Below are 69,039 nucleotides of genomic sequence, written 5' to 3'. Positions count from 1 at the left end.
GAGGCATGACAAATAAAAGCAATGTGGTGTTCTGGATGGGATCCTGGCATGGGAAAAGGACATTAGGTTAAAAACTGGGGAAATCTGAATAAGATATGGATGTTAGTTAATAACAGTGGATCAACTGGTTCCTTAATTGTAAGATATGTACCATTCTCAGGTAAGATGTTAATGTGGGAGGACTTCCCTGGTGGTGCACTGGTTAAGAATCTGCCTGCCAATGCGGGAACATGGGTTCAAGCCCTGGTCCAGGAAGATCCCACATGCTGTGGAGCAACTAAGCCCGTGTGCCACAACTACTGAGCCCCCGTGCCTAGAGCCCGTGCTCCGCAACAAGAGAAGCCACAGCAGTGAGAAGCCCGAGCACCGCAACGAAGAGTAGTCCCTGCTCGCCGCAACTAGAGAAAGCCCGCGCACAGCAACGAAGATCCAACACAGCCAAAAATAAATAAATAAAATAAATAAATTTATATAAAAAAAGTTTATTTAAAATAAATAAAACAAGGAAATTCCCTGGTGGTCCAGTGGTTAGGACTTGGTGCTTTCACTGCGGGGGCCTGGGTTCGATCCTTGGTCGGGGAAGTAAGATCCCCGCAAGCCACGCGGTGCGGCCAATAAAAAAAAAAAAAGGTAAAACAAAGAATTACAAAGGTGGCAAAAATGCACTGTTATAATTTTAAATGTTTTTACATTCTATAACCTCACCCTTGTATTTGTTGTGTAATGGTGCTAATGTTAGCACTGAAAAATGAAAGTGAGATGTAATAAAACTCCGTAGAAAAGTTTCAAGAACTGCTATGCCACTTGATCCTATACGTTTAGGAGAGAGTACCCTGTGAAATTGTATACATCATAAACATAGCCTTAAAGCAAAACATATTCATTGATTATAGGTTTATGAGCTACGTGATGACACCAGCTCACTTTATTCCTTTTGGGGAAATTGCCTTAAATTATGTGATGTCTCCAGAAACTAATTTCTTGCCTAAAACTGTCAGCTCTGTACTTGGTGGTTTTCTCATCAGGCATATCATGGGCAGACGTGCCACGTCTGCCCATTTTCTGATAAGGAAGCCAAGAGGTTAAGTCACTTATTAAGGTCCCAGAAATACTAAATGGCAGAGCCAGGACCGGAATCCAGGTCTTGTGATGCTTAATCCAACGCTCTTTTCGCCTCTCCAAAGCAGGAGCTGGGACCTGACCCTTTAAAGGGTATGCCTGCCCCTCTTCCTCCTTCCTGTCAGGAGGCCACTTTCACTCAGGTATCTACACCTGCCTGGAGCACCTGAACTCCAGAGAAGCCAACTGGGTCCCAGATCCAGGTGGCTCCCCAATTGTCTACCCAGGGATTCTTAACCTGGGGGCACTTTGGAATTCCCCCGGGGAGCTTTGCTGACGCTTCCACCTCACCTCCAGAAATTCTGAAATATTTGGTCTACAGAGCAGCCTGGGATTTTTTTTTTCCCTAAAATTATGACATTTTGTGGTTTAATGTTGCTACCAAAGAACAGAAAAGGATCTGCTCATTAAACCTGCTTCAAAGGAGGTCATGGAGTTCTGCATGGATGTGGTTTCTGCTGATCATCTCAGAAGTCAGAACACCTCCCCCTTTGAAGCAAATGCCTGGCTTTAGGCAAAGCTCTTTGGCTCTCCTCCCCACAAGGTAGACATTCTATATCTCAGGATATAAAACAGAATGCATCTGTTGGATGGTGTTAGGGTGGAAGGCTAGTCCCACAAGCTGAGGGCTGAAACAAATCTAGTCATACCTGGACATTGTGCACTGTTGTTCAGCGCGCTATTCTAAAGGGGCAGGATAGTCCTTTGACTGGTCTCTGAGGGGGTTGAAATGTCCATTGTCTCACATAATTTAACACTTAGGCCTTGTCAAGGGAAGGGAATCCCCCGATTTTGACAAGACCTAATATAATCATTTATGTCCCTCTCCATGAATCCCAGTCTCCTCCAGGTTCAGCCCCTTTCTTCTCTCATCCTAACAACCCACATCTCATATTAAGCAGTATTTGTTAGGATGATGGGAGGTGTGACGTATTTGCCTAATTTAAGGTTGTTTGTCCATCTCCTCCAGGGATGCTGCTTTTCCCTCTGGGCTCTGGGGACTTTCAACAGTTGCCCTCTAGTGCTGGAAACAGTCCCAGATTCTTACAACATCTTGGCACCAAAGATACTGCCTGAATCAGTGTGTCCTCCCTTGGGGTCCAGCACGGTAGGTCAAATTACATACTCAATCATGATTAAGGAAAGGTCTAGTCTGACTATCTAGAATGTATAATTTTATAAGATTGATTGTTGCTTATCCAGGGGTGGCCCTATCCAAAATTAAGGGATGAAATTAACCAAGCTTGATGGTTGATCCATCTGGTTGCTACGTTTTGGTTCACTGACCCTCCTATGTTAGGCAGAACTTGTGGACGCTAGGGTTGGCTAATGTTCCTTATCCACCCTGTGAAAAAGTTACCAATCCCATGATAACTGCTGATCTAATGGAATATAAGGAGCTTTGCAAAGCCAGCTGGCTATATTTGCTCTTTTAACCAGCTTTATCCTGTGCCCCAAATTCCTGCCATTACTCTTCTGGGTTAAGGTACTGCTCCTTGAGGCCATTGTTAAAATTCAGTTTAATCACAGAAGACTTTTCCAGGTAAACATTTCTCAGTCAACATGTACAGACTGTCTCTGGTCAGCGCTGTGCTCTGGGCAAAATCCCAGAGGGCAGGTTGGGTTTTTATCACTAGGTGGGGAGATGACAAATAGTCTTACAAGAGCATACAAGATACAAAAGGTCAAATTAGCCCAAATGCCAGGGGTCAGGAGGACAGTGGAGGAGCGACTGAAATGAGAAGAGAGGAATCAGGGAAGTCTTTGTGGATGTGATTTTTTGGAACCGGGTCTTAAGTAGGGAAGCCAGATAAGTAACCCAAACACCCTCATCGTGCAGGATTTTATTCCAGTAGATGGGGGATACTTTATGTACATGTAAGGCAGGTGTGGATTTTTCTGGATGTCACATTTGAAATTTCCTCTCTGCAGCTGACTCTTGGTCAAAATAGTGGCAAAACAGGCCTGGACAAAACAGAGTCCCATTAAGAGATGGAGGTAGATGTGTATTCAGTGGGACTTTAGGAAGGCAGCCAGATTGGAGTGAGGAGAGTCTGAAGATGTGGGTGCTAATCTAGTCTCCCCTCGTCTTTTTTTTTTTTTTTTTTTAAATTTATTTATTTTATTTTTGGCTGCATTGGGTCTTTGTTGCTGAGTGCGTGCGGGCTTTCTCTAGTTGCGCGGCCAGCAGGGCTACAGTTGCAGTGCGCGGGCTTCTCATTGCGGTGGCTTCTCGTTGCGGAGTAGGGGCTCTAGGCACGTGGGCTCAGTAGTTGTGGCTCATGGGCTCTAGAGCGCAGGCTCAGTAGTTGTGGCGCACGGGCTTAGTTGCTCTGCGGCATGTGGGATCTTCCCGGACCAGGGCTCAAACCCGTGTCCCCTGCATTGGCAGGCGGATTCATAACCACTGTGCCACCAGGGAAGCCCCCTCCCCTCTTCTGACCTGAGTAAACCTGGACAAGTCGCTGAATCCTTTGGGTCACCATCACCTGTGAAACACTTTTCTACAGTTGCATTGGAAAGCCGAAGTTTCCAGAGACCCTGATCATGGCTAGTTTATATGAGAGGGCTTTGTAAACTATGTTAGGTATTTGTAAGGTTTGGATTTATTGTTCTTTTAAACCATGCCTCAAAGCTTGTATTTTGCCCACTTGAATAAGATCTATACATCATGATATCGTATATGGATGGCATTAATGTAGTGAGGTTAAGGATCATTTGAATGACTCACTACTGCAGAGAGAGTTTGAACGAGGGAGGAAGGCAACAAGCCCAAGATAAATCTAGAGAGAAGACGTGTGGGTGTTGGCAGCAGAATTAAGCCTCAGAGACAAAGGGATCCTTTTGCTTGAGGAGGACCCTGAGGTGTCATCACAGCTATGGATTTCAGTGGCAGTGGACCCAAGGACAGCATTGTGGGCAGGCGTGTGGCGTAAGAGAAAATACACTATGAAGAGCAAGTAAACAGAATGTGGGAGATGGCAAATGGATCGCATTAGCCTGAGAGAAAGGTTGCATCATAGAGAAGGGATCTTGCTGAAGGACTGAATAGTTCATCTAAGATTTTGTTAAAATTGAAGTATAGTTGGTTTACAGTGTTGTGTTAGTTTCCAGCGTACAGCAAAGTGATTCAGAGATTATATATATATATATATGTATATATATATATATATTTATATATATATATATATATATATATATTCTTTTTCAAATTCTTTTCCATTATAGGTTATGACAAGATATTAAATATAGTTCCCTGTGCTATACAGTAGGTCCTTTTTGTTTATTTTATATATAGCAGTGTGTATCTGTCAATCCTAAACTCCTAATTTATCCCTCCCCCCCCACCTTCCCCCTTTGGTAATCATACGTTGTTTTCTGTGTCTGTGAGTCTTTCTGTTTTGTAAATAAGTTCATTTATATCATTTTTTAGATTCCACATATAAGTGATATCATATGATATTTGTCTTTCTCTGTCTGACTTACTTCACTTAGAATGATAATCTCGAGGTCCATCCATGTTGCTGCAAATGGCATTATTTCATTCTTTTTTATGACTGAGTAGTATTCCATTGTCTCTTATACACCACATCTTCTTTATCCATTCATCTGTTGATGGACATTTAGGTTGCTTCCATGTCTTGGCTATTGCAACTATTGTTGCTATGAACGATGGGGTGCAGGTATCTTTTCGAGTTAGAGTTTTCATCTTTTCCGAATATCATCCATGAGTTTTAGGGGTTGTGTCTTGAGCTGAGAAAACAGTACCATGAAGACAGAGTGAGGAGTCATTCTGGCCTCCTTCAGGTTCACTAGTCACATTGGAAACTTATATGTCCCTGTGATGGTGGGAGACACTTGGACTTGATTTTCCTCCCATGTTGTTTCTCAAAATAGAGGCTCAGAAATATTCATGTGGGACTGCCTTGGCCTGGATGGCAAATAATTTCTACTCATATGGGAATTCAGACTACTTCGCAGCAGTTTCCTGAAGTGTTGTGGTGAGCAGGCTCTAAGGCTGATTCGGGGCTTGGTGGGCAGGGGTGCTGTCACGGCTCAGTGATGTCTTAGCCCTGGTGGCAGGTGGGCTCATTATTTTGCTGACCTTGTGAAGACTCCAGACCCCTGGGGCGGAACCTTGTACCCTGGGGCTCCTGGTTTGTCCTCTGATCACTTGCTCCCCTGTACATTCTGCCGTTGTCTATTTCCAGTGCATCCCCTCCCACCACCTCCGGCTTGCCTTCCTCAAAGCCCAGCACTGACCCCTCTGCCAGGGCAGCCTTCTCTTCTCTGCCTCTCCACCTGGCACTGAACCATGGAGCAGTTACTGGGAGAGTAAGGTTTTCAGGTGTTGCTGCATTTTATCCCGTGTGAAAGGGGCCATGGTTTCACCTGAGAGAGAGACGTGGACCTTACAAGGACCCTGGAGGCACCTCTTAGGTTTAGAACTTGCCCAAGAAGGATCTGCTGTCTTGGCTCAGTGGTAACATGACCTTGCTGGATCAGGCTCAGAACTGGTTGCTCTGAGCTCCTTGGGGTAATTGGTAACTCTAGAAAAGGAGGTTGCCTTTTTGTTTTACTTCCTTGCATCTTCGTAGCTGGAGGTGCAAAGGGAACACTGAAGACTTTTTTTTTTTTTTTTTTGTCTCGCCGCAAAGCTTGTGGGATCTTAGTTCCCCCACCAGGGATCTAACCTGTGCCTCCTGCAGTGGAAGCATGGAGTCCGAACCGCTGGACCGCCAGGGAATTCCCTGAAGACTTAATTGAGCCTTGACTCAGCTTCAGCCAGTTGCTTTAGTGTGTGGAGGTGAGATATGAATATTTCAGGTCAGCCTGTTTCTACTAAACATGGGCCCAGCACGGCCAGCACCTCTCTGGGACATGTAACACAGTGCTGGCTCTCAAGGAACGCTCTGTCTATATGGGGGGAAAGGTATGTTTGTAGGAAATGGTTAAGTCACATAAGGCTAGATGCATTTGTGTCATGCTGAGTGAGACTTTGGTCTGTAGGATGTACTATGAGGTTGGTGCAGTTGAAAGGAAAGGAAGGCAGGATCAAGGAGAGAGGTGATTGATAGTGATAAAAGAAGTGGATGTGGGGAGTTGGGAAGAGGAGAGAAGTTTACAGGAAGAGAAAGCTATCCAAGTGAGTGTCCTTGTGTCCTGGCCCAGGGTTATTCACCTGGGAGAGAAGGGTTTCGAAAGGCCTGAAGGTTTGCAGGGTTGGTGCTTTTGGTCATTTCTTCCAGAATCCTAACAATGACTTACATTCACAATGTTATTTAAATCTCAGGGGACACTGAGTGCTGTTACTAATAGTTTGGTAGTAGCTTGGAATATGGTCCATAGACAATAGAAAATATAATTATGATCAGCACTAGGTCCAAATCAGAGTTGTAAACTAATCTGAGAAATGACACGGTTTTGTAGTATAAGATAGGAGAGTAGCCAGTACTGGTAGCCCTCCTTCCCACATCTTCCACAGCTAGAAGGGACAAGGTCGAGCAAGAGCAGTATGGCTTTTATTTTCCATGTACCTGTCTCTGTGTGAATTCAAGAGGGTGGCCAACGTTCCTACCTGCCATTTTTTTCAAAAGGAGCAAAACTTCTCATACTTGCCTCTAATAAGACTCAATTCGATGGAAGTCCTGAACCTGTTAGGAGACAGTGAAACATAAGCCCCTACCTAGTCATACACATCCTCATACACACTGGGCATGAGAATGGTATTTGTGGACCATATGCCTTGGCCTCCTTCCCTTGGTAGGTCCCTGTTACTCCAGATGGCCCCTAAATTGGCTAGTGTAGTGAAGCAGATGGTGGGCAGGGGAGCATCCAGGAGGATACAGCCTATCTTTTTCCTGTTTAACCCACGTACAGCGGCTGATCAAGTGAAGCACTGTTAATGTCTGGACCAGTGATACCCAAACTTTAGAGTGCATTAGAACTCCTGAAATGCTTGTTAAAACACAGATTGTTCAGCTCTAATTCCAGAGTTTCTCATTCAGGAGACCTGTAGGTGGGGCCTGAGAATTTGCATTTCTAACCATCATTCCAGATGCTGCTGATTCAGACACCACACTTTTTGAATCACTGACCTAAGCTATTGGTTTTCAACCTGGCTGGCTGCATATTGGAATTGCTTGGAAAATAAACAAAACAATAAAGCCCAGACTATATCTCAGATCATTTTCAACAGAATCTATGTGGGTGGCACCAGACATCAATATTTTTAAAGATCCCCAGGTGAATTAGTCAGTAAGGAAACACAAAGCAAAACCACTATAAGAGGCCACTAGATCTCTATTGTAATGCTCAATTTAAAAAGAAAAAGAAAAAAAGAACTGATCAGATCAAGTGTTGGCGAGGATGTGGAGGAAAAAGACTCATACACGGCTGGTGAAAATGTAAAATGTGCATCCACTTTAGAAAATGGTTTGCTGGATTCTTTAAGAGTTAAATATGTGCTTACCATATGATACAGCCATTCCACTCCTAGGCAGCTATCCAAGAGAAATAAAAGCTTATGCATCTGTGCATATAAAGAAGTGTACACAAATGTTCTTAGCAACTTTGTAATAGCCATAAACAAGAAACCACCTGACTATTAATAAGTGAATAGATTAAAAAATGTGGTGTATTCAAATAATTGAATACTGCTCACTAATAAAAACATATACTTAAAAAAAAAGCTCCCCAGGTGATTCCAATGTGCAGCCAAGATTGAGAATTACTGATCTAGGTTCTTGAGACAGAAGACTGTTAATGTAGGTGTACTAGATAAAGACAGTAGAACCAAATGTCTCCCATTCTTGGTCTGCGGCAGGATACTCTCGTAGTTTGGACATCTTTCCTTTGGATGAATGCAGGTGGCAGTGATTGTGATGGTGGGTCATGGCTTGGACAGAGGTTCAAGCAGAATGAAGAAGGTTGAAATAGCAATCATGAAAATGGTAGACAAGCTGACTAGGGAAACAGAAGATGATTTCTAGGCAGAAGTGAAAGACCTCTGGGAGACCATAAATTTATTTTGGGGTTCTTCTCCAAAATGTATGATTTTCCCCACTAGCTGTCAGCAGCCTGGGCAAGGAAAATGGACATTTCAACTGATCCAGGGTTAACAAACTTCCAAGGCAGTTGCAGACAGTAGGGCAAAGGAGTTAAGGATATTGGTGTGAGAATGGCTAAAGTGATGGACCCTATAGTCTAGGGCCTAATCCCATGAACTCAAGCAAAAGCTTTTTTTCCCCTTTTCTTTCTTTTTTCTTTTTTTTTTTTTTTCTGATAGGTTGTGTACTAGATATATACATAATATCACTTTCTGTGAATAGTCACTCCCTTCCCTATTCCATAGGATTATGGTGAGGCAAACACAGAAGCCTGCCCCCACACTTGGGGCAGACAGGTGACCCAGATTTGGCTAAACCTACTATCCCTTTCCCCTGAATACAATGATTAGTCCAGGGGTGAGCACCAGACATAAACAAGGCCAATCATAGTCCTTCCCTGTAACTGATATTTGGGAGGGGTATCATAGTTTGAGGCAACATTAGATAGGATGGAAGGCTTCTCCTATGCAGTTACCTTTGAAGTGAGACACGAATAACGAGAAGCTTGTTGCGCAAAAGAAAGGCAGAGGAAGTAACAAGCACAAAGGTGCTGAGTTGAGAAGGGTCAAGCTGTTCAAGAAATAAGGAGGCTAGGGGAGAATGCCCTTCCCATTGCCGGAACCGCTGTCCCCTTCACTCTTGACACGGGTAATTCCTGCTCAACCTTCAGATTTCAGCCCAAACATCACTCCCTCCAGTAATCCCTCCTTGACTTCAAGAGCGGGTCTCCCTTCGCCCCCAGCAGATGACTGGCCTGTTTCTAGGATGTAGGGGTCTGTGTTTACCAGGCTCGTGTAGTTCAAGGGAGGGAGTGACGGGATAAGGGATGCAGGTGGGGGCGTTAAGGGGGGTCGCATGATATCTGCCCGGTGAGAAAGCGAAGCCAACTTCCAATTTCTGAAGTCCAGATCAATGCTTGGGGAGTGACAGCAGCGCGCAGAGCGGCCGATCCCAGGGCGGAAGTGCATCCCTGCAGCCTTTCTAGGAAACTCGGAGGACCTAGCTCGTCAGTGATCCTGGGGCTGAAGTGGGCATCGCCAGGCGCACAGGGCCACTTCAGAGAGCTGGTGTGGCAGGCAGTGGCGAGATGGGGCTCGGGTGAGCGCGAGAACCGGCGCAAAGCAAGCCTGGAAAGGGTGAGGAGACCCCGGCCTGCCGACCACCTGTTCCTCCTGGGAGTGCGGCGCGCGTTGATTGGCTGGAGTGCAGCCCGGGTACCGGAAGTGGCCGATGCCCGCAGCCAGTGAAACCCAGACAACAGCTGCGGGTTCTGAGGCAGCGGGCGGAGCAGCGCGGGGAGCCCGAGAGGAGCGCGTGTGGGGCGGTAGCTGCCTGAGGTGAGACCTCATTCTGTCCCGGCGGGGGGTGGAGGGTGCTGCGCTCCCGAACCCCTGGCCCACTAGCCCTGCGGAAACCCGACGTTTAGGCCCGTGCCTGACCCGGGTTCGCTCTGTGACCTTGGACTTTATGGTCTCCCCACCCCCCATCGGGTCCCCACCGGCACATACCCTGGACGCGGCCAGGGCCCGTCTCCGCCCTGGTTCCCTGCCTGTCAGCCGCGAGCACGGGAGCAGCAGGGACACCCCCTTCCGCGGTCCTTACGTGGGGGATGATGGGAGCTGTGGTTTCCTCTGACATTCCATCCCCAAGTAAACTGCGAGGACGAAATGGCGTGCAGTGTCATAAACTTCAGGCCTCCTGGCAGACTGTGCCCAGGGCCGGATATTGGTTTAAGAGGGTTAGTTACGGAAAGGAGACAGGTTTCAGTGCAGAGTTAATAGAGCCTTCTTGATTGTGGGAACCAGGAGGACAGAGGAAAAGAGGATAACAGTGCTTCAAATTAAATGTCATCCAGATTGGGAGAAGGAGCTTATTTTTACAAATAGTTATTGATGTCAGCTATGTGTCAGACACCGATCTAGGCTCTTTAGATACAAAATGAATGAAATATCCTGTTAGTCCTCAAGGGTGTCACAGATTAGTTATGTAAATAAGATATTTACACAGATTCATTTAACAGATATTTAGCAGGTACCCGAAATGTGCTTGGCGCTGGGAATATCAAGATGAATAGAACATCATCCTTGTTCATGGTCTGAAGAAGGAAGCAGAGATGAAAATAGAGTAACAGTACAATGAGGTAGCTGCAACAAGGTGAAGGAGTCTTAGGGACAGAGAAGAAGACAGAGGGGACTGTCTGTGTCTGAGCTGAGTCTTGTAGATGTTTGTTAAGTGTAAAAGGTGGGCAGTAGTATTCCAGGAAGTGGGAATAACCTGTTCTCAAAGGCAGGGAAGCTTTAAAGAATAAGAAGTGTTTGAACTGCAGCACCCTGAGCATGACTGCAGCTCCCACCCGTCATTGGAGAGCATGGGACAGGAGATGGGAAGGGAGACAGGGGCCTGACCAGGAAGACATGATGAGCCATGTTAAGAAGTTTTTATTCTGTAGCCATTGGAGAGCAGTGAACAGGAAGCGACATGATAACTGTAGTACAAAGAAAGAGGTGAGTGAAATGCTGATTCAGAGGACCAAGAGAGAACCTCCTTCCTGCAGGTGTAAGTGAAGACTTTGGGGAGGAGGTGATCCTTGTACTGGATACTGAGTATTTAATAGGATCTGACCTTTCAGAAGTTAAGGGAAAGTATTTTTATGAATTAAGATGCTTTTGTCCATAAGTCACAGGATACAATTCAAGCTGGCCTGAAAAATAAAAGTGTATAAGCTCTCATTATTGGAAGTCAAGAGGTAAAGTGGTTTCAGGAATGACTGAATCTAGTGGCCTTGCTGGCTCCATTTCCCCTCGATTTTCTCAGCTTGTCCTGCCTTCATCCACAGCTGGTAGTGAAATGGCAGCAGCGGTTCCACGCAACAATATGTAGAAGTCTCTTCCGTGGTTCTCTCAGGACGGCAGGAAACTATTCCCAGAAGTTCCCAGCAAACTTCCTCAGAGTATCATTGACCCAGATGAAGGCATTTGTCCATTCCTGAATCAATCCGTACTGTTCTGAACAGTCACTGGCAAGGGGAATGGTATTAACTTAACTGGGTTAACTCACTTGGAGCTCACTCCTGGAGCTCTTGGGTGAGGTCAGATCTCCTGCAAAGAGTGCGAGGCCACTGCAACCTTTTTTGCTCAAATATCCCGTAAAATAATTTGAAAAGCTTTGTGTATCTCCTTACATGTTTGTAAGTTGACATCCAAAATGTTTCATCATTTTTTCATCATGAATTTGAATAGTTGCAGAGGATATTACTTTTGGTATGTTACAAATGTTGACATTTCAAAATTAAACCTCGTGCCAATTTGCAGGATTCCTGCCCTTGGATCCGTGTGCTCACCACATCCTTCACCCTGTCTGTAACCTCCACTCTTCCCTCTTTCCCCCACTTCATTTGTCTCTCTGTCTCACTTGGTCATCTCAGCTGTGTCCTGGCTAACATCCTCAAGTCCCTCACTCTCTCATTCTTCTACCACACGTGTCCCCAGATTCCCAGCCTGCTCTGGGGCTGTCAAAAGTGTTGCTGGAGAAAGTCAGGAAAGCACGCCAATTGGCTGATTTCGCTCCTCTCTACACTGGTGCCTCCAGCATACTTGTCTCAGCAAGAGGTTGTAAGGGTGTAACAAGAGAATGTGTGTAAGTTGCTTGGCACATAGTAAGAGCTTTCATTACTCCCCAGAAGGTTAGTGCATCCTCACTTATCTTCTCTCCTTCTTTACCCCAACTCTGCACATGCTACATTGAGGTCAGAATGTTCTTTCTGTTCCTTTTCTTATTCCTCCTGTACTTCCTAGTCTCTGAGGCTTTGCTCACCCCATGCTCTGCCCAGAATGCTGTTAAGTGCAGTAGTCTTCAAGTGACATACATGGAGGGAGTCCACAAACATTTTCTATAACATCTGTAAGTGCATGGATTGTTGAATGGAAATCAGTCTCTAGATCCTTGACTTCAGTTTGTACCCTTGCCTACCACCAGTGTGCTTGGGAGTGGACCTGTGGCCTATAGATTTCTCTTTTCCACCTCCTTTTTCACAATTGCTCTTTTCCTCCTTTACAAAAGAAAGACATACCTCTCCCCCATGCCCTCCTTAATTTTACTATGGCATATCACTCTGGGGTGGAAAAACCTCTGGAGTGCCACACAGGGGGACAGTTTACTGAGGAATTAAATGATTCTTGGACCTTTTATAACTCAAGTCCCAATCTTTGCTTTTAACAACATTTTAAAAAGACCTAATCAGGCTGTCAGCTGATAGATTATTTAATGATTTTTTACTAAAAATCACTATGTTTTTGGCAGATAAGTTCAGAGGATTAAGTGATATTGCTATCCCAAGAGATTGCTGTAAACTCTGATTTAGGCAGTTTGGGCAAACTCAGGTCCAGTCACAGTAACTAGGGTCAGTCTGATAAGCGTAATGGAAATGTGACCTAGTTAGTTGTATTATATTCCCTGTCTGCTCCCAGAAGTTTAGGGGAGGGGTGGGGGAGGGGTCAAGTTGGAGGGCAGGAAAAAAGAATGCAGAGCAAGAACTGGCAGTGTTATCTGTAATCCTGCTGCTTTGCACATGTGTTGATCTGCTTGGTGGACCAGACCTTGGTAGAGATAGATGCACCAGATTGAGAGTTAGATAACTCCAGTCACTCAGACTGTCTAACACAGTGGTTTCCAAACCTGATAGGGCATCAGAATCAACTGGGCACTTGTTAAAAATACACATTTCTTTGCCTACTCCTGGAGATTCTGACTCTGAGAGGTCTGTTGTGGGACCTGGAAGTTAGTATTTTTAGAGGTTTTCCAGTTGACTTTTCTGCATCTAACCTAATTCCAGGCCAAGGATCATTATTTAAGAATCGTTCATTAAAAAAAAAAAAAATCTTCCTGCTATGATTGTAAGCCATCTAAACAATTTTTAGGGTTTTATGTGGCTTCTCATGTAGACAGTATGGTCCTTCTGAAGTTTTATTTCTCATGGTTAATTAATAGGCGGATATCTGGTTTATGCATCAGTATTTTGTGAATGAGGATTTCTGAGTGCATTGAAAAAAAAAAATTCCAGATCTGCAGAGTCGAACACCCTGTTCTGAACTATGGAGACCCAGTAGATGCTTGTCATCCCCCCAGACTGAGGACCAAGAGTGGTCATCCTACTTCTAAGATGGCACATCCATCTTCTCTCTCTCCAGAAACAACTAATTTCAAATTTAGAAACGTGAAGAAGTGACAAAATAGGAAATTATGTTTGGAAATTTAAATTTATGCTATGAGTAGTAGTGTTTCCATATGAGGACGAAGTCTAATGTGTATCTGTGCCTCTGGAAAATCAACCAAAAGGAGAATGGCTTTGGGACTTCCCTGGCGGTCCAGTGGTTAGAACTCTGCGCTTCCACTGCAGGGGGCATGGGCTTGCTCTCTGGTCAGGGAACTAAGATCCTGCATGCCACACAGTGCATCCGAAAGAAAAAAAAAAGGAGGATGGCATTGATTGGTATATGAGAAGGTGTCTATTAAACAAAACAATATTTAACAAATGGCATTAATATCGTGTCACTGGTGGGATGCAAAGTAAAAGAATAATCAGAGGGGGCAAATTTTAGTTGGGGAAGACTTTCTGGACTAGAATTTTGAACCAGGTGTTGAAGTTGGGGATAGATATACATACCTAACTTCTATGTCTTGCGTCTTGTTTTACTGTGGACACGTGATTTTTCCATATGGTGTGGGACAGATGTGGGTTTTATGAATGCTGACTTTGTATGGAGCTTGATGCTGGAGAAGAAGTAACTATAGGAGAGATGCTGGTGAAAAGGAAAGGCCAGTAAGGGGGTCAGAAGTAGATAGGGACTGAAATACCAGCTTGTGGAACTTGTTCTTGGCTGAGCATTAGAGAGAAATTTATTTAAGACAGTGCTTTCTAACTCAAATAGTACCATGGATGAAGATAGCTAAATTCTCTACAATGGATTCTTACAGTTACATAGGTACACATTATCTATAATTTTCAAAAATTTCAGTGAAAAGGAGAAATCCAGTTTTTGGGTGCCTGCCCTTATTCCAAGGGAAAATTAGAGAAGGCGCTGAGAGGGGGAAAGTTGAAGAAGATTCCAGGTTATTTTTAGGGGTAGCACAAAGAGCTTCCAACACTTCAGGATTTCAGTAGGAGATCAGGTTCCTTCCAGGTGTCAGGAAAGAGGGCTTACCAGGGCTGCACCCCTGAGTGACTAGGGAGGCCCCAGGGTATGGTCCTGTGGATGACTGGAGGCTGGGCAGAGAAAAAGGGCAGTACAAAGGGCACCCCGAAATCACCCCTTTCCCCTTCCCTTACCACTTGACCCCAGTCTCTCCTGCCTCTCAGGATCTTCATTTCTTCAGTAATCTCATCTTTTCTTCCCTCTTAACCTTTCTCTCTACTGGCACCATCCTTTCTAATATAAGCATGTTCAAATCTCTACCATCAGAGAAAATCCTTCTTTGACTTTCTTTGACCTTTTACACTACTGCCCATCTTGGTCCTCTCCTTTCACCCAAATTTTTTGAAAGAAGCAGCAAATTAATTAATCAGTCCACTGCCACCTGGCTTCTGCTTCTGTCATTCCATTGACTCTGTTTTCACATGTCATCTGTGACCACCTAATTGTCCCAGCAGACGTTTTCCAGTTCTTATCCTACTGGATCTATCAACTGTGTGTGACGCTTTGTAATTCCCTCTGCCATTGCCTTGGTGACTTTTATGATACTTTTTCTGGTTCTTCTCCTACTTCACTAACCATTCTTTCTCTTCTTGGCAGGCTTCTCTTCCTCTACCTACCCCTTTATCATTAGGGTCCTAACAGGAAACAGGTACTTCGCTCAAATTAGGATAATTTGAGTAGGGTTTATTTGCAAAGAAGTTAATATAAAAGATGTAGGTGTAGGCAGGGTACTGAGGAAGCTGGGATTGGCAATAGCAGAGTAGTCACCAGCCCTAGGCCAGAGGAGACAAGAGGTAGTGGAGGGCCTGGAACCCACAGAGACAACTGGGTAGGATGACTCCTTGAGAGGAGTAATGAACTTCAATTGAGGGGCACCATGAACCCAAGGCGATCTCATGGGAAGGAACCAGGAGGATAAATACTCTGACCTCACTCTCCTCCCTCCTTCCAGCCCCCTGCTGGGGCTCCCCATTGGCAGAACACAACTGGAAGCCAGAGGGCCTCTTGATGAGTGCTATATAGGTTACCTTCTAGGGCAGAGAGCAGGGTGAAGAAAAGTTGAAAGATCTGGAGGGGAACATGGAAGTTAACTGGAGTACTCTTCAGTGTTGGCCTTGGCTTTCTAGGTTTCTGTCTTCAGTATCTGACAGTTGTCACAACTATACTCATTATTGTCTATGCTGAGTACTCTCAAGTCTGTATCTCTAGTCCTGACTGCTCTAAGCTTTAGACCAGTATATTTTGACTGATTCCTTGGTACTTCTGTATGGATGTGTTGAAACTCATCTTGTCTAAAACACAGCTCATTTATCATCTTCCCCCCTAAACTAGCTGCTCCTCAGTATTCCCAACCTTGGTGGTATCACTATCCATCTAATTACACCTTCCTTACACCTATATCCAACCATACCCCAAGTCTTAGAGAATTTGTCCTCTCAAGCACTTCTCTAGTCTGTTTCCTCTTCATTCACACTACCACTATTACCCTAGTTAGATCTCATCACCCTTTGCCTTGATGACTGCATCAGACTTCTAACTGATCTCCTTTATGTCCTGGGCTGCTGCTTTCTGGTTCAGCCACTAAATGGCCACTTGTGTGCATCTACCTGAAATGCTAATCTGACCGTGAACTGTGTCATTCCTTGGCTTAAAAACCATTCCATGACTCTGCAATATAAGGATGAAGTCCCATAGCTGCCCCATTCCCCCTTGAGAATCACCGTCTGCAATTAACACTTTTATTGATGGGAGGATTGTGTTGCTCAGATTTGCTGTGGTGCACAGATGCACTGCTCTAGGCAAAGGGCCTCTCCTCTTCAATATTAGCTCCCGGTTGCTTAATACCTGAACAGAAGCTGGGCTCATTTCCCCAGCATTTGGACCTTACTTCTGTGAGGGGATAGCTAAATCCCCGGGGCCATTGTACCAATGAGGAGCAAGTTTGGCTTCATAAATTAAAAAACCATAATAGCTTAAGCAAGGAAAAAGCTTGTTTCTCTGTTAGATTAAAGAAGTCCAGAGGCAGGCATTCCAGGGCAAGTATGGCAGCTCCACAGAGTCATCAGGGACCCAGGTTCCTTCCTGTTCTTGTCCCACTGTAGGGTATGCTGGTGAACTCATGGTCCAAGATGGCACTTCAGCTATCGCTTCATGCCCCAGGCACAGCATAGAAGAAGAGGGTGAAGAGATGTATCCCCTTACTTTTAAGGAGATATCCCTGAAGTCCCTTGTGCTGTCATTTGCATTTTACTGTCTCATTGGCCAGAAACTGGTTACATAGCCAAATCTAGCTGCAAAGAAGGCTGAGAATATATTTCTTTAGGCAGCCTCATTGCTACAAAAATAAATTCATTATTCTGTTGCTGATGAGGTGGGGAAGAGTGGAGATTGGGATAGACAACTAAAAATCCTTGCCACAGCCTTTTAGAAGTTTTAAAAAAGTATAGGCTTTAAGATTTATAAAAGTGCTAAGAGGGGCTTCCTTGGTGGCGCAGTGGTTAAGAATCCGCCTGCCAATGCAGGGGACACGGGTTCGAGCCCTGGTCCGGGAAGATCCCACATGCTGTGGAGCAGCTAAGCCCGTGCGCCACAACTACTGAGCCTGCGAGCCACCACTGCTGAGCCCACGTGCCACAACTACTGAAGCCCGCACACCTAGAGCCCGTGCTCCACAACAAGAGAGGCCACTGCAATGAGAAGCCCGTGCACCACAGTGAAGAGTAGCCCCCGCTCGCTGCAACTAGAGGAAGCCCGCGCCCCGCAGTGAAGAGTAGCCCCTGCTCGCCGCAACTGGAGAAAGCCCGCGCGCAGCAACCAAGTCCCAGTGCAGCCAAAAATAAATAAAATAAATTTTTAAAAAACTAAAAAAATCAACAGCATTGCTATATGTATGTGTATATATATGTGTGTATATATATATATATATACACACACACACACACACACACATATATATATATAATAACAACCAGTTAGAAAATATAAGAAAAACTCACTAAAAGAGAAGACATACAGAAACGTGATGGATATAAAAACATCAGGGTAAGTTTGGAAATTTTACAAAATTATACTAAAATTTATTTGGCAAAATAGGAGAATAGACAGGAATATTTGAAAAAGAAGACTAATGAGAGAGCACTTTCTCTAACATATTAAAAAATTTAAAGCTGCAGTAGGTTGAACAGTTTGGTATTAGAGAGGGAATAGATCAATAGAACTGAATGGAGCCTGGAAATTGACCCAGATATATATGGAATTTTAGACTATGGTATAGGAGGCATTTCAAATTAGTAGGGAAAATTAGGTATTGATACAATTTAGTAACCATCTGGAGAAGATTAAGCTAGAACCATACTTCATCCAAATATTTGGGAGCCAAGGGTGGTTCCTTCTGTCCCTGTTATAGCTAAGTCACATTAACCTTTTGAATATAACCCCTACAACATATACAATCCCCTATTCTCTAGAGCTGGTGAGCGCCACAGAACTGGGCTAAAGATAGTTCTTCTTGCTACTCATTTCTGGTTTCTTCCTCTATAAACCCAAAGGTTATATTAGTCATTTTTGTCCCTTTCCCAACCTTTTCCATGTACCATCTATTAATATGGCCACAATTTTCCTTAAATGTTTTTATTACCAACCTCAGGTTCTGCCTCAATTCACTGTTAATATTATGGAACTTTTATCAGCATCTTCTTACCATCCATTTCCTATTTCTCTCCTTAAATCTCTTCCTCTGATAATTTCCCTCACTCTTTTCAGTCAGCGTCAGCTCTTTGTGTAGCATGTCCACCATAATCCTAAATCTTTCTCTTCTCTTCAGCAGCGTCCTGTAATCTCACCAGATACAGAGAGTGCTTTTGGGTGCTGTCAGAACCATGTCAAGCTCCATACTCCCTAGTATTGGCTTCATTTAGCTGTGATACAGCCACTTCACAGACTTACCCTCTCTCATTTCAGATTGTGAGATGGGGACTGAGAACAAGGAGGTAATTCCCAAGGAAGAAATTTCTGAAGAATCTGAACCACATGGGGCAATATTAGAAAAACTTCCAAAGGTGGTTTATCAGGGTCACGAGTTTGGAGCAGCATGTGAAGAAGACATATTGGAGGAGCATTCCAGAGAGTCCACAGAAGAGATTCTGGAGCAGGTGTCTCCTGAGGAGAGAGACTTTGCATCAGGGTTGATTATCTTTAAGAAATCACCCTCAAGTGAGAAAGACCATGAGAATAATGAAAGTGAGAGAGTCTACAGTCCTAGCTCAAACCTGATCACATATCAGGGAGATACTACGGCAGAGGCAGTTAGCACATTTGCTGCTTCTGGCCAAAACTTCATAGAGAATTTAGGACCTAATAAAACACATAGAAGTCCTCTGGGAGAAAAGCCTCATACATGTAAAGAATGTGGGAAAGCCTTTAATCAGAACTCACATCTTATTCAGCATATGAGAGTTCATAGTGGAGAGAAACCCTTTGAATGCAAAGAATGTGGAAAAACATTTGGAACTAACTCAAGCCTTCGAAGGCACCTGAGAATTCATGCTGGAGAGAAGCCCTTTGCTTGTAATGAATGTGGAAAGGCCTTCATTCAGAGTTCACATCTCATCCACCATCACAGAATTCACACTGGAGAGAGACCTTATAAATGTGAAGAATGTGGTAAAGCCTTCAGTCAGAATTCAGCCCTTATTCTACATCAGAGAATCCACACTGGGGAGAAACCATATGAATGTAATGAATGTGGGAAGACCTTTAGGGTTAGCTCACAGCTTATTCAGCATCAGAGAATTCATACTGAAGAAAGATACCATGAATGCAATGAGTGTGGCAAAGCCTTCAAGCATAGCTCAGGCCTCATTAGACACCAGAAAATTCATACTGGAGAAAAACCCTATCTGTGTAATGAATGTGGGAAAGGCTTTGGTCAGAGTTCTGAGCTCATCCGGCATCAAAGAATTCATACAGGAGACAAACCGTATGAATGTAATGAATGTGGGAAAACTTTTGGCCAGAACTCAGAGATTATTAGACATATTAGAATTCATACTGGTGAGAAGCCCTACGTATGTAAGGAATGCGGGAAGGCCTTTAGGGGAAACTCAGAACTTCTTAGACATGAGAGAATTCACACTGGAGAGAAACCCTATGAATGCTTTGAGTGTGGAAAGGCTTTTAGGCGGACCTCTCACCTTATTGTCCACCAGAGAATTCATACTGGAGAGAAACCTCATCAATGTAATGAATGTGCCAGAACCTTTTGGGATAACTCTGAGCTGCTTCTCCACCAGAAAATTCACATTGGAGAGAAACCTTATGAATGTAATGAGTGTGAGAAAACATTCAGCCAGCATTCCCAACTTATCATACATCAGAGAATTCACACTGGAGAGAAGCCTTACGAGTGCCAAGAATGTCAGAAGACCTTTAGTCGGAGTTCTCACCTCCTCCGACATCAAAGTGTTCACTGTATGGAATGATCTGCAAAACATGAAAGCCTTCTGTGGAAAAGCTGAAGTCAGACTTATTGTTCTCAGTCTGTACCCCAAGTTCTCACATCAAATGAATGGACAGAACCTCCTCTGTCCTTTTACTGATTTTTATTTAAACAGTTGGTCAAAAAGGATGAGGCACTTTTATGAACTATTCATTGAGAAGTTTCAGTGTACTGAGTTAAATCATAAAAGCTGTTTCAGGCCTTAATTCTCCACTATCCCTTTTTCCTTTCCTTCCTCCCTCCTCACTAGTGGATCACATAACAGTAGGGGTCTTTACTGGCCATCTAGCCCAAATTGTTACTGTTCAGGAAAAATGGAGGAACATTCCACCATCACTTCCTAGGAATGACAGAGTTGACCCCTCGAATATTATCTCCTGAAATGTTAAAGTCATGGCCTAGAAGACACACCTCTCTCTTTCCCACTGTTTAGCATTGGAATTGAGTAAGCTTTTATTAGCTTCAAAATCTTCCAAACTTGCTATCAAGTTCCCTTGGAAGATGGCAGCATTAATGAAGAAGCGGGAAGCTTGGGTCATTTCCCATCTCCTGCTAGGCTTCCTCAGTCATCTGAGAGGGTGCCATGATGGAGGAAACTGACAAGCAATTTATAGGATTGTAAGTGAAGGCCCTCAGAATCCAGAGGGGCTGATTAGCAAGGCCAGGGGATAAACAAGTGAGGCCAGACTACTCAGCATGGGCAGAAGCAGCTCTTTTGCAGCTCTTTCCCACTTCAGGGCCACTCAGACTGACTGCAGAAGCAGCTCTTTTGCAGCTCTTTCCCACTTTAGGGCCACTCAGACTGACTGCTCCCAAGAACTCGCTGCATTCACTTTGGGCCCCAGCTTCTGCTGCTGCTGACAGATCCTGTGTCAGGAAATAACAAAGAGGACTGCAGCTTCATCGTCACTAGGCTCCTGGCCACAGTGACGAGCTGGTTCACCTGACTGACCAGGACCCTGCCCTGCCGAAGCACTTAGGCTCTCATGGCCTGGGCCCCACTGCTGGGGTCCCTGGCTGATAGGCCAGGATGTGACAGCCTCTTCTCAGTTTGCCCTTGGCTTTGGAATTCTCTTTCTTCAGCATCTCTGCATGTGTTTTCTGTGTTCTCTTACGTGTTTTTTTTTTTCTTCAAGGAAACACATCCTCGATTTTTCATGTGGCAGTGTTTCTGAGGCAGTGAGTGGTAGTGGGAATTGCACTAACGGGGATCCAGCTTGCTTGGGGTCTGGTCTTAGAACTAGACCTTGAATAAGGCACTTCACCTGCTGATCCCTAATTTCCTCATCCGTAAAATGAGGGGAGTTGAACTAAATGATCTCAAGTTTCAACTGGCCCAATAATTCCTTTTTTTTTTTTTTTAAATTTAACTTTATATATCTTCAGTGTTTTATTCTTTAATCTCTTTATTACACTAATACTAATCACTAGTATTTATTGAATTTTTACTATGTGCCAGGCACAGTGCCAGACAGTTTACATTTTTGTTTTCACAACCTCCCTATGATGTGGGTACTCTTTTTTTAAAAACAAACAAACAAAATGGCTTTATTGAGGTATAATTTACATACCATAAAATTCACCTGTTTTAAGTGTTCAGTTGAATGCTTTTTAATTTATGGAGTTGCACAACCATCAGTGATGTGGGTGCTCTTACCCCAATTTGAAAGGTGAGGGGCAGGGGAGATGTCAAGTAACTTGCCCATGATCACACAGCTGGTAAGTGCTAGAGCCAAGACTCCAGCCCTGAGCTGTGCTCCTAAGCACTGTGCTGTACTGTGAATAGGTGCATGCATTACTGCCTTATTCGAAATCCTTTGTACATTTTCTATTCATTATTAATTACTACATGAATTTGAATATAATGGATTTAAATCATGTCCTTGGAAACATAATTGGTCATAGCCAAAACCCATCAAGTGGGTTTATTCTGTACCCCAATATGTGCCCCACCCCCGGGCTCATGCCCTGGGCTTGAGAAAAGGGCTGTACAAGTAAAACAGTTGATGGGGACTTCCCTGGCGGTCCAGTGGTTAAGACTTTGCCTTCCAGTGCAGGGGTGTGGGTTCGATCCCTGGTCGGGGAGCTAAGATCCCACATGTATCAAGGCCAAAAAACCAAAACATAAAGCAGAAGCAATATTGTAACAGATTCAATAAAGACCAAAAAAAAGTCCATATCAAAACAAACAGAAAACAGCTGATTACACAGTTTCCAAATCCTTCCAGGTACCTCTGTCTCTAGTAGTTAGACGTTGGCAGAAGTTCTTTAACTTATCTCTTTCCATAGGGTGTTTACAAGTGCAGTGTGCTCTCATTCCTTTTTCATCACTCAAGCTCAAATTGAATTATACCCAAACATATCTTTCTCACGTGAAACCTGGATGTTACCTATTCCCTTAACTTCTTATTCCTGTGTTTGAATATTTTATTTGCACATTCACCCCTTACCAGCCCTTAATATAGAACTCAGCACCTCTTCAAGCTCCCCAGAAAGGATCCCCTCACAGAAAACATCCATGAGTAATACGGACTTTACTCAAGATTCTGGTGTGTAAGAGGTGGAGAAGGGGGTTCAGAGAGGGCTGTCACCTCAGCTCCTTTTTAGGCCCTTCAATAACAGACCGCTCATTGGAACACTAGAAGGCAATTTAGTGACCAATTTTTGTTGTGCCTGATCATATTAAGGGAGGAAGTTCTCACCTCTCATTCTAAGAAGAATTTTCCAACATATATTAGTGCTTTCCCAAGAGAAATTCTGGTGAATGAAATTATTTCCACCTTGTTATATACACTATACACACATCCTGTAACCTCACTACCTGCCCTTATCCACCTTACACCCAGCTAGCTCAGAAATATTTCTCTCTTTTCCTTGTTTGCCCCCTCCCCCTCAATTTTCTTGGGAGCCAAAATCTGACCATAATATAATTGACTGGTAGTCATAATCTAGTGCAAGTAGAATTCTATCAAGGAAAGAAAAGATGTGAATTTTCTTAATTTTAGACCCATTAAAAATACCAGGCCTCACAGTCTCAAAAACCTACCAAAATGCCCAGAAATACCCTTCAGAATTTTTGCAGACTTAACCATGTGCATTTTCATCCTTCCCTAATTAAACAGTTTTACTGGTATATTAACACTTTATGTAAATAAAGTATTTCTTTACAATTTTACTGATTTGATGCCTTTCTAAGTATATTCCAAAGTACATTGTTTCATTATGGTCTTAATATGACTTTGTATGCCATTTTCCTGCCATCCTATAAATTTCACCTTAGTACCCCAACATGTGCTCTGGTAGCTTCCGGTTTTACGTAAGCTGTTCACTCTGTCCTTTTATTTATTTATTTATTTAAATTAATTTATTTTTGGCTGTGTTGGGTTCTCATTGCTGCGTGAGGGCTTTCTCTAGTTGCGGTGAGCAGGGGCTACTCTTCGTTGCGATGCGTAGGCTTCATTGCAGTGGCTTCTCGTTGCGGAGCACGGGCTCTAGGCTCGTGGGCTTCAGTAGTTGTGGCACGCGGGCTCAGTAGTTGCGGCACACAGGCTTACTTGCTCCACGGCATGTGGGATCTTCCCGGACTAGGGCTCGAACCCGTGTCCCCTGCATTGGCAGGCGGATTCTTAACCACTACACTGCCAGGGAAGTCCTGCTTACTCGGTCCTTGATCTTCTGCTTTGCTTGGTGAGGTCTTTTATCTTTCATAACAGGGCAAATGTTACCTACTTTGTTTATCTAGATAGATACAGTTTTTCATGATTATCAACTTAATGTAAGGTATTCTGGATCTAGAATTTCTTGGTGATCCAGTGGTTAGGGCTCCGTGCTTTCACTGCTGAGGGCCCGATCCCTGGTCAGGGAACTAAGTTCCCACAAGCCTTGCGGTGCAGGGGGGGAAAAAAAAAGCTATTCTGGATTTTAAAAAAATGTTACTGAGATTTCTGTGCTGGTGTTTATTATTGTTTTGTTTTAACATGTTCTCCTGAGTGACTCCTGGTCTGAGGCAGTTTCCTTAGGTTGTTAGGTACGGGATCTTTGAGACTCAGGAAAGCTCTACCTAGAAAAATGTGCATGCAAATTCAGGGAATTCATGGACCATCTGAAACTCATCTTTGGACCCCTGTAGTCCTTTACACGGTCCTGAAATCAAACTTTTACCTATAAAACAAATTACCAAGTAACCCGCAATAACCTCTCCCTCATCACATCCCTCAGCTTTGGGGATGAAGCTATGACAGGACCATCCGCCTGGGTGAACCCCTGAAAGTGAACGGGAGTTGGAGCCTCAGTAAAATCCAGTGGGAAGCGGGGCGTGGTGATTCTGGTGATAACCTGAGGCAAGGAGCCTCAATAGCGGGGCCCGTGCACATTCATCAACCACCTGCTGAGCCCCTACGACGCGTTGGGACCTGTGCGAGGCGCGGGGGCTAAGCGCTACGAGGCTGGTGGGGACTTGAGCTATGCAGTAGAGGTCTGCGCTGCGGAGGGGGGAGTAGGCGAGAAGGCTTCGGTTCTCCCACGGAGCAGGAAGCCCGCCTCCTCCCTGAGAGCTGGGGAGCGGCGGCCGACGAGGCAGGCGCGGCCCCCTCCTCGAGCCCCAGGACGCGAGCTCACCCCTCTGCACCCGCTGGCCGTCCCTGCCACGTCCTTGTCTCCAGCCCGGGCCTCGCACTGGGACTGGGCCGCGACTCGCATCTCTCCTGCGGTGCCGCCGACGAGAATGCTGATGTTTTATTTATTTGTACTACGCTTTGCAGGCAGTGTTTTCATCGGTGGACCCAACTTTGCCGGCACCGACACCGACGAACCTCTAAGTCATCGAACGCGCTCGGCCGCCACTGCCTCCGGGACCAAGAGGTATTGATAGGAGCCTCACCGAGCCCTGAGGCTGGGGCCGCTCTCGGAAGCCTGGGGACCCTTGTCCGTGCGCCACCTGGCGGGCGGGGGCGGGCCGGGGCGGCGCGCGACGTGATTGGTCGAGGCCCGGGGTGCCTTTTTGCTGGTGACCGGTGGGGACAGGAGGCTGAGGCGGGAGGGCCCCGAGAGTGGGCCGCTGCGCGCTGCTGACCCCGAAGTCAAGTCTTGGGGCGCCCGCCGGACGGGACCTGGGCTGGTGTCTCTCAGGCCGCCGTGATTTGTCGTTTGTGAGGACGTTTCACATCCCAGGGTGGGATCTATTCCGCCGTTCCCAGATGTTCATGGAGTCCTTGCCGCGGCCCAGGTTCTTTCAAACTTCCAACCAGGCCTATTAAGATACTTATCTAATAACTAATTATTAAAATTTAATTTAGTGGCTGTGGGAAAGGACATACTCAAGGTACAGAAGGCAGGTTTGGCTTCAGAAAGAAGGAAGAAAGCACTGTCCTCTGAGGCTGCTGGAGGAACTAAGACGACAGATGTGGAGGGAATGAGCGCAGGGTGGCCAGCAGAGTTGATCATTTGAGGCCTTTTGCTAAGAAGGGTGATTATGCATTGGAGTGGGCAGATTACCCAAAACATCCTCTAGAAAGGAGAAAAATGCTTCTGTGCCCCTGATCTGCTGGTTATGTCGGCATTCTCTGAGCTGGGCTGTGCTGGGGCCAGGGCGGAACTTTAGTCACAGGAGGGCTATAATCCACACTCCACTCCACTGACTCCCAAGTGGGAGGAATCCCAGGAGTGCAGCGAATGTGGGGAAGAGCCGAGAGGTCTTCATGGGGTCGGGTGGAGCTGAGATTCTCTGCATCAGAGAGTTCACACTGGTGAGCAACGCTGCTAATGTAATGAATTCCACCTTCAGACAGAATTCCCACCTTGGAGTTCATCAGAAAACTTGTATTGGAGAGGCCCTTGGAATACCAATGTGGAAAAACCTCTGATCTGAACTCTCACCAATTTCAGCGTCAGAGCATCCTCAGTGCACAGCGATCTGGGGATTTACTCACTGTAGGACACTTTCATTCCAGCCTGAAACTTCGCTCTGACCTTTCCTCTTCTTTACTGATGTCACTAGACTGGAAATGCCCTTTGCGTCAGCTGATTTTATCCTGCTCCTTGAGGACAGGGCTACCTTGTTGTAGAAGAGCGTATCGCATTCAGCCCAGGGTTGCCACTCAAAAATTAACCAATGAATGACTTAAATAAATAAGAGGCCATAAATGATGAATTGGACATTTCAAATTTAATTAACTGAATGTAGAATCATAATGCCTTTGCTGTCCTTTATTTTTCCATGCAGATCCTTTATCCCCTAAAATGATGGCCATGGCATTAAAGGTCTATATCACCCATCTAATATAAATTGTATCTCTTTATGTGATATGGGGACACGTAAAATGTTAAACAGTTGAGCCAAAACCTTTCTTTAGCTGAGGGAATTGATCCACTATACGATTTACTCAAATACAAGATAGCCACAGATTGCTTTAAACACACCTCTTTTCCTTGCAACTTTCAGCACTGAAACAAAACAAAACCCAAATCAGATACTTCACCTGTACCATCCTCAAAATCTTTCTTTCATAAGAGCCTTTGTTTACTTCTTGATCTCGTTTCTGTTTTTATACATTATTTCCATCCTTTTGGATATATTATATTGTTTTCTTCATGTGAGCTGTGTCTTAAATGTATTTGCTGGGATTCAGTATTCTTATTTTTGCAGCTGCTTCAGCATCATCACAGGCTTATGTTTTCTTCATATGTAGTAGTATGCTCAGGATAATCTTGAAAATTAGTTGTTTTTGTGTGTTTTGTTTTGTTTTGTTTTGTTTTTTTGGCTGAGCCACACAGCTTGCGGGACCTTAGTTCCCTGAGCAGGGGTTGAACCTGGGCCCTCAGCAGTGAAAGTGTGGCGTCCTAACCGCTGGATGGCCAGGGAATTCCATGAAAGTTAGTTTTTAAATGACTTGTTATTGAAAGGATTAGAATCTATTGCAGGACAAACCGTATGTTGGGAGCCTCACTATCTACAGCAGAACCCTGTCAGGCTGGATGTTCTGTCCATTGAATACAGGCAACGCCTCTTTAACTCCTTTCCTTCTTTCTTCCTTTCTCCCTTCTTCCCTTCCTTCCTCCCTCCCTCCCTCCTTCCTCCTTCCTTCCTTCCTTTCTCTTTCTTTCCTTCTTTCTTTCTTCCTTCCTTCCTTTCTTTCTTTCCCTCCCTCCCTCCCTCTCTCTCTCTTCCTTCCTTCCTTCCTTTCTTCCTCTCTCCCTCCCTCACTCCCCCCCCCCCTCTTTCTTTCTTTCCTTCCTTCCTTTCTACAGAAATTTATTTTCTCACAGTTCTGGAGGCTACAAATCCCAGATTGAGATGCCAGCCAATTTGGTTCCTACTGAGAGCTCTCTTCCTGGCTGTGGATGACCACCTTCTCACTATGTCCTCACATGGTGGAGGGAGAGGGAGGGAAAGAGGAAAGAAGGAAGAGAGGGAGAGCAGGAGAACTTCTTTTTCTCTTAAAATGTTTGCTCAGGTACCTTGGGAAAAAGTGTCCCTTTTTTCTCTCTATGCCACATGGACCCATTCATTAGCTAGAAATAAATTCCAATTAGGCAAAGAAACAGTAGTAATGCAGGAAATGCAAGTGAATCAAGGAAAAAGTAGCCATTTGGTTTTAAGGCAAACAACCAAATAACCAGTGCCACCAGCCTGTAAAGACCCCAAACACACCCAGAAGTCCCTTCAGAATTCATCATGGATTGTCTAATCTTGGTTATTCCCTGAATTTCAATTTCCTCATCCATAAAGTGGGGAAAATACCCACCCTTCAAGTTTGTGGGAGTATAGTACAAAATGGTATATCTAACAGTCCACTGCTTTGTGTATAGTAGGAACCCAACAAATGCAGTTTCTTTTTCTCCTTTACCCACTTTCTTTCTCCTCTGATTTACCCCAAGTTAAAGATGCTTTCTCAAAAGCGTTAGAATTCAAAGAGAATAAAAATTGCATCTTAACCACTACATTGTACTTATTTTTATTTCCTGGTTTTTTTTTCTTTCTGTGTTTTATTTTAAATGTACATTATTTCATCTACCTTAAGGACACTAAGTAGCCCTTGTGAGTTGACATGGGAAGCTAATTACCATTATAACACTGTTTCTTTGTCAGGGCCAATGTATTATGTTTGCAGGTCTATCACAGAAGATTTCTTCCTTTACAAGTGGGAATTCCATTGTGAAGTGCTTATAGGAAAAGTCAATACTTCTTTCTACTGCTTATATGTTTTAGTTCTTGTTTCTAAAATGAAATTCCATATCTCAAGCAATTCTGCTGCCTATGTATTTATTACAGGCTTTAAGCAATTCGATTTTGATAGTACCTTGGTGTATCTGTCTTCACGTTTCTTCTGCTTTGTGTTTGTTGAACTTCTTGGATCTGTAGATTGATAGTTCACAGCAAATTTGGAAAGTTGTTAGCTGTTATTTCTTCAAATGTTTTTCTGCTTTCCTCTTTCTTCCCCTTGGGACTCTTAATTACACATGTATTAGGTTGATTAAAGCTGTCTCACAACTTACTGATTGATGCTTTTGTTCATCTATTTTTTTTAAAAAAAGTATTTTTTAATCTCTGTTTTTCATTTTGGATAGTTTCTGTACAGTACATTTTTCATCTCAGACATATCTTTCATCTCTAGAATTCAATTTGGGCCTTGTTAATATCTCTTCTCTGCCTTTCTCCGTGCTCATGTTTTCCTTTACCTTTTTGAACATACGGAGTATAATAGCTGCATTCAGTGTCCTTGTCTAATAATTATCATCTATGTCATTGCTGGATCTGCTTCTATCGATTTTTCTCCTCATTATGGATCATGTTTTCCTTTTTCTTGCATGCCTTTAATTTTTGATTGGGTGCCAGGCATTGTAAATTGTATGTTGTTGGGTACTTTTTTTAAAAAAATTTAATTCCTTTAAATATTTTTGAGCTTTGTACTGGGGCACAAGTAAGTTATTTAGAAACAGTTTGATTCTTTTGAGGCTTTGATTTTATGCCTTGTCAGCTAGGACAGAGCAGTGCTCTAGTGGTAATTTGGCCCATCACTGAAGCAATACCCTTTGGAGTGCTCTGCCTGATGCCCTGTGTATTACAAGTTTTCTCCACTCTGGTTCTTTAGAACATAGACTATTCCCAGACCTGTGTGAGCTCTAAGAATTCTACCAGCTTCTTACCAGAGGTTCTTTCCCTGGCTACAGGTGGTTGCCTCACACAAATGTGCTGATCAGTCCTTAGCTGAAGAACTGAGGGGAACTTCCTGTAGATCTCTGGAGCTCTGCTCTCCTCTCTGGTACTGTGTTCTGCCTTGGCCTCTCTGAATTCTCAATTCTGTGCCTTCACCTCAGGGAGTCTGCCTGCTCTGTACTGCAGCCTGGAAACTCTCCAGACAGGAAGCTGGGCCAATCCTAGGACTCATCTCAATTGTTTTTCTTCTCTCCCTGTCCTGCACTGCCTGTTGTCCAGTGTATGTTTCGTATGTTTTGTCTGGTTTTTTAGCTGTTTAAGAGGAGACGGTAAATCCAGTCCCCATTACTCCATCATGGCCAGAAGCAGAAGTCCTATCTATGTATTTAGGTTTGTTCATTTGATCTCTAAGGTTCTTGTTTATACTGGTTGTGTGGGTGACAGACCTCTTTCAAGGTTGTTTTCATTTTTGAAATAAAGACCATCCTTTTTCATTGTTCCATTATACAATTAGGAAGATAGGATTAATTTGTAAACCAGAAATAATTTAATTTTGCCTTGGTCCCTGGAAGGCAGAGAAAGTCAGGTCTCAGATCAAGCACCCACCTATCTTGGCAGCAGTGCTGACCAGAACAGTGAGTGTGGCTCTTCCTGCCTCACATGTTAAGTTAGACGTGCAAAAATCCCCACTTATTCTTCCACTTCCTTGCAGTTTTGTTGAGTAAACAACCTGAGCTCTGTGAGCACAGGGTTTAAGAGCGCACTTAGGTTCCGGTTTTCGCTCTGCCACTTGGAAGTTACGTGACTTGGGAAAATTATTAAATCTCTTTTAGTCTCTTTTTTCACCTGTAACATTGTATTATAAGGTTGGTAGTGACATTGAGAAACTGCTTCATTAGTTTTCATTGCCTGGAGGAAGAGAAGAAGGCCCCTAGGCTGACTGACTCCCTAGGCCAGCCCTCTGCCATGGCCCCTTCTACTGCTCCCTGGTTTGCAGCTCTCCTCCCTGACCCCCAGATTCCAGCCCACACTGCCCATAGGGCTGCCCCTCTGCCACCAGGACCCAAGAGGCTGGCCCAGGCAGCTGCTCAGGGTCCCCTCAAGTGTGTGCAGAGGCAGGTGTCTGGGAAAGGCTGCGGAGTGGAGCTCCTGGACAGAGTCTGAGGCTCTTGGGAGGAAACCTTGGAGCCATATGCACTACTACTTGGAGCGTAAGTAGAACTAGAGTCTAAGGGAGGAAGGAAAGTGGGCTGGTTTCCACCTGGCAAAGTCAGATCTACCCCCCCAAAGTCCTACTGATTCTGCCCGCTTCACATCCTTGCAGTCCATCTCCTCTTCTTCATCCCCGTGCCACTACCTCAGTTTACGCAGCCGTGACGTCACTCTGGAGTTACCCCAGCAACCTCCTGAAAAATACGTTTTCAGTTTCCCACACTGTAGCTTAAATAGTCTTTCGGAAGTGCACAGCCAAACCCCTGATGGTGTCACTCCCCACTACCGGCTTCCTGTCCTCTTAAAATCCTTTAGGTGGCGCACAAGGCCTGTGCCAGCTGCTAAACCTCAGTTCATTTTTCCAGCCTCTTTCTCTCTGTTCCTTGCACTCAGTTTAACAAGTATGCCAGAAAATCTTCCCTCACCCTTCCTGGCCTTTCCGCCCGGAGCCCCTTTCCCCCTCTTCTTTGCTAACCCTCCACATCACACCTGCAGCGCTGATCTCCGGCTGCACCTTCTCTCCTCTGCGCTCCCACAGCAGCTTCCTGCCGGGACACACACCCCAACAACCCCAACCCCCTGTTTACTTGTTTCTCCACCTCCCCCACGGTTGTAAATTTCTTCCTGGTAAGGCACCTGGAATTTGATGAATGGATATGTAAATAAACGGATGCATTGATGCATGACACACAAAAGAGCAGGATAGGCAGGAATCTGTGGCTTCTCTAAGAATTAACGACTTAAAAGTCCAGGCAATTTTTACTTTCCCCCCAATTCACATTTCTCTCTCTTTTTTTTTTTTTAAATTTATTTATTTATTTATTTTTGGCTGCGTTGGGTCTTCGTTGCTACGCGCGGGCTTTCTCTAGTTGCGGCGAGCGGGGGCTACTCTTCGCTGATGTGTGCGGGCTTCTCATTGCGGTGGCTTCTCTTGTTGCGGAGCACGGGCTCAGTAGTTGTGGTGCACGGGCTTAGTGGCTCCGCGGCATGTGGGATCTTCCCGGACCAGGGCTCAAACCCCTGTCCCCTGCATTGGCAGGCAGATTCTTAACCACTGTGTCACCAGGGAAGCCCCAATTCACATGTTTTTACTCTGCTTATTTGATGCTGCCTAATTTTCACAGGTTGAGATCCCTGGGAAACAGGCCTGCAATGGAGAGTGTGCAGGAAGTCTGCGAGGGAATGCTCTTGGGAACACCTGTGAGAGAAAAGGGGCCATGGGCTGGGCAGAGGGAGAAGTTAAATGGTGATGCAGCTGCAACGAAAGCCTTCTCAACTCGAGAGAAGTATGGGAGGACCTTTCAGATACGTCTCCCATCAAGAAGGGTGGCCAGGTCTTTGAACCCATCTCCTTTTCTCCAACCCCCAACCCCAAGCCCATGGAGTAGATGTGGGCTGCTCCTGGGAGGGGACAGACACTTGGGTGTGGCAGCTCCCTTTAGACGAGGGCAGTTCCTGGGCAGGGATAGCTGTCAGCAGGCAGCACTCGTGTCCGCTGTGAAGAGAAGTGTGGGGGGCACACCTCGGCATCCACTGCACTAATTAAGACTTCTTTTTCTCTTCTAACTGCTTGCATATGAACAGGAATATCAAGGTACATAAAAAGTGTTTATCAAATACTTTTTCCTTCTCTACTTAACTTATTCCCTGGGTGGTATTTTAGATTCTGGAATACTCAGACATAACTTAGGATACTGCTGCCTTTCAACAATTTCATATCACTAATATAAGCTAACATTTTTTTAATGTTACCTGTTCTGGTCACTGGGCTAGGTGTTATTGAATTTAATCCCCATCACCACCTATGGATGGGTACTATTATTTCCCCCATTTTACAGAGGAGAAAGCTGAGACTAGGAGAGTGATTTACCCAAGGCTGAGTTGTGTCTCCCACAGAATTCATGTTGATGTCCTAATCCCTAGTACCTCAGAATGTGTCTGCATTTGGAGATAGGGTCTGTAAAGAGGTAGTTAAGTTAAAATGAGGTTATTAGGGTGGGCCCTAACCCAGGATGACTGGTGCTCTTATAAGAGGAATTTAGGCCACAGATATGCAGAGAGGGAAGACCATGTGAAGACACAGGGAGATGATGGTCATCTGCAAGCCAAAGAAAGAGACCTCAGAAGAAACCAACCCTACCAACACTTTGATCTTGGACTTCCAGCTTCCAGAATCTTAGGAAAATAAATTTCTATTGTTTCAGCCACCCACTCTATTGTACTTTGTTAGGGCAGCCGTCATGAACTCACAGGATCACCACAGCTAGTGAGTCCTGAGCTTTGGGATCTGTACTGGCTGCCTGCCTCCAGAGCCCACCACCGCTGAACTGACCACTGCTGCTGAAAGGGTTCTCTCAACTACAGGCTGCCTGTCAGCTTCCTGAGACGGGGAACAATCTGTTTCTTCCTCTATCTCCTGCTGTGGACAAAAGACCACACTCGTTAGCAGGTACAAGTTCTTTTGTTTATTCAGCTGCACAGCTAGGGGAACTTTCTGCTATCAGTGAATTCCAAAATGCACATGTGAGCAGGGCACTCATACATAGAAACACAAACAGATTATGATTGGACCAGTATGGCACCTTTTACTCCCAGGAGCCCCTCTTGGATACGGAACTAGTTCCTGTAATACAACCAGACTAAGTATACAGAACCTCTGCTGTTGGAATAGCTTCTTTTGCACTAACGAAGTCAAAAGAGATGGCCTCAGGTCAACATTTTGCCTACGAAATATTCTGGTTTCAGCTCTTCTCAGTGACGAATACAGGGTGCTGCAGTCAAAATGATGGCTATTTCTGGAGTGACCACCACCAAGACCAAAGCTCTAATCCATACCCTTGACGTCTTGACCACATCCTCTGCTTCCCAGATCGTGATCTGCCCTTTCAGGGACCAGGACTCTCCTTCCCCAGTCAGTCCGCAGCACCAGGCTGCAGAAGTGGGGAGATGTTCTGTGGGGTGGAGCACTGCTCATGGTCTTCCCAAATTTGTTCTCTCCTTCTCCAGTTTTAATTGGGCAAATTGTCACCCTGCTAGAGGTGTTTTCCAGCCTCCCTGGTAGGTAGATGTGGCTGTGTAGTTGAATCTTCACCAAAGGATTGGGGCACCTTCTGTGACACCTGCTGAAAAGGAAATTGCCTGTCCTTGAGACCATTACGTCACTCCTCCTGGGAGCTGGAATGTGGATACGGTAATGATCCAGCATCAACCATGCAGACAGACACATCCTAATCTAGGGGACAGAGGAGCAAGGTGGGTCCCTGACGTACCTGGTGAAATTAAACTGAGCTGTCCCTTAGACCAGGGCTTGAAAAAAACTTCCTGTAAGGGGCCAGAAGTAAATATTTTAGGCTTTGTGAGCCACAGTCTGTCACTCTTTTTTCCTGCTTTTTACACTTAATAAACTGTAAAAACCATTCTTAGCTTGTGGGCTTTAAAAAACAGGCCGCAAGATGGATTTGGCCTGTGGGCTGTTTGCTGACCACCTGCTCATGTCTGGACATTTATGTGAGAAATAAAACTTGTATCTCAGAGTCAGGGAAGCCCTCTCTCAAGAGGTGACACTTAAGTGGAGATCTAGACAAAGTAAAATGTGACTTATATAACTATCTGGGAGGAGAGCATGGAGTTAGGGAGTGGAGAATGAGGACAGAGATCCTGAGGTGGAAAGGAGCTTATAACATGGGCCAGTTAGCAAGTAATCACCTCCTCACGCCAAGTCTGCCGTCCCCTGCCGTACTCTGTGAGACTGGAGCTGGACCTGTCGACATCTCCCCTTTGCCAGCTGGCACAGTGTCAGGCTTTGCCAGTGAAGGGCACTGGAGGGACAAAGCAAAGAGGAAGGGGCTTCTCCTTCTGGTAGTTTTCCTTCTTGTCCTTACAGCGCAGCACCCGTCCTCTGGTGTTTGCGGGCACCTCGACCAGTGGCTTCCTGCTCTGACCTGCAGCGCCTTGATGAACTTCACCAGCCAGTGTCAATATTTAACAACTAGTTAAAAAAGAAAAGCCCTGATTTGTAGCGTTTCCTGACTTCCACGGCATGAATACTCTCACCATGACCAATTTCAATGCAGGCTGGCGAAAAGAAGTGCAGAACTGGCTGCTGCAAGCCCGTACAGACCAGCTCGCACACACCCCTGGGGCAGCCACACCTGTCCAGTCAGGCCTGAATTTCACCTGTCCAGAGTCTTGGGCTGGGAGTGCGGGGGGTGGGGTGGGTGGGTGGGGGAGGGTTGGCTCTCCTAGGTCTGCCTCTTCCTCTGGTGCTCTCCCTCAGTCCTAGAGGTAGTAGCTGTTCCCCATGCTGCTATTCCTATACTAAGATCTCATTACCTCCTTTAACAGATAATCCCCCTTTACTAGCTAGCACTTCTTTGTATTAAACGTTCCCTGCTCAAAGAACAAGTGTGGTTTCTGTCTCATGCCTGGACACTTGTAGATGTGACCCTGTCCCAAGAGGCAGCTCAGTATGGGGCTGAGGAAGGGCCAGGACCAAAGACCCATTCACAATACTAATATAGGATGGCCACTGCCTGCACAGCTGCTCTGTGCCAGGCCCGGAACCCTAATGAAGTCGGCATCTTGGCTGTTACTCGCAGCCAAAGGCATGCTAGTTGATACAGTCATCTCAAACAGAGGGCGTGAAGCAATGAGCTGCAGGTGGGACTAGGTAAACGTTTTTTCCTAAATCAAGAAAGACACAGGAAAAATCTTAAGGTGCTTATAACTTTTATGGAATATAGTCCTAAAACTGATTAGACAAAAGTACAATTCTGTGTGGAGACTTTCTCACCCACAGTCCATTGGGAAGGCTCTTTTCTGGCATGAACTCTCTGATGTCTGATAAGCTCAGAACTCCATCTGTAGGCCTTCCCACATTCTTTACATAGGAAAGGTTTCTCTCCACTGTGGATTCTCAGATGCTGACTTAGATATGAGCTTTGACTGAAGGCCTTCCCACACTCATTACACTCGTAGGGCTTCTCCCCTGAATGAACCCTCTGATGTTGAACAAGATGAGCACTCCACCTGAAGGACTTCCCACACACATGACATTCGTAGGGTTTCTCTCCTGTATGAATTCTCTGATGCTGAATGAGGTTTGAGCTCTGGTTGAAAGTTTTCCCACAGTCACTGCACTTATAGGGTTTCTCTCCAGAATGGATTCTCTGGTGGATTATAAGGTGTGAGTTATAAATGAAGGCTTTACCACATTCACTGCATTCATGGTCTTTCTTCCCTGTGGGAGTTGTCTTAAGGGTGACAACCATCTGCCTGAAGCTTTTCCCCTGAGCGGGGGACTGCTTCAGTCTTTCCCCTTTGAGATTTCTCCGCTGCTGCTCTAAAGGGGCCTCAACTTCAGAGGCAGCTTCAAATGTAGAGGTGCTGGTGGTGAGTTTTTCTCTGAGCACCTGTGATTCCACGTCAGTAATGGGTGGTTCTGGCAACGACCCTTTGTCCTTGGGCTCTGCATCATCTTCTGCAACAACTGATGGAAAATGTAAATATACCTGTTCTGGATGTATGGAGAAATGACACTTGGATTAGGATTTCTGGCATGAAAATAAAAGCTTAAAAAATATTCAATATACACACACGACAAAATTCAGAAGGGAAGTCATTTAAATATGAACACTGGTCATCTGTTGGTGATGGGATTGTGTAGGGGAGAAGGTTTCTCCTTTTTTCTCCCCTCTCCCCCTTATCTGTTTTTTCTAAATTTTCTTTAATGGAACACTGCAAAAATGTTATTTGAAAAATAAATTTCAAGGCAGGACCTTCTTTTTTAGGATTTACTCTTAAAAAGTATGAGCAAAAATAATATTTTCAAGAAACTGGGGAGTGGTGTTGTGTGGGAAGGGAAAAATGAGAATCACAGGTTGAGGGAAAAGGGATGTTCCTAAACGCACAAAGACCCTGCTCCTCCTGACTCCGTGACCTTCACCTCTTCCCAGTCATTCCCTGCCCCACAAATCTCTAGCCACAGAAAAGGATCCCCAAGCAGCTGGCTCCTTTACTGAAGGGACGACGGCCTTCTTGGTGCTTCCTGCCTTTCCCTTTGACCTGCTCCTTAAAAAACGAAGAGAAGAGTGCTTTGCGTTTTGGTTTTTAAAACGTCTCTAACGCTTTTTGTGTTTTAATTGTAACGCTTTCTGTAGTCTAAAGAGGACAAAAAGCAATTGCTATAAGGTAATGCAAGACTTTAAAAATACATTTTTTTTCAGGTTAAATGCTTGTGGTTAAAGAAATCTGAAACATGCTTGCTGAAAAAAAATGTCAAACAGTAGTTAGCTTTGTACAGAGACTTACAAAACAGAAGTAAAGGAGACAAGGAGAACTCTGCAAGAAAGGCAAGGAAGTGCTGGGAAATATAAACATACTTATGGAGCAGACACTAAGATTAATCTCCATTTCTAGTTTTTCCCATTTTGTTGCTAACAAGAATTTGAATTTTTATATGCTTTTGTCTGGAGGTGGTGGGGTTGTGGTGTAAAACGAAGTATTAAATAGAGTCTTCTTGATTAGCAACATATTCATGTCACGTTCCCGATGGTTCATGAGGTCATACAGCACTCAGCAAGGACAGTGCGTGGTCCTGAGGCTCTCACTCTAGAGTTTGCCGCAGGAGAGAGGAGAGCATGTTTGTGGGGATGAAGGCAGGCCGGGAAGGAAGTTTCTGTGGTGACTCTGAAGGGCAGAAGTGTAGACGGAAGAGAATATCAAATAGGGCTTTTAGGTGGGGGGTAGCTGGTAGATAAAGGTGATGACAGGCTGTGTCTCACGCGGAGTGTGTTATGGCTTAAAAAGTATGTTTTGGGAGTCATGAGAAAGTTAAAAGAGAAAAGACTTCCAGGCTGGCCTGTAGCCCAGGGCAGTGGAGATGATGAGGCAGGAAGTGAATGAAGTATTTTCTGGTCCTGTTTTAGGGCTCTCTAAAGCCCTAAAGGAGATGCTGGTGAGGCTTTACAGCCAGATATGATTGAAATTTAATCCTTACAGCTACTACATGAGGTAGGTTATCGTTATTCCTAATTTTGTGAGTGATGAAACAGGCTAAGTCTCTCACCTAAGAGGTAAGAGTAGTAAGGCCAAGATGAGGAGAGCCAACTTCTGACCACCTACTCTGTGCCCTTTATCCTCTCTCCTCCTCCTCTCCTTCCCCACAGAATCCTGCTCCTCACCGCTCTCTGGGAAAGGCTGGGTCTCCTTAGGCTGGAGCTGGATGCTTGGTTTCTCCTGGGCAGCTCCCACAGCTTCCTTCTCCTCCCACGGCTCTTCCTGTGCAGGTCCGTGTGCCGGGCCTGGGACCTGGAGGTGATCAGGCACCACTCGGTTTCTGTGGAGCCAAAGCTTCCAAGGAGACTTTAGAGAGCCTCCTCAGAGTCAGCACAGGGGCAGGAAGAGGAGCTAGAGTCTTATTCAGGGCTTGAGGGCAGAAAAAACACACAGAAACACACACTCACTGCTCTACCTGGCCCAAAAGAGTTTTGAACTTGGCAACTCCCCCTACTGCTGCCCCTCTGTCCAGCCTGAAGGTCATTGATCTGGCTCCCACAACAGATCGTACGTTCCCCTTCCCACCTGCAGTCCTGGTTCATCAAGTCCTTTCTCTAAATCCTCCAGCACAGTCACAGCCTCCTCTCCACTCTTAGGGTGATGTCCCCGCACCCAGGACTGGAGCTTCTCCGGTAGGATGGTCAGGAATTGTTCCAGCACCAGTAACTCCAGGATCTGCTCCTTGGTGTGCCTCTCGGGCCTTAGCCACTCACAGCAGAGTACCCTTAGTCGGCTCAGGGCCTCCCGGGGACCAGGAGTCTCCTGGTAGCAGAGCTGCCTGAAGCGTTGGCGGAAGACCTCCTGACTGGGAGAGTGGTTCCCATGTAGCCTGGTCTCATACTCCCAAGACTGTTCCTCTTCCTTTGGCTCCATCATCATAATCTTCTCTTGATCCCGTGTATCCTGAAGGGCCAGAGTTTCAGCTGCTGTTAGTGATCCAGCCATCCTAGCCTGGACTGGCTCTGTAGAAGGCCCATACTAGCAGGAGTCTTTCAAGGGCACCCTGTAACATAAGTAGAAATCATTCTTTTTTTTTTTTAATTCATTAACACACACTCAGCATCTACCAAGAGCCAAACCCTGTACTATACCCTTTAATACTTTTTTCTCCATTCCTCTCCAGATTCCTATTCCAGTAAGAGTCATTGCCTTTGAGATACTTACAATCTGGTAGACAGATACGTAAAGAGTTTGCTACACTAGATAATACAACTAGATAAATGCTATAGCAGGAGAAAACAGCAGGAAAAAAAAAATGTGTTCCGGGATCCCACTGGAAGAAACAAGTCTTAAGCAAAACCCAAGTTTCCAGAGCTCAGAGCTGAGTAACTTTTCAGTGCAAGGTGACTTGCCTGTTTTCAATTACTGACTCTCAGAGGTACTGAAGAGGCAGCCTCCTCCCAGATGGCCCCTCCACTCTTTCTCAAATTAGTGGCCACAACAAAAGAAAAATTTAAATTTCCTATGAGGCAATCTTATTCAAACGCCCAGGATCTGTAGCAGGGTCCTGAGATGCGGCTGCTATGGGCAAGACGTGGTCTCGGATAAGGTGTCCAGCGTCAGGAAAATCTAAAGGGAAGGAGGTGGGACGCACCCAGAGGCCATTAAAGGCACACAAACAGGGGCGCTGGCCGAGGACAAAGGAAGCGCGGAAGACGAGCGCAGAAGGCTGTTACATCTCGGGGTGATGTTCCGGCGGCGACAGCCCCCAGCTGAACTTCTGCGCACGGCACTGGGCAGGGGACCGCCCGATCGCCTGGGGAGGGGGCTGTCCTCCATACCAGTTACAATTCCCCACCCTTCACTTTAACCCCTGGGATCTCCAGAGAAGAGAAGAGAAGAGGGGCACCGGGCCAGCCCCCGCCCTCCACAACGCGTGACGTAATCCGTGCAACCGGGCGCGGGAACCGTGGGGACCCAGACCCCGTTCCGCGCGGTCTGGCCTCGGTTCCTCACAGGGCTGCCTGAGGGATGTGCTCACTGCAGAAACCGCCGCTGCCTCCCGGGACTGGCCATAGCAGCGCGGGCCAAAGAGCGACACCCGGGGCGCCGCCGCTAAGACTCACCTCGCAGGACCCGGAGCTCCCATCTGACCACTTCTGCGCAGCGCGCTTCCAGCCCACCCGCGGGGGCAGCTGTGCGCCTGCGCACCCGCGGTCGCGGCCTCTCCGGTCGCGGAGGGCTCTGGGAATCGCAGTCCTTGGGCAGGGGAGCGGGGCCGGCGTGAGCGGGCCTTTTGGCTTAACGGCTGGAGGGCCTCGCTTTTCTGTTCAGTTGTAGGTCCAGGGGCCGTCCAAGCCGATTTAAACGGCAGGGAAATTCCGGCCTGTGCGTGGCCTCTTTGCAGCATTTCCTCCTCTACGTTCTGTTTTCTAGTTACATCTTCCCAGACCTGATTAGAGGGTCACAGCCGAGGAGGAAGTTACCCCCAGGGAGAAAATATTCCCAACCACCGGCCTATGCGTGTCCGTTAGTAAATAAAATCAATTCCTGCGGAGGAGTAAAAAGAAATGTAAGGTTGCAGTTTACTGGGGTGGGGGAAAAAGGACTTGTTGATAGAGGAAATCACTGCCATCTTCTTTTCCAATGATGAGAGAAACATGCGTCTGATTATGAGTTCTAGGGAAGGTAACCATTATGAGAATGGAAAAGTACAGTAGAACGTCCAAATTAACAAGGGAAAAAATAGGATGCACTAGAACTTGAGCAAACTAGTAAAAATCAGAAAGAAAATCCAACTGGATCAAAAGAGGAAATCAAAAGCGAAATTACAAACTCTTGAATTCTGCAGGGGGGATCAGGAAAGCCTGAGATAAGAATTTGGACAATTCATTAGCTGTTTAGGGACAGGCAATAAACAGAACACTTCGTGGTAAAATCTATGGGACCTAGCAACAGCCATGCTTGAAAATGTATAACCTTAACTACCTCACTTGTTAATGAAAACAGATATAAAACAATTTAAATCACCTTAAAAAACTTTATTTTTTTTAAAGCTGAATTTTCTTTTTTTTAAAAAATTAATTAATTTATTTTTGGCTGTGTTGGGTCTTTGTAGCTACTCCCGGGCTTTCTCTAGTTGCTGTGAGCGGGGGCTACTCTTCATTGCAGTGCATGGGCTTCTTATTGCGGTGGTTTCTCTTGTTGCAGAGCACGGGCTATAGGTGCGCGGGCTTCAGTAGTTCTGTCTCGCGGGCTCTAGAGTGCAGGCTCAGTAGTTGTGGCGCACGGGCTTAGTTGCTCCGCGGCATGTGGGATCTTCCCGGACCAGGGCTCGAACCCATGTCCCCCACATTGGCAGGCGGATTCTTAACCACTGTGCCCCCAGGGAAGTCCCAAGAAACTTTAAAATCATAGTAAAATAAACCCAAAGAAGCAAAGACGAGTGAATCAGTAAAGATAAAAACTAATTAATGGGGACTTCCCTGGTGGCATAGTGGCTAAGACTCCGTGCTCCCAATGCAGGGGGACTAGATCCCACATGCCGCAACCAAGAGTTCGCATGCTGCAACTAAAAATCCCATGTGCTGCAACTAAAAAGAAAAGATCCCACATGCTGCAAAGAAGATCCTGCGTGCTGCAACTAAAAAGAAAAGATCCCACATGCTGCAAAGAAGATCCTGCGTGCCGCAACTAAGACCCAGTGCAGCCAAGTAAATAAATAAATAAATACTTTTTTAAAAAAAGGAAAAATTAAAAAGAAGAGATAAATTCAAATGCTAATTTCTTTAAAACGAGCAATAAAGCCGATAAACTTGTTTAGAGCCTTATTAAGAAAAAGAAAGATTAACCAGAATGGGAATGAGAAATAGAACATAACCATAGAATCAGAAGGGATGAAAAGAACTACAGACCATTTCATTAGGGTAGGACTTTAGGGTAGGATATTGGAAGACCTAGATGAAATGGATGATCTTCTGGCAAAATATAAATTACCAAAATTGTGTGCACCAGCCAAATGTATATAAAACAACTCTGACTAGGGGTGGCAGGGGGCGGGTAAGAAGACCCCAAGAAAGTGCTAGAGAGCAATTACATTTAGATGTAACATGAAGCACCACTTTCTGGCAAACAACTGAATTTCAAATGGGAATCATTAAAATACTTAACTAGAGGGAATTCCCTGGAGGTCCAGTGGTTAGAACTCTGGCACTTTCACTTCCGAACCGGGGTTGGATCCTTGGTCAGGGAACTAAGATCCCACAAGCTGTGCGGCACAGCCAAAACAACAACAAACACACTTAACTAGAAACCAGTCACCAAGTTTAATTTGAAATAAATGGATACTTTGACCAAGCAAGCAAAATATAATTTAACCTGAATTTTTTTCTGCAGTGACTAGTTTATGGTTATATCTGGAATGGAAAGAAAAAAAAAAGGAAATTACATACACTGTGCTCCTGTGATGGCTATAGTTTTCAACAACTGCCTCAAAACTAGAAAATTATAAACTCGGACATTCATTCAAACATTTATTGAACAAAAATATATATGTAAGTCTAGGTCTGGGTTGGAGGAGAGGGGATACAAGAATATAGTTCCCTGCTTTCAAAAAGCTAAATGTGTAGGGAGTGTGAAGAAAAAAGGAGAACATGCGTAAAAGATTTACAATGTAATAATGGCTTCCTGTAAGCTGTGAGACTGGAGAAACAAAGGACTTTGGTTTGTTCATTCAAACAAGTCATGCTTCAGTGTTTGAATTTTTCTTACAATGAACAATGTAAAAAAAAAAAGCGACAAGGCATTTTCCTTTAAAGAATTGAGTGTGTGCCCGTCAGAACCTGTCAGACACGTTGCCTGTGTTTAAAGAAAAAGTTAGTTTAAGCGGTGGGGACTCTGAATGCCGCAGGGGATCAGGAGAGCCTGAGATAAGAGTCAGAACGATGCATTAGCTGTTTAGGGACAGTAATTAGACCAGACCTCAAACTAAACGCCAAGCCAAGAACTTTTACTTTAGGTAACGGGCAGCCACTGGCTACTTTTTTTTTTTTTAAAGGAATTCCTTTATTTTAATTTTTATTTATTTATTTATTTATTTTTGGCTGTGTTGGGTCTTCGTTTCTGTGCGAGGGCTTTCTCTAGTTGCGGCAAGCGGGTGCCACTCTTCATCGCGGTGCGCGGGCCTCTCACTGTCATGGCCTCTCTTGTTGCGGAGCACAGGCTCCAGACGCGCAGGCTCAGTAGTTGTGGCTCACGGGCCCAGTTGCTCCGCGGCATGTGGGATCTTCCCAGACCAGGGCTCGAACCCGTGTCCCCTGCATTGGCAGGCAGATTCTCAACCACTGCGCCACCAGGGAAGCCCCACTGGCTACTTTTTGAATGTGAGTTTGCATGTTTGTGTGTGAGATAATAAAAGCAGTATTTCAAGAGAATCAAATAGTGGTGTGTATGATGGATTAAAAAGGTGAACAGTTCTGAGGCAAGTAGAACAGCAATGGAAGACCAAGGCTCAGAGAAGCCTAGTTCACTTTCACTCTCAGGATCTCAAGGTGCTGCCAGATCTGATCCAGAGATTCTTTATGCTAAGAGGAAAGAAAGCACATGGGGGTACAGTCTCCTTGATCACACATCCAAAAAATGGTCATGGATACCCTTCAGAGGTAATGAGGAAAAATCATTTTACCCAAGATTCTAATAAAACTCCAGAGACAGAGAAACCAGTCCTTCCAAACTCGTTCCCAGCTGTTCAAGGCCCTCTTCACCATAGGCTTAACTCATGCCCAACCATACAAAACATGGCCATAGCGTCACATGACTGACCAGAATTTTAGGTCTTCTAATCTCATAAACTTCAGAGGTAGGGAGAAAGTTCCTCCAAATCTTTATTTCATGAGAGATGCAGAAGCTGAAAGGAGAAATTATTTGTACTCTAGCTGCAGCCAAAGGACATCAACATATTTACCTGCTCTATTTTCAACATCCTCAGCTGCTACATTCAAACCCATCCTGCTTCAGGGAAGAAATGGTTTGGAGGAAAGGAGCCAGCTAAAGAGGAGATCTGGTGACCAATGTCACTGGTGTGCTTGGTAAAGACAGATTTGACAGTGTGTTGGGAGAGGGACCTCAATGGGTTGAGGAAGAGAGTTAAGAATTGGAGACAATGTGGGAATCCCCTGGTGGTCCAGTGGTTAGGACTCCGTGCTTTCACTGCCGAGGACCCGGTTTTGATCCCTGGTTGGGGAACTAAGATCCGGCAAAAACTGGCTACAAAGGGAGATGATATAGGGAAAAAATGGGTTGGGGTTGAATTTTGTTTGGTTTTTAGGATGCAAGATACTTGAACATATTTGTACACATCTGGGAAGGGGCAGTGGAGAAGAGAGGTGAAGATACAGGAAGGAGATGGGATAATGGGATGGAGTGAGGTCCCAGAGGGAGTGGGATAGGAAGCACAGACAGAAAGATGACCCCCTAGATATGAGAAAAGGCAGTTCTATTAAGAAGGGAGCAAAGTTGGGTACAGTATATGAGAGATGTGTGAGGGAAAGGAATGGAAGAAAAAAGTTGAAAATGTTTCTGTGCAAAGGTCTCTACTTTCTTTGTGAAGAGATTGTGTGCTAAGAAGGGTGGTGGGTGGGTGGTCAGATGTGCAAAGAGAGGGGGAGGTGTTAAGTGGTATTACAGATAATGGGAGAGAGTGCCGACTAGAGATTGCATTAGTGTTGAGTGCTCAAAGGCATAAGTCTCCCTAGGTTTGTGATTTTCTTCCTCAACCCAGGTGCAGGCTCAGGAAAGGACAATTAGGACTGTCCATGGTAGTTTTGTTTTGGCTAGGTACACGTGACTGAAGAATGAGGCAAAAAGGATATTGGGAAAAGAGTGGCTGAAGTGTTGGACAGAGGTATCTAATAGGAAAGGGTAAAAACCAGGGAGGGACAATGGATAGAAAGGTCACTGGACTGGAGACCTGATGAGTTATAAGAACACAAAGATTAAAGCATACAACAGTGCCTTGACTCCTTTGAAATAGTTCAGATGGTCGAAAGAGCCTTTCCAACTCACTACAATTTGCCTTTTATGATATGGCCTGTAATTTGCTCCCTTCCCTTCCCTTCCCTTTCCTCCTTTCTCTCTCTCTCTCTACCTCCCCCTCCCTTCCTTCCTTTCTTTCTTTGATATCTTTGTCTGGTTTTGGTATCAGGGTTTTGTTAACTCTGCTCTAAACGTTTGATAGAATTCGCCTGTGAAGCCATCTGGTCCTGGACTTTTGTTTGTTGCTTTCTATCATGTGAAAAAGTTGAGACCTCCTTATTTTCTCTGATTATTACTGTCTCAAAACCAGTTAAGCCACCTACAGGAATTAAAGTTCACTATCATATTTGCAGGATACTTATTGATTTGACCTCTTAATACTTTCAGCTTAACGCTAGCCTCTCCAAGAAAAATCTTAATTCAACTCTATAGTGCTATAGTAACTTTTCTCAGATTCACTGCTAACTTTATTATTCCAAGATACAGCATCCTACAGAAGGACAAATACTGCATGATTCCACTTATACGAAGTACCTAAAATAGTCAAAGTCACAGAAGCAAAGCGTAGAAAGGTGGTTGCCAGGGGTTGGGGGGAGGGAGAAATAGGGAGTTGCTATTCAGCAGGTGCAGTTTCAGTTATGGAAGATGAGTAAGTTCTAGGGGTCTGCTGTACAACACTGTGCCTATAGTTAAAAGACTGTGTCATACACTTAAAAATTTGTTGAGGGTAAATCTCATGTTGAGTGTTCTTACCACAAAAAAAAAAAAAAAGAAAAAAAAGATACAGCATCCTTGAACATTTGTATAAATCCCCCCCACCCCCGCTTTCCCCAATCCTTACCATTTACTTACACTAAGCCAAGCCCCTTCTGACTTCAAGTAGGATCAGGAAATGCAGAATCATGTAATTTTCCAGAAGACTTTAGCCTGGGAGAATATGTTGTCTCCTTTCCTTCAAAATGCCTTAGATAATCACCGCCCACAGGAACTACTGATAAAAACATCTGTCATTTGTTGTATATACTATGTGTCTAGAACTTTGCTAAGTGCTTAACAAAATTGTCTCATTTAATCTTCAAGATAGCCCAAGGGAGGTATCGTTATCTTGATTTTACATATGAGAAAACCAAGGCTCAGAAACATAAAAAAAAATTGCCTAAGATTACATAGATTAAAAGTGACAGAACCTGGATTTCAGTATGTCAGACTCCAAAGTGCCATTATACTTTTAAATCCTACAGAAGAGATTTCATCACAACTTCTACCCTTATATGAAAGAAGGTAACTGTCCTATGATTTACTAGTCACTTCCTTTTCCTAATTAAACTAGCTGCTTCTGTATCTGATTTTACTAGGAATGGAAGAACAAGCTCAAACTACCTTATCTACTCTATATATTGACATTTATTCTAATGAGAAAACATCAGGACCATTTTCAGACTTTTGGATTTTACTCTGTCCCAGGAAGAACCATTCATTCTAGAGTTCAGGCTATCCCACCTATCTTATATTCCCTTGGTACAGTTCATATTATGGATAAAAAGATGGGAAAAGTTATTAGATTCCTGGTGCTGCTGAAGAGGACACACGAGGACACAATTTTGTGATGATGTAGGTGCTTTACAAGCAAGTTCTTCCATTTGCAAGATTCCCCTGTGGTGTGGAACCTCTGATGATAAAGTAAGGAGTGAAAATGTAATTAAAGGCTTACCCCATCAAGGTCTTTGTGGAAAGTGTTTAGGAAGGACAAATCTGCACACAGCCTGAGGCTGAACACTCTAAACTGAATCAGATGAAAATCGCTCTTAAGACGCTTAGAATTTTCCAAGTATTATAGTTACGATGGCTAAAGGTAGACACAACAGTATTTAAAAACAAATATATATATATATATATAGACATTTTATCATTACTGTCTTCCTAGGATTCTGTGTGGTGTCTCTGATGCTAAGACCTGAGCTCTGACTGAAAGTTTCTCCATACTCATTACATTCATGAACTTTCTCTCTGGTGCGAATTTTCTGATGCCTAACAAGGTCTGAGCTCCACCTGAAGGCTTTTCCACATTCATTACATTCATAGGGCTTTTCTCCACTATGAATCCTGTGATGTCGAATAAGGTCTGAGCTCTGATTAAAAGTCTTGCAACATTCATTGCATTCATAGGGTTTCTTTCCACTGTGAATTCTTTGATGCTGAATAAGTTGAGAGCTCCCCCTAAAGGCTTTCCCACATTCACTGCATTTATAAGGCCTCTCACCAGTATGGATTCTCTGATGTTCTATAAGGACTGAGATCCTGCTGAAGGCCTTTCCACATCCACTGCATTCAAAAGGTTTTTCTCCAGTGTGAATTGTTGGATATCTAATAAGATCTGAGCTGCCTAGGAAGGTTTTTCCACATTCATTACATTCATAAGATTTCTTTTCCTTGTGAATTGTCTCCTGTCCGTTAAGTTCTGAATCTGAACTGAAGGCTTTCTCATATTCAAGATTTTCTCCAATATGAAGTCTCTGATGTTTAAGAGAAACTGTGCACCCACTGAAGGCTTTCCCACATTCAGGGCATTTGTAGGGTTTCTCTCCACTATGCTGAATAAGAAGGGAACTCTGCCTGAGGCCTATTCCACATTCGCTGCATTCATAGGGTTTCTCCCCAGTATGAATTCTCTGGTGGTTAACAAGATGGGAGCTCTGACTGAATGCTTTCCCACAGTCATTACGTTCATAGGGTTTCTCTCCACTGTGAATGCTGTGATGGATAATAAGATCTGAGCTTTGACCGAAGGCCTTCGCACATTCATTACATACATATGGCTTCCCTCCACTATGAATTCTCTGGTGCAGGATAAGGTTTGAGCTTCCCCTGAAAGCTCTTCCACACTGATTACATTCATACGGATTCTCCTTGGTATGAATTCGCGGATGTCGCATGAGATTGGAGCTCAGCTAAAGTCTTTGCCACAGTCACCACAAACATAAGGTTTCCTTCCCGTGTGAATTCTCTGACGTATAAACAAGTTAGAGCTCCTGCTGAAGACCTTTCCGCATTTGTTGCACTTATAGATTCTCTTTATGGTATGGATTTTCTGATGCTGAGTAAGTCCTGACTTCTATTTGAAGCTCTGGCCACATGCCTTGCACCTATAGGTTCTTTCCTCTGTTGAAACTCTCTGATGTGTAACGGTTGGGGTCAGATCACAAATTCTCACTTTCTTATTAATGTCAAGCTTTCCCTCTCCTATAAGGGTTTTCTTAAGGGTAATGCTCACTTGGCTGAACCCCTTTTCCTCAAAAGAAGAGTGTAGCAGTCCAGCCTCTGCTGAGTTTACCTGTTGCCTCTCCAAGCTGTTCTCACTTTCACTGGGTCCTAAGAATTTAGATCCATGGGGTATTTGTACTGGGTGTCCTGATCCTGTTTCTTCAGAAATTTCCTGCTTTAGCTTCCATTCCTCCTTCTCAGTTTTCTTTTCATTATCTGAAACATAAGTTAAAAGTATAAATGCTGTGATGGATAATCAGATCTGAGCTTTGATTTAAGGCCTTTCCCACATTCGTTACATATATATGGCTTCCCTCCACTAATGCTAGGAGAAAAGAAATTCTTAGAAGGGGAAACAAATGTTCAAAGTAAAACATTTCTATGATTGGGTTGAGCTTCTAGATTCTCAAAAATGGTGTTATAATCTGGGAAAGAGAAAGGCTTCTAAACCTAACTTTGGTTTCTATGGTCTGTAAAAGCAGTTCCCAAACTCGGCGGATCGTCAGAAACACACGGGAGAGCTACTGAATCAGACTTTGAGTCCACATCATTCTCTCGGCAAACTGTCTTTTTCCTTTAGTACCTTAGCTCCTGGATCTTAAAATTTCCTTTATGCAAAAGACCAGCCCTGTATTAACTAGATTTCTTTAGTTCCACTTCCAAAATCTTAGAAAAGAGAATCAGTTGTCCCAGTTTAGGTCAAGTGTTGACTTTGACTGTAATCGGTGGTGGTAGGGGCTAGGGGGTATCACATGGGATAAACTTGGTTGCTGGGAGCCCACCTCTGGAGGTGAGAAGGGCAGTTAGGTGGATCATGGTGAGCAGCCTTGATACTTCAAGAGTTGTTTATGACATATTTTTGCCTGAGAGGTGAGACCCTTAGTTACAGTTTCATCTTCTTGGCCATTTAGTGGATATACCCAATAAATAGGGAGAAGAAGGCAAGTAGTTTTATCTCAACTGTCAACCATGAAGGACTGAAAAGTAATTGCCTCAAAGCACCACTTTAAATGCAGAGGCTGCCTCTGGGCCCAGTAAGAACACAGCACTGTGCCGGATTACACAAGTCTGTGGGGAAGTATAGAGAGTAGTGGAGGTAAAGGAAGGATGGGTGGGCTTGCTATCCCTTCAAAGGAGCAAAGTAAAGATGCCAATAGAACTTGGAAGAGATTACTCTTTAATAATAAACCAGCAAGTATCAACATATAATGGCTGAAATTATCCACATGTAGAAATAACTCAAAGAGGTAAGGAAATCCTGGAATTCCTAAGTCCAATCACGGTTACCAGGACCTGGTTTCAGAGGAGCACTGGATGGAGTATGATTATAATAATCAAGACAGGGGAACTTAATCAATTGTCTTAAACCCGATATGAAGAAACACTAGGTTTCTACATCTAGAAAAGATGGACTCAGAGAGCAAAAATGTGCCTGTGCCTCCAGCACTGGTTCAGGGGAGGGTGCTCACTCCAGCTCATGGGGGTATTCTCTGTCCCCTTGGCAGACACCTGCCCTCCTCCCAAGAGCACGTAGATATACCAAGTGATCAGAGCAGGATGACATCTGCATTAATATTACCTGACAATGCCCTTGCTTTGCTTCCATGCCCACTAAGCAAACTTTTCTTTTTTTTTTTTGGCTGCCTTGGGTCTTTGTTGCTGCACGCGGGCTTTTCTCTAGTTGCGGCGAGCGGGGGCTACTCTTCATTGTGGCGTGTGGGCCTCTCATTGGGTGGCTTCTCTTGTTGCTGAGCATGGGTTCTAGGCATGTGGGCTTCAGCAGCTGTGGCGTGTGGGCTCAGTAGTTGTGGTTCGCGGGCTCTAGAGCGCAGGCTCAGTAGTTGCGGCGCATGTGCTTAGTTGCTCCATGGCATGTGGGATCTTCCTGGACCAGGGCTTGAACCCGCGTCCCCTGCTTTGGCAGGTGGACTCCCAACCACTGCGCCACCAGGGAAGCCCTAAGCAAACTTCTGATTAGAATTTACCTTCCTCTATAGGTTTTCCTAGATAGAAAATGTGTTGACAGCCCGCTCAATTTCTGATCAGGCAGTTGTATTTTCCCCTGTTTTTTATACCACTCTCTTGTGGTTTGGGTAAGTCTATTTCCCTGGCCTGAATAATTCTGGATAGGTACACTGACAAAGTAAAATTTCTGGACCTGGAAAGTGTAGGACCAGACCCTGAAATCTGGTGATCAGAGCGTAAGGCCCAGCTAAAGAGCCAGCTGGACTTCCTGGACAAAATCTATACCTCACAACCAAATGAAATGGTGAAAATTTTCTCTTGGAAACCAGATTATTTCTAAGTTTACAATTCTGAAACTGGCATGTTTTTCTAATATTCTTGTCTCTGGTAATGCCCTGCCCCAAGTTCCTAATCTTACATTATTCTTGAATAATTTTTCCCTACTGTGCTGCATTAAATGGTGTCCCCCTAAAATTCATGTCTACCTGGCACCTATGGATGTGACCTTATTTGGAAATAGGGTCTTTGCAGATGTAATCAAGTTAAGATGATGTCGTTAGGGTGGGCCCTGAATCCAATATGACTGGTGTCATTATAAGAAGAGGGAAATTTGGACAGAGAACTAGAAGTAAGACAACCATATGAAGATGGAGGCAGATATTGGAATTATGCTGCCACAAACCAAGGAACCCCTAGGGCTACCAGAAGTTGGAAGAGGCATGAAAGGATCCTTCCCTAGAGGCTTCAGAGGGAGCATGGCCCAGCCAACAGTTTGATTTTGGACTTGTAGCCTCCATAACAGTGAGGGAATAAATTTCTGTTGTTTAAAGCCACTCAGTTTGTGGTAATTAGGAAACTAATACGCTTACTATGAAGTCCAGTTAATTTTTCAGAAAAAAATGTCATTCTTTCCATTCCTGTAATTTCCCCCTGGCACCACTCATGGCTTTTCGGATTTCAGTAGATTACCATAAGAGACTGGAGCATAGTCATTAAGAACATGGGCTCTGGACATAGGCTGCCTTGTCTGCCTTTACCATTTATTTGCGGTGTGACCTTCAGTTACTTAACCTTTCTGTGCCTCTGTTTCCTCATCTGTCAAATGTGGACAGTAATAGCATTTAAAAGCGGTTTTGTGAGGATTAAATACATGTAAAGTGCTCTAAATGACACCTGGCAGAGTTAGCGCTCAATAAATAATGGATAGTTTAAATTTTGTTACTTGGTTAATGATCTTGACACCAAGATTTTCCCGCTTCAGTTCAGACTGGACAATGCTGTTAGTTATGCATCACTTTCGTCATGTTAACCACTGTTCAGAAACCTTTAATTCTGTGTATTACTGTACCAAATCTAACTTACTTTAGTTGAGTGCAGGAATAACTGCAAGGCATCAGGATGTCTCATTTTATTTGCTAGAGGCATTTTTTGGGGGTGGGGGTGGGGGTGGGGGTGGGAGGGACGAGCACCGGCGCAGTGAGCCTGACTTTTTAGATGATAGTTCAAAACGGAACAGAGACAGTTCTGTATCCCAGAGGGATTCAGAGGTCTGTGATGCTTGTTCCAAATCCAAGAAGCCACCACCCTGACCCTCATCCAACCCAGAAGAAACTTCGTTTTGCGAAGGTCACAAGGTCCCCATAAATAACTCTTGGAGTCACTGAAGAAGCTCCTTACCCAGCATGACCTGGTCCCCTTCACTCTCCTGCACTCGGATCTCTCGGAGACCGCCTTGTGCGTGGACTGGCAGCGCACCGGGCCTGGCCGCATCCCGTACGGGCTCTGCTCCCATAGATAACAGCCCTGGAGGCGCTGAGCCAGGAAGGGCCATCCTGCCTACCCGGGCTGGGTGGGCCGCCCGGAGGACCTCAAAGCTGCGGGCTGGGGCTGCGAGCGGAAGACCAAGGGACGGGACCGTGACTGACTGGGGCCCTGGCGGCTGGGCCAGACTGGCGGAGCCAGAGACCTGGGCCCAGGAGCCCAGCGCCGCACACACCGCCACTGCGGGGCCTCGCCGCCGGGCCACCCTCAGTGTCCCCATCACTTAGTGCTACCTCCGCCGCTTCGGCCATTGTGTTCCCCCCAGCAACTTGTCACGGGTGGAGTCGCGGCCAGCCAGGGGACGCTCGGGGCCAGGCCAGCCCGCCCCCCGCCCCCCAGGGCGCCAGAACCGGATGGCCACCAAGTCCAGTCCTCCGGTCTTCCTAGACAAGCCCGGGGGTGGGGGGGGGGGGCGCCGCACTTCCGCCCACGTGAGCTGTAGTCTCCTCCCCAGTCGCTGAGCTTGCAAAGATGCGGACCGCGTCTTTGTCTAGGGTGGGCTTCGTCTAGTGGGGCGACTAGAAAATTAAAATTACTGTGTTGTGGTGGCTGTGGCCAGTGGGAACAGAGTGGAAGCGCTCAACTCGACTGGGTGTGTGTCAGGGAAGGCGACTGGGGGGGTAATGAGGCGAACGTGAAGGAGTTGGGAGACACAGTACTTAAGTGCCTAAGAAAATGGGCTTTGGAGTCAGGCAGTCCTGGGTTTGAATCCCAGTTTCTTCACGTACTAGTTTCGGGTCTCTGGGCAAATTACGTTGCCTTCTTGACCTTAATTTCCTGTTTAGAAAACGGGGATAACAGTAATACCCACCAATTAAGACTGAGCCAAAGAATGCAAGAGGAAATAAGAATGCAAGAGGAAACTTACTTGGTGGTAAGTCCTTGTCCCAGTACCCAACACATGGGAAGTACTAAAAAAATGGAGCTAGGTAAGGAGGGAGAGAGCCCTTCTAGCAGAGGGAACAGCTCGTGGAAAGGCAAGAGGGTAGTGCCTAGGTCTTTGGGGAACTGCAGATAGTTCAGGGGTAAATGTTGGGTTTAGAAAGGTGAGCACTTTGCAGAAAGGTCCCCACTGCAGTGTCATGCCTCTCCTTTGTGCCACTGACAATGGTTGTAATTTAACTTAAGATTCTAATTAATCTCTCCTCTGCTATTATAAATAAGCTCCAGGACAGAGACTGTTGTCTGTTTTTCCTCTTCATACCCCCCAGTGCTTGTGGTATATTAGAAGCTCAATAAATATTTATCGAAGGAGTGGGTGAATGGGGCCAGATCAGAACACATGTGTCCCCGCTAAGGACTGGACTTCAGGCTCAGGTTAGTGGGAAACCACTGCAGAAGTCTGGAGAGGGTGGCACTATCAGATTTATTCTAAAGAACGATCATTCAGGCTGCTCTGTACAGAAATGGAAGCAGGGAGGCTGTGGTAAAAACACGAGATGAAGATGGTGGCTTCTGTAAGTAAGGGCATCAAAAGTTAAGAAAAGTGGACTAAATTGGCAGATTACTGGGTAACATTCCCTTCCTCTACTATATTCACACACTCTGTCCCCAGGTTGTAGCAGTCTTGTTTCCTATGAAATATTTACATGGAGCAAACGCTTAACCCACATTCCAATCACCCCTGTTCCTCAGAGATTTGACGCTCTCTCAGCTTTGGTCCTGAGTTTAGTTCTTTAGCTTTTTAAGGTCTCATGAAGGTAAATTTTCATCCTTCAGGCTCTTTTTCCAAAGTTCCAGTGTAGGCTACTCCCTAACAGGTAGATCTTATTCTGTAGCACTCAGGTTTACAAATTGGACAGGAATTTTAATACTTAAGTCTGGTTATGTCATACCAATCAGAAGTATGATTAGTGGTTATACATGAATTTGAATAACAAAAAATAAAAGAATTATTCTTTAATAAATGCAGTTTGGCAAACAAAAGCTTTTGAAACACAGGGCACAAGGGACTAAAAAAGAGGGCTTTGGTGTTTAAAAGTTGGAAACCACTGCATTAAATTACCTTCAAGTCCATTTTCAATATCCTGCTTATCCTAAAAAACATCACTCTCACTGTACAGCACTCTAAATACAGGTAAAGGAGACAGTGAAAGGCTTTTCAGAATAAATTCCTAATTCCTTTCTTTTATAAAAATAGAATGCAAATATGTTCTGGTTAGCTAAAGGTTTTGAATAGTTAGAATCTGGGATAACTCAAAAAATTTAAGTATCTTTAATTTTTAATCCAAGTGTATCACTGAGGATAGCTATTTTGAATTCCTTTTGCATCTCAAATATATTTAAAGATATTCTGATATAAAAAGATTATTCAGTTTATGTGAAGTTGCTAAAGAGCTTAAACCTTTGAGGCAGGTGATGGGGGCAGGCAGGCTCCTGGACCCCTTGTGCCACACATCATCCACAGGCAGGCAGCCAGCTTTCTTTCTTTCTTTTTTTTTTTGGCTGCACCGCACGGCCTGCGGAGATCTTAGTTCCCCAACCAGGAATTGAACCTGGTCCCAGGGCAGTGAAAGCACCGAGTCTTAACCACTGGACTGCCAGGGAATTCCCCAGCAGCCAGCTTTCAGGGATGGTGTGGATAGGCTTCTCCACTTCAAGACATCCCACTACTGTTCAGGATGCCCCTCTGGGGAAGCCATAGCCCCCAGTGCTTTGAACTTTAAGGGGTCATATTCTTTTTTTTAAAATAAATTTATTTATTTATTCATTTATTTTAGGCTGCATTGGGTCTTTGTTGCTGTGCGCGGGCTTTCTCTAGTTGTGGCGAGCAGGGGTTACTCTTCATTGCGGTGCGCGGGCTTCTCATTGCGGTGGCTTCTCTTGTTGTGAAGCACAGGCTCCAGTAGTTGTGGCACGTGGGCTCAGTGATTGTGGCTCTCGGGCTCTAGAGCGCAGGTTCAGTAGTTGTGGCGCACAGGCTTAGTTGCTCCACGGCATGTGGGATCTTCCCGGACCAGGACTCGAACCTGTGTCCCCTGCATTGGCAGGCGGATTCTTTTTTTTTTTTTTTTTTTTTGGCAGGCGGATTCTTAACCACTGTGCCACCAGGGAAGTCCCAGGGGGTCATATTCTTTACACCAGCCATGGGACACCACTGTATCCTACACATTATGTATTTTGCTTGTAAATACTTCATCTTCTGTTTTAAAATGATTGACGCTCTAGATGCCCTTCTATGTGTCAACAGTAATTTCAGTTTTCTCATTTAAACCTCACAATTACACCATGAGGTAGATAATTTTATCACCATTTTATTAAGAAAATAAGGATCGGAAGGGTTACATAATTTGTTCCAGGTCCTGAAGCCAATATGTCATACTGGGATTCAAACCCACGTCTGTGCTCCCTCTACTACACCACGTTGCTTCTCCTGAAACAGTTCATCAAACTACAGTTTTCTATCAGACTCTGGGTTCCCCTTGGGATGCACTGCCACCACCCACATCACACTGAAGTGCTTGCTTAAGTGGCCCCAGGTGACGTGTTCTAAATATCCAAGGGCAGGGTTTCTCAACCATGGCACTATTGACACTTAGGGCCAGATAATTCTTTGCTGGGGAGGACCTATGTATTGTAAGATATTTAGCAACATTCCTGGTCTTAGATGCCAATATTTTCTTCTCAGTTGCGACAACCAAAATGTCTCTGGACATTGCCAAATGTCCTCTCGGAGGCAAAATCACCCCCCCTGAGAACCACTGATCACCTCTGTGCATCTCACAAGCCACTCCCACTGAGGAAAGATATGAGGTTGAAATTCTTGCCTTACACTGTCCCATTCAGTAACTTTCTTATCTGCTGATTTGTGTAAGTTCATATACAATCCACCAGTAGCTCAGGGTACAAGAAATATTTGACGATTGAGTTTGATTGCACAGATATGCAATGCACAGATATAAATGCAGGGCCTAATTACCAATATCAGTTATCAGATTAAAGATGACTGATCTCTTTTTTTTTTTTTACATTTTCACAAGCTTTTTATTGTTTTATTTTTTATTTTATTTTTTTTAGTTCTTGATATTTTTTTAACATCTTTATTGGAGTATAATTGCTTTACAATGGTGTGTTTCTGCTTTATAACAAAGTGAATCAGCTATAAATATAGATATATCCCCATATCTCCTCCCTCTTGCATCTCCCTCCCACCCTCCCTACCCCACCCCTCTAGGTGGTCACAGAGCACCAAGCTGATCTCCCTGTGCTATGTGGCTGCTTCCCACTAGCTATCTATTTTACATTTGGTAGTGTATATATGTCCATGCCACTCTCTCACTTCGTCCCAGCTTACACTTTCCCCTCCCTGTGTCCTCAAGTCCATTCTCTATGTCTGCATTTTTATTCCTGTCCTGCCCCTAGGTTCTTCAGAACCATTTTTTTAGATTCCATATATATGTGTTAGCATACGGTATTTGTTTTTTCTTTCTGACTGACTTCACTCTGTATGACAGTCTCTAGGTCTATCCACCTCACTACAAATAACTCAATTTCATTTCTTTTTATGGCTGAGTAATATTCCATTGTATATATGTGACACATCTTCTTTATCCATTCATCTGTTGATGGACGCTTAGGTTGCTTCCATGTCCTGGCGATTGTAAATAGAGCTGCAGTGAACATTGTGGTATGTGACTCTTTTTGAATTATGGTTTTCTCAGGGTATATGCCCAGTAGTGGGATTGCTGGGTCATATGGTAGTTCTATTTTTAGTTTTTTAAGGAACCTCCATACTGTTCTCCATAGTGGCTGTATCAATTTACATTCCCACCAACAGTGCAAGAGGGTTCCCTTTTCTCCACACCCTCTCCAGCATTTACTGTTTGTAGATTTTTTTATGACGGCCATTCTGACTGGTGTGAGATGATATCTCATTGTAGTTTTGATTTGCATTTCTCTAATGATTAGTGATGTTGAGCATCCTTTCATGTGTTTGTTGGCAATCTGTATATCTTCTTTGGAGAAATGTCTATTTAGGTCTTCTGCCCATTTTTGGATTGGGTTTTTTTTTTGATATTGAGCTGCATGAGCTGCTTGTATATTTTGGAGATTAATCCTTTGTCAGTTGCTTCATTTGCAAATATTTTCTCCCATTCTGAGGGTTGTCTTTTCGTCTTGTTTATGGTTTCCTTTGCTGTGCAAAAGCTTTGAAGTTTCATTAGGTCCCATTTGTTTATTTTTGTTTTTATTTCCATTTCTCTAGGAGCTGGGTCAAAAAGGATCTTGCTGTGATTTATGTCATGGAGTGTTCTGCCTATGTTTTTCTCTAAGAGTTTTAGTGTCTGGCCTTACATTTAGGTCTTTAATCCATTTTGATTTTATTTTTATTTTTTTATTTTCTTTTATTTTTTCATTTTTTTGATTTTATTTTTGTGTATGGTGTTAGGGAGTGTTCTAATTTCATTCTTTTACATGTAGCTGTCCAGTTTTCCCAGCACCACTTATTGAAGAGGCTGTCTTTTCTCCATTGTATATTCTTGCCTCCTTTATCAAAGATAAGGTGACCATATGTGGTGAGTTTATCTCTGGGCTTTCCATCCTGTTCCATTGATCTATATTTCTGTTTTTGTGCCAGTACCATACTGTCTTGATTTGTAGTATAGTCTGAAGTCAGGGAGCCTGATTCCTCCAGCTCCATTTTTCTTTCTCAAGATTGCTTTGGCTAGTCAGGGCCTTTTGTGTTTCCATACAAATTGTGAAATTTTTTGTTCTGGTTCTGTGAAAAATGCCATTGGTAGTTTGATAGGGATTGCACTGAATCTGTAGATTGCTTTGGGTAGTATAGTCATTTTCACAATGTTGATTCTTCCAATCCAAGAACATGGTATATCTCTCCATCTGTTGGTATCATCTTTAATTTCTTTCATCAGTGTCTTATGGTTTTCTGCATACAGGTCTTTTGTCTCCTTAGGTAGGTTTATTCCTAGGTATTTTATTCTTTTTGTTGCAGTGGTAAATGGGAGTGTTTCCTTAATTTCTCTTTCAGATTTTTCATCATTAGTGTATAAGAATGCAAGAGATTTCTGTGCATTAATTTTGTATCCTGCAACTTTACCAAATTCATTGATTACCTCTAGTAGTTTTCTGGTAGCATCTTTAAGATTCTCTATGTATAGTATCATGTCATCTGCAAACAGTGACAGTTTTACTTCTTCTTTTCCGATTTGGATTCCTTTTATTTCTTTTTCTTCTCTGATTGCTGTGGCTAAAACTTCCAAAACTATGTTGAATATTAGTGGTGAGAGTGGGCAACCTTATCTTGTTCCTGATCTTAGTGGAAATGGTTTCAGTTTTTCACCATTGAGAACGATGTTGGCTGTGGGTTTGTCATATATGGCCTTTATTATGTTGAGGTAAGTTCCCTCTATGCCTACTTTGTGGAGGGTTTCTTATCATAAATGGGTGTTGAACTTTGTCAAAAGCTTTTTCTGCATCTATTGAGATGATCACATGGTTTTTCTCCTTCAATTTGTTAATATGGTTTATCACATTGATTTGCGTATATTGAAGAATCCTTGCATTCCTGGGATAAACCCCACTTGATCATGGTGTGTGATCCTTTTAATGTGCTGTTGGATTCTTTTTGCTAGTATTTTGTTGAGGATTTTTGCATCTATGTTCATCAGTGATGTTGGCCTGTAGTTTTCTTTTTTTGTGGCATCTTTGTCTGGTTTTGGTATCAGGGTGATGCTGGCCTCATAGAATGAGTTTGGGAGTGTTCCTCCTTCTGCTATATTTTGGAAGAGTTTGAGAAGGATAGGTGTTAGCTCTTCTCTAAATGTTTGATAGAATTCGCCTGTGAAGCCATGTGGTCCTGGGCTTTTGTTTGTTGGAAGATTTTTAATCCCAGTTTCAATTTCAGTGCTGGTGATTGGTCTGTTTATATTTCCTATTTCTTCCTGGTTCAGTCTCAGAAGGTTGTGCTTTTCTAAGAATTTGTCCATTTCTTCCAGGTTGTCCATTTTATTGGCATATAGTTGCTTGTAGTAATCTCTCATGATCCTTCATATTTCTGCAGGGTCAGTTGTTACTTCTCTTTTTTCATTTCTAATTCTATTGATTTGAGTCTTCTCCCTTTTTTCTTGATGAGTCTGGCTAATGGTTTATCAATTTTGTTTATCTTCTCAAAGAACCAGCTTTTAGTTTTATTGATCTTTGCTATCGTTTCCTTCATTTCTTTTTCATTTATTTCTGATCTGATCTTTATGATTTCTTTCCTTCTGCTAACTTTGGGGTTTTTTTGTTCTTCTTTCTCTAATTGCTTTAGATGTAGGGTTAGGTTGTTTGAGATGTTTCTTGTTTCTTGAGGTAGGACTGTATTGCTATAAACTTCCCTCTTAGAACTGCTTTTGCTGCATCCCATAGGTTTTGGGTCATTGTGTTTTGTCATTTGTTTCTGGGTAGTTTTTGATTTCCTCTTTGATTGCTTCAGTGATCTCTTGGTTATTTAGTAGTGTATTGTTTAGCCTCCATGTGCTTGTATTTTTTACAGACTTTTTCCTGTAATTGATATCTAGTCTCATAGTGTTGTGGTCAGAAAAGATACTTGATATGATTTCAGTTTTCTTAAATTTACCAAGGCTTGATTTGTGACCCAAGATATGATCTATCCAGGAGAATGTTCCTTGAGCACTTGAGAAGAAAGTATAATCTGCTGTTTTTGGATGGAATGTCCTATAAATATCAATTAAGTCCATCTTGTTTAATGTATCATTTAAAGCTTGTGTTTTCTTATTTATTTTCATTTTGGATGATCTGTCCTTGGTGAAAGTGGGGTGTTAAAGTCCCCTACTATGACTGTGTTACTGTTGATTTCCCCTTTTATAGCTGTTAGCATTTGCCTTATGTATTGAGGTGCTCCTATGTTGGGTGCATAAATATTTACAATTGTTATGTCTTCTTCTTGGATTCCCTTGATCATTATGTAGTGTCCTTCTTTGTCTCTTGTAATACTCTTTATTTTAAAGTCTGTTTTGTCTGATATGAGAATTGCTACTCCAGCTTTCTTTCGATTTCCATTTGCATGGAATATCTTTTTCCATCCCCTCACTTTCAGTCTGTATGTGTCCCTAGGTCTGAAGTGGGTCTCTTGTAGACAGCATATATACGGGTCTTGTTTTTGTATCCATTCAGCCAGTCTACGTCTTTTGGTTGGAGCATTTAATCCATTTACATTTAAGGTAGTTATCGATATGTATGTTCTTATTACCATTTTCTTAATTGTTTTGGGTTTGTTATTGTAGGTCTTTTCCTTCTCTTGTGTTTCCTGCCTAGAGTAGTTCCTTTAGCATTTGTTGTAAAGCTGGTTTGGTGGTGCTGAATTCTCTTAGCTTTTGCTTGTCTGTAAAGGTTTTAATTTCTCCGTCGAATCTGAATGAGATCCTTGCTGGGTAGAGTAATCTTGGTTGTAGGTTTTTCCCTTTCATCACTTTAAATATGTCCTGCCACTCCCTTCTGGCTTGCAGAGTTTCTGCTGAAAGATCAGCTGTTAACCTCATGGGGATTCCTTTGTATGTTAATTGTTGCTTTTCCCTTGCTGCTTTTTTTTTTTTTTTTTTTTTTTTTAAACATCTTTATTGAAGTATAATTGCCTTACAATGGTGTGTTAAATTCTGCTTTATAACAAAGTGAATCAGTTATACATATACAATATGTTCCCATTTCTCTTCCCTCTTGCATCTCCCTCCCTCCCACCCTCCCCATCCCACCCCTCTAGGTGGTCACAAAGCACCGAGCTGATCTCCCTGTGCTATGCGGCTGCTTCCCACTAGTTATCTATTTTACATTTGGTAGTGTATATATGTCCATGACACTCTCTTACCCTGTCACATCTCACCCCACCCCCTCCCCATATCCTCAAGTCCATTCTCTAGTAGGTCTGTGTCTTTATTCCCGTCTTGCCACTAGGTTCTTCATGGCCTTTTTTTTTTTCCCTTAGATTCCGTATATATGTGTTAGCATACTGTATTTGTTTTTCTCTTTCTGACTTACTTCACTCTGTATGACAGACTCTAACTCCATCCACCTCATTACAAATACCTCCATTTCATTTCTTTTTATGGCTGAGTAATATTCCATTGTATATATGTGCCACATCTTCTTTATCCATTCATCTGTCGATGGACATTTAGGTTGCTTCCATGTCCTGGCTATTGTAAATAGAGCTGCAATGAACATTTTGGTACATGACTCTTTTTGACCTATGGTTTTCTCAGGGTATATGCCCAGTATTGGGATTGCTGGGTCGTATGGTAGTTCTATTTGTAGTTTTTTCAGGAACCTCCATACTGTTCTCCATAGTGGCTGTATCAATTTACATTCCCACCAACAGTGCAAGAGGGTTCCCTTTTCTCCACACCCTCTCCAGCATTTACTGTTTGTAGATTTTTTTATGACGGCCATTCTGACTGGTGTGAGATGATATCTCATTGTAGTTTTGATTTGCATTTCTCTAATGATTAGTGATGTTGAGCATCCTTTCATGTGTTTGTTGGCAATCTGTATATCTTCTTTGGAGAAATGTCTATTTAGGTCTTCTGCCCATTTTTGGATTGGGTTTTTTTTTTGATATTGAGCTGCATGAGCTGCTTGTATATTTTGGAGATTAATCCTTTGTCAGTTGCTTCATTTGCAAATATTTTCTCCCATTCTGAGGGTTGTCTTTTCGTCTTGTTTATGGTTTCCTTTGCTGTGCAAAAGCTTTGAAGTTTCATTAGGTCCCATTTGTTTATTTTTGTTTTTATTTCCATTTCTCTAGGAGCTGGGTCAAAAAGGATCTTGCTGTGATTTATGTCATGGAGTGTTCTGCCTATGTTTTTCTCTAAGAGTTTTAGTGTCTGGCCTTACATTTAGGTCTTTAATCCATTTTGATTTTATTTTTATTTTTTTATTTTCTTTTATTTTTTCATTTTTTTGATTTTATTTTTGTGTATGGTGTTAGGGAGTGTTCTAATTTCATTCTTTTACATGTAGCTGTCCAGTTTTCCCAGCACCACTTATTGAAGAGGCTGTCTTTTCTCCATTGTATATTCTTGCCTCCTTTATCAAAGATAAGGTGACCATATGTGGTGAGTTTATCTCTGGGCTTTCCATCCTGTTCCATTGATCTATATTTCTGTTTTTGTGCCAGTACCATACTGTCTTGATTTGTAGTATAGTCTGAAGTCAGGGAGCCTGATTCCTCCAGCTCCATTTTTCTTTCTCAAGATTGCTTTGGCTAGTCAGGGCCTTTTGTGTTTCCATACAAATTGTGAAATTTTTTGTTCTGGTTCTGTGAAAAATGCCATTGGTAGTTTGATAGGGATTGCACTGAATCTGTAGATTGCTTTGGGTAGTATAGTCATTTTCACAATGTTGATTCTTCCAATCCAAGAACATGGTATATCTCTCCATCTGTTGGTATCATCTTTAATTTCTTTCATCAGTGTCTTATGGTTTTCTGCATACAGGTCTTTTGTCTCCTTAGGTAGGTTTATTCCTAGGTATTTTATTCTTTTTGTTGCAGTGGTAAATGGGAGTGTTTCCTTAATTTCTCTTTCAGATTTTTCATCATTAGTGTATAAGAATGCAAGAGATTTCTGTGCATTAATTTTGTATCCTGCAACTTTACCAAATTCATTGATTACCTCTAGTAGTTTTCTGGTAGCATCTTTAAGATTCTCTATGTATAGTATCATGTCATCTGCAAACAGTGACAGTTTTACTTCTTCTTTTCCGATTTGGATTCCTTTTATTTCTTTTTCTTCTCTGATTGCTGTGGCTAAAACTTCCAAAACTATGTTGAATATTAGTGGTGAGAGTGGGCAACCTTATCTTGTTCCTGATCTTAGTGGAAATGGTTTCAGTTTTTCACCATTGAGAACGATGTTGGCTGTGGGTTTGTCATATATGGCCTTTATTATGTTGAGGTAAGTTCCCTCTATGCCTACTTTGTGGAGGGTTTCTTATCATAAATGGGTGTTGAACTTTGTCAAAAGCTTTTTCTGCATCTATTGAGATGATCACATGGTTTTTCTCCTTCAATTTGTTAATATGGTTTATCACATTGATTTGCGTATATTGAAGAATCCTTGCATTCCTGGGATAAACCCCACTTGATCATGGTGTGTGATCCTTTTAATGTGCTGTTGGATTCTTTTTGCTAGTATTTTGTTGAGGATTTTTGCATCTATGTTCATCAGTGATGTTGGCCTGTAGTTTTCTTTTTTTGTGGCATCTTTGTCTGGTTTTGGTATCAGGGTGATGCTGGCCTCATAGAATGAGTTTGGGAGTGTTCCTCCTTCTGCTATATTTTGGAAGAGTTTGAGAAGGATAGGTGTTAGCTCTTCTCTAAATGTTTGATAGAATTCGCCTGTGAAGCCATGTGGTCCTGGGCTTTTGTTTGTTGGAAGATTTTTAATCCCAGTTTCAATTTCAGTGCTGGTGATTGGTCTGTTTATATTTCCTATTTCTTCCTGGTTCAGTCTCAGAAGGTTGTGCTTTTCTAAGAATTTGTCCATTTCTTCCAGGTTGTCCATTTTATTGGCATATAGTTGCTTGTAGTAATCTCTCATGATCCTTCATATTTCTGCAGGGTCAGTTGTTACTTCTCTTTTTTCATTTCTAATTCTATTGATTTGAGTCTTCTCCCTTTTTTCTTGATGAGTCTGGCTAATGGTTTATCAATTTTGTTTATCTTCTCAAAGAACCAGCTTTTAGTTTTATTGATCTTTGCTATCGTTTCCTTCATTTCTTTTTCATTTATTTCTGATCTGATCTTTATGATTTCTTTCCTTCTGCTAACTTTGGGGTTTTTTTGTTCTTCTTTCTCTAATTGCTTTAGATGTAGGGTTAGGTTGTTTGAGATGTTTCTTGTTTCTTGAGGTAGGACTGTATTGCTATAAACTTCCCTCTTAGAACTGCTTTTGCTGCATCCCATAGGTTTTGGGTCATTGTGTTTTGTCATTTGTTTCTGGGTAGTTTTTGATTTCCTCTTTGATTGCTTCAGTGATCTCTTGGTTATTTAGTAGTGTATTGTTTAGCCTCCATGTGCTTGTATTTTTTACAGACTTTTTCCTGTAATTGATATCTAGTCTCATAGTGTTGTGGTCAGAAAAGATACTTGATATGATTTCAGTTTTCTTAAATTTACCAAGGCTTGATTTGTGACCCAAGATATGATCTATCCAGGAGAATGTTCCTTGAGCACTTGAGAAGAAAGTATAATCTGCTGTTTTTGGATGGAATGTCCTATAAATATCAATTAAGTCCATCTTGTTTAATGTATCATTTAAAGCTTGTGTTTTCTTATTTATTTTCATTTTGGATGATCTGTCCTTGGTGAAAGTGGGGTGTTAAAGTCCCCTACTATGACTGTGTTACTGTTGATTTCCCCTTTTATAGCTGTTAGCATTTGCCTTATGTATTGAGGTGCTCCTATGTTGGGTGCATAAATATTTACAATTGTTATGTCTTCTTCTTGGATTCCCTTGATCATTATGTAGTGTCCTTCTTTGTCTCTTGTAATACTCTTTATTTTAAAGTCTGTTTTGTCTGATATGAGAATTGCTACTCCAGCTTTCTTTCGATTTCCATTTGCATGGAATATCTTTTTCCATCCCCTCACTTTCAGTCTGTATGTGTCCCTAGGTCTGAAGTGGGTCTCTTGTAGACAGCATATATACGGGTCTTGTTTTTGTATCCATTCAGCCAGTCTACGTCTTTTGGTTGGAGCATTTAATCCATTTACATTTAAGGTAGTTATCGATATGTATGTTCTTATTACCATTTTCTTAATTGTTTTGGGTTTGTTATTGTAGGTCTTTTCCTTCTCTTGTGTTTCCTGCCTAGAGTAGTTCCTTTAGCATTTGTTGTAAAGCTGGTTTGGTGGTGCTGAATTCTCTTAGCTTTTGCTTGTCTGTAAAGGTTTTAATTTCTCCGTCGAATCTGAATGAGATCCTTGCTGGGTAGAGTAATCTTGGTTGTAGGTTTTTCCCTTTCATCACTTTAAATATGTCCTGCCACTCCCTTCTGGCTTGCAGAGTTTCTGCTGAAAGATCAGCTGTTAACCTCATGGGGATTCCTTTGTATGTTAATTGTTGCTTTTCCCTTGCTGCTTTTAATACTTTTTCTTTGTATTTAATTTTTGATAGTTTGATTAATATGTGTCTTGGCGTGTTTCTCCTTGGATTTATCCTGTATGGGACTCTCTGTGCTTCCTGGACTTGACTGACTATTTCCTTACCCATAATAGGGAAGTTTTCAACTATAATCTCTTCAAATATTTTCTTAGTCCCTTTTTTTTTTTCTCTTCTTCTCCTGGGACCCCTATAAGTCAAATGTTGGTGAGTTTTATGTTGTACCAGAGGTCTTTGAGATTGTCCTCATTTCTTTCATTCTTTTTTCTTTATTCTGCTCTGCATTCGTTATTTCCACTAGTTTATCTGCCAGGTCACTTATCCGTTCTTCTGCCTCAGTTATTCTCCTATTGATTCCTTCTAGGGAATTTTAAATTTCATTTATTGTGTTGTTCATCATTGTTTGTTTGCTCTTTAGTTCTTCTAGGTCCTGGTTAAACGTTTCTTGTATTTTCTCCATTCTATTTCCAAGATTTTGGATCATCTTTACTATCATTACTCTGAATTCTTTTTCAGGTAGACTGCCTATTTCCTCTTCATTTGTTTGGTCTGGTGGGTTTTTACCTTGCTCCTTCATCTGCTGTGTATTTCTCTGTCTTCTCATTTTGCTTAACTTGCTGTGCTTGGGGTCTCCGTTTCGCAGGCTGCAGGTTCGTAGTTCCCATTGTTTTTGGTTTCTGCTCCCAGTGGGTAAGGTTGGTTCAGTGGGTTGTGTAGGCTTCCTGGTGGAGGGGACTGGTGCCTGTGTTCTGGTGGATGAGGCTGGATCTTGTCTTTCTGGTGGGCAGGACCACGTCCAGTGGTGTGTTTTGGGGTGTCTGTGAACTTATTATGATTTTAGGCAGCCTCTCTGCTAATGGGTGGGGCTGTGTTCCTGTCTTGCTGGTTGTTTGGCATAGGGTGTCCAGCACTGTAGCTTGCTGGTCGTTGAGTGGAGCTGGGTCTTAGCGTTGAGATGGAGATCTCTGGGACAGCTTTCGCCGTTTGCTATTACGTGGGGGCTGGAGGTCTCTGGTGGACCAATGTCCTGAACTTGACTTTCCCACCTCAGAGGCTCAAGCCTGACACCCGGCCAGAGCACCAAGACCCTGTCAGCCACACAACTCAGAAGAAAAGGGAGAAAAAGAAAGAAAGGAAGGAAGGAAGGATAAAATAAAGTTATTAAAATAGAAAAAGTTATTAAAAATAAAAAAATTAAAAAGTAATAAAAAAAAAGAGAAGGAAAGAAGAGAGCAACCAAACCAAAAAACAAATCCACCAATGATAAAAGTGCTAAAAACTATACAAAAAAACAAAACAAAACAAATAAAAATACCGGACAGTCAGAACCCTAGGACAAATGGCAAAAGCAAAGCTATACAGACAAAATCACACAAAGAAGCATACACATATACACTCACAAAAAGAGAAAAAGGAAAAAAAAATATATATATATATAAAATCAAAAAAGGAAGAGGGCAACCAAATCAATAAATCTACCAATGACAATAAGCTCTATAAATACTAAACTAAGATTAACATAAAACCAGAAACATATTAGATGCAGAAAGCAAACCCCAAGTCTACAGTTGCTCCCAAAGTCTGCCACCTCAATTTTGGGATGATTTGTTGTCTATTCAGGTATTCCAGAGATGCAGCGTACATCAATTTGATTGTGGAGATTTAATCCGCTGCTCCTGAGGCTGCTGGGAGGGATTTCCCTTTCTCTTCGTTTGCACAGCTCCTGGGGTTCAGCTTTGGATTTGGCCCCACCTCTGTGTGTAGGTCGCCTGAGGGCGTCTTTTGGGAAGTCTGAGGTCTTCTGCCAGTGTTCGGTAGGTGTTCTGTAGGAGTTGTTCCACATGTAGATGTAGTTTTGATGTATTTGTGGGGAGGAAGGTGATCTCCACGTCTTACTTCTCTGCCATCTTGAAGGCACCCCCCACTGATCTCTTTCAGAGTTCTACTTAGACTCTCCAGTTCTCAAATAATTACAAAGCCCTGGTTCAAGATAAAACCACCCAGAAAAAAAAAAAAAAAAAAAAAAAAGATAAAACCACTCTCCTCTAATCACCTGACCTTTCACAGTTGTTGCTTTCTTCTAATTCCCAGTAACTCAGGTCACCTAAATGCTCTTCCCTGGCACTCAGTCTATTCCTATTCCCAACATCCACTGTCCTTTCTTTGCTCTTTCATTTCCTGATACTCCTAATCATCACCATTCTTTCTCTGGGGAATACCTCACTTGGCTCTTGTGTCCTGGCCTTCAGCTCTCCTGTTGTCAAGTCATTTCTATTATTTTTTGTTTCCTCTCAATTAATGTGGTGGTCCCCAACCTTCTTGGCACCAGGGACCGGTTTCGTGGAAGACAATTTTTCCACGGATCAGGGGTGGAGGGGGAGGAGGATGGTTCAGGAGGTAATGCGAGCGATGGGGAGCAGCAGATGAAGCTTCAGTCGCTCGCCCGATGCTCACCTCCTGCTGTGCGGTCTGGTTCCTTACAGGCCTCGGCCCAGTACCCATCCGCAGCCCAGAGGTTGGGGACCCCTGAATTAATGGATCATTCTAATTAGTATTATCACATATGCATAAGCATATTTTTATAAGGAGATAAAAGGGGAATATGTATAAAATATATATCTAACGGGAAGAACTCATCCCAGAGAAAGATTTAATCACTCTAAAGTACCTAAAACAGATTTATACTTGTCACTGGACTAGGTAGTTGAGATTGAAATGGCTCCTTCCATGAAGAATTTAGTTTGGGGGTTGCTGACAAAGTGATTTCTAATGATTTTATTAACAATGGAAGTACCGTAAAACATTCTCAATTAATTTTATCCTGGGAACCATACTCCAGTGTCAACTCTGAGGCAGAAAAAAGGTGATTATGTCCAAGAGCTTTCCCACATTACACTTATATGTTTTCCATCCAGTAGGGCTCTTCTAATGTCTTCCTACCTTCAAAGAGTTTTCAGCAATAAAAACCTTCTATTGTGCAATATGATGTGGTCTCCATCCGGTTTTTCCTATGTTCATTAGATCTCTGTTACCTATTAGAATAAGTCCTGTTTGTGGACGCTCTTGTGTTCCCCAAGCGCCTTTCCAGTATGAAGTTTCTGATGTTTAAGAAAAGCTGTGTGCCCACTGAAGGCCTTCCCACAGTTGCTACATTCAAAGGGTTTCTCTCCAGTGTGAATTCTCTGGTGACTAACAAGGTGTGAGTTCTGACTGAAGGCCTTCCCACATTCAGGGCATTCATAGGGTTTCTCTCCAGTATGAACACGGTGGTGTTTAATGAGATCTGAGCTGCCCCTGAAAGATTTCCCACATTTATTGCACATATAAGGTTTTTCTCCACTATGAATTCTGTGATGTCTCATAAGGTCTGAGCTCTGATTGAAAGTTTTCCCACATTCTTTACATTCATAGGGTTTCTCTCCTGAATGAGTTACCTGATGTCGGATGAGGTCTGAGCTGCCTCGGAAAGTTCTACCACACTGATTGCACTGATAAGCTTTCACTTCTTGGCAAATTCTCCGCTCTTCTCTAAGCAACTCTTCCTTGCTGAATGTTTTCTCACCTTTCTCAAGTTTCTCTCCAGTATGAAGGCTCTGATGTTTGAGAAAAGCCGTGCGCCAGATGAAGGCTTTTCCGCATTCCTTACATTCATAGGGTTTCTCACCACTGTGGATTCTGTGATGCTGGACGAGGAGTGAACGCTGCCGGAAGGCTTTCCCACATTCATTGCACTGATAGGGTTTCTCTCCAGTGTGAATTTTCTGATGTGTAGCAAGGTGCGACCTCTGGCTAAAGGCTTTCCCACATTCACTACATTCATAGGGTTTCTCTCCAGTGTGAGTTATCCAATGCCGAATTAGATCTGAACTTCCCCGGAAAGTTTTTCCACACTCAGTACATTCATAAGGTTTTTCTTCCCTGTGAATTTTCTGTTGTTGGATAAGAGCTAAGTCAGAAGTGCAGGCTTTTTCACATTCAAGTTCCTTTACAGTATGTAGTCTCTGATGTTTAAGAAAGGCTGTGCGCCCACTGAAGGATTTCCCACATTTGGGACATTCATGGGGTCTCTCCCCACTGTGGAGTCTCTGGTGTTCTGTGAGGCGTGAACGCTGCCTGAAGGCCTTTTCACAGGTGTTGCACTTGAAGGGTTTCTCTCCAGTATGAATTCTCTGATGTGTGACAAGGTGTGAACTCTGACTGAAGGTTTGTCCACATTCATAACATTCATAGGGTTTCTCTCCAGTGTGAATTCTGTTATGGATAATAAGATCTGAGCTTTGATTGAAGGCCTTCCCGCACTCATTACATACATATGGCTTCCCTCCACTGTGAATTCTCTGGTGCAGGACAAGGTTTGAGCTTCCCTTGAAGGCCTTTCCACACTCTTTACATTCATAGGGATTCTCGTCGTTATGAATTCTCTTATGTCGGACCAGGTTAGATCTCTGATTGAAGTCTTTTCCACATTCATGACATATATAAGGTTTCTTTCCTGTATGAATTCTCTGATGTATAATAAGATTTGAACTTTGATTAAAGTCTTTTCCACATTCACTACATACATATG

General features: G+C 43.5%; 4 protein-coding genes across 6 annotated transcripts in view; 1 reads left to right on the top strand and 3 right to left on the bottom strand.

Annotated features, from left to right (window-relative positions):
* Positions 1–9,300: 9,300 nt before the first annotated feature.
* Positions 9,301–19,986, top strand: ZFP3 (ZFP3 zinc finger protein). The gene is made up of 2 exons (XM_068529637.1): positions 9,301–9,565; positions 18,380–19,986. The coding sequence occupies exon 2, from the start codon at positions 18,388–18,390 to the stop codon at positions 19,897–19,899; it is 1,512 nt and encodes a 503-aa protein (XP_068385738.1). The 5' UTR covers positions 9,301–9,565; positions 18,380–18,387; the 3' UTR covers positions 19,900–19,986.
* A 14,819-nt stretch (positions 19,987–34,805) lies between these two features.
* Positions 34,806–39,487, bottom strand: ZNF232 (zinc finger protein 232). Of its 3 annotated transcripts, none has more exons than XM_068529638.1 (4): positions 39,405–39,487; positions 37,864–38,341; positions 37,464–37,590; positions 34,808–35,797 (listed from the first exon to the last, which is right to left on the bottom strand). In XM_068529638.1, exons 2-4 carry the CDS (start codon positions 38,281–38,283, stop codon positions 35,037–35,039), a joined length of 1,308 nt encoding a protein of 435 aa, XP_068385739.1. In that variant the 5' UTR covers positions 38,284–38,341; positions 39,405–39,487; the 3' UTR covers positions 34,808–35,036. The 3 variants fall into 3 exon arrangements, with proteins under 3 accessions (XP_068385741.1, XP_068385739.1, XP_068385740.1); XM_068529639.1 differs by lacking the exon at positions 39,405–39,487 and adding an exon at positions 38,933–39,143; XM_068529640.1 differs by lacking the exon at positions 37,464–37,590 and having other exon boundaries at positions 34,806–35,792.
* A 6,691-nt stretch (positions 39,488–46,178) lies between these two features.
* Positions 46,179–51,736, bottom strand: LOC137754173 (zinc finger protein 345-like). The gene is given in 3 exon segments (XM_068529635.1): positions 46,179–47,257; positions 47,260–47,787; positions 51,214–51,736. Coding segments are annotated over 3 exon segments (1,971 nt in total). The 5' UTR covers positions 51,578–51,736.
* Positions 51,737–67,442: 15,706 nt separating this feature from the next.
* LOC137755580 (zinc finger protein 594-like) overlaps positions 67,443–69,039 on the bottom strand; it is a 2,057-nt gene continuing 460 nt past the window's right edge. The window contains 2 exon segments of the mRNA XM_068531780.1: positions 67,443–67,526; positions 67,529–69,039. The exon segment at positions 67,529–69,039 is cut by the window's right edge and continues 460 nt beyond it. Coding sequence (XP_068387881.1) covers positions 67,443–67,526; positions 67,529–69,039 — 1,595 coding nt within the window.

This window comes from Eschrichtius robustus, chromosome 20, assembly GCF_028021215.1.
Source record: "Eschrichtius robustus isolate mEscRob2 chromosome 20, mEscRob2.pri, whole genome shotgun sequence".
Classification (NCBI taxonomy): domain Eukaryota; kingdom Metazoa; phylum Chordata; class Mammalia; order Artiodactyla; family Eschrichtiidae; genus Eschrichtius; species Eschrichtius robustus.
The sequence above is the reverse complement of the archived record's forward strand: the minus strand, read 5'-3'. Positions and strand labels throughout refer to the sequence as shown.

Coding starts and splice junctions, on each gene's coding strand:
- ZNF232 (XM_068529638.1), bottom strand. CDS start 38,283: ATGGCTGGATCACTAACAGCAGCTGAAACTCTGGCCCTTCAGGATACA. Junction 37,591..37,863: donor TTGATGAACCAGGACTGCAG/GTGGGAAGGGGA, acceptor GATCACCTCCAG/GTCCCAGGCCCGGCACACGG. Junction 35,798..37,463: donor CCAGCCTTTCCCAGAGAGCG/GTGAGGAGCAGG, acceptor CCATACATCCAG/AACAGGTATATTTACATTTT.
- ZFP3 (XM_068529637.1), top strand. CDS start 18,388: ATGGGGACTGAGAACAAGGAGGTAATTCCCAAGGAAGAAATTTCTGAA.